The 72,089-nt window shown below is 33.5% G+C and overlaps 2 protein-coding genes and 2 non-coding genes across 4 annotated transcripts; 2 read left to right on the top strand and 2 right to left on the bottom strand.

Moving 5' to 3' along the window:
• The first annotated feature begins 29,237 nt into the window (after nucleotides 1-29,237).
• On the top strand, nucleotides 29,238-32,434 carry LOC102625353 (caffeic acid 3-O-methyltransferase-like). The gene is made up of 4 exons (XM_006477776.4): nucleotides 29,238-29,650; nucleotides 29,997-30,307; nucleotides 31,956-32,020; nucleotides 32,132-32,434. The coding sequence occupies exons 1-4, from the start codon at nucleotides 29,238-29,240 to the stop codon at nucleotides 32,432-32,434; spliced, it is 1,092 nt and encodes a 363-aa protein (XP_006477839.2).
• A 21,200-nt stretch (nucleotides 32,435-53,634) lies between these two features.
• On the bottom strand, nucleotides 53,635-55,986 carry LOC127900585 (uncharacterized). Its single transcript, XM_052435740.1, has 3 exons — nucleotides 55,372-55,986; nucleotides 54,534-55,182; nucleotides 53,635-54,440 (listed from the first exon to the last, which is right to left on the bottom strand). The coding sequence occupies exons 1-3, from the start codon at nucleotides 55,984-55,986 to the stop codon at nucleotides 53,635-53,637; spliced, it is 2,070 nt and encodes a 689-aa protein (XP_052291700.1).
• Nucleotides 55,613-55,719, top strand: LOC127901619 (small nucleolar RNA R71). Its single transcript, XR_008053863.1, has one exon. It is a non-coding gene; the product is annotated as a small nucleolar RNA R71 (small nucleolar RNA).
• Nucleotides 55,987-61,355: 5,369 nt separating the features above from the next.
• On the bottom strand, nucleotides 61,356-61,462 carry LOC127901667 (small nucleolar RNA R71). Its single transcript, XR_008053911.1, has one exon. It is a non-coding gene; the product is annotated as a small nucleolar RNA R71 (small nucleolar RNA).
• Nucleotides 61,463-72,089: the final 10,627 nt, after the last annotated feature.

The following is a 72,089-nucleotide window of genomic DNA, read 5'->3' as shown; positions in this document are numbered from 1 at the left end:
GTACTCATAGCTGCAGAAAGACAACCAACTGAATAATGGATCTTGGACTCAGGTTGCTCATTTCACATGAGCCCAAACAAGCAACTCTTCAAGACTTTTGAGAAAGTTAATACAGGTAAGGTTTTATTGGGAAATAACTTGGCCTGTAAAGTTCTTGGAATTGGAACTGTTACTATAACTATGCATGAAGGGGGTAGAGAGAGATATAAGAAATGTGAGATATGTTTCAGAGCCTAGGAGAAATCTAATATCCCTAGGAACTGTTGACCAGTCTGGCTGTAGCATAAAGGCAAAAAATGGTGAACTGCAAGTTACTAAAAATGGCATAGTTATAATGAAGGGAATTAGAAGAAATGGGTTATATGTCCTAATTGGATCATCCTCCTCACCAGGAGTTATAGTCTCTGTTACTATAGATAAAACAAAACTGTGGCACATAAGATTGGCTCACATGAGTGAAAATGGGTTAAAAGAGTTAGGCAAAGAAGGTCTAATTAGCTCTGATCAGATTTCATCTCTTGAGTTCTGTGAAAAATGTGTGTTTGGAAAGGCAACTAGACAGAGGTTTGGGACTGGGAAGCAAGAAACCAATAATTCAATGGATTATATCCATTCGGATCTATGGGGTCCATCTCAAGTGCTATCACATGGTGGAGCTAGGTACTTCATGACATTGATTGATGACTTTACCAGAAAGGTTTGGGTATATATCTTAAAGCATAAGGGTGAAGCTCTACTGAAGTTTAAGGAATGACTGACTTTGATTGAAAACCAAACAGACAGGAAGGTAAAGAGACTAAGGACTGATAATGGGCTGGAGTACTGTAGTAAAGAGTTTGATGAGTTTTGTAAAGAGAAGGGGATTGCAAGGCACAAGACTGTTAGACACACACCCCAGCAAAATGGACTTGCCAAAAGGATGAATAGAACCCTAGTGGAAAAGGTCAGGTGTATGTTGTTTAGTGCAAATCTCTTAAAACATTTTTGGGCTGAAGCTGTCACCACATCAGCATACATGATAAATAAAAGCCTCTCTTCAGCACTAAATTTCAGAACTTCACAAGAGGTTTGGTCTGGAAAACCACCTGATCTAAGTCATATGAGAATCTTTAGCTCACCAACATATGCTCATATCAACCAAGGAAAACTTGAACCTAGGGCAATTAAGGGTATCTTCATTGGCTACCCTGAAGGTGTTAAGGGATATAGAATATGGTGCATTGATGGGAAACCTTCAAGAATAATAATGAGCAGGGATGATGTATTTGATGAGGGTTCCATGCTGCAGCAAAAGGTTGAAACTGAACTAATAACTTCTGAGCAAAGAGGCAACCATGAGCCTAACCCGGAGGTGGAGCTTACTGATGATCATAGGGACACTGATGAAAAGTTCAAGTCTTGTGACAGTAAACCTGGTTCCTCAGAAATGGATAACTACCAGCTAGCAGGAGACAGAGAAAGAAGGGTTATCAAAATGCCTAAGAGATTTGGTATAGCTGATTTGATATCTTATGCACTAAATATTGTTGAAGAAGTTATTGGGGAAGAGCCCAGCAGCTATAAGCAAGCCATGAATAGTAGAGATAAATCCAAGAGGTTGTCAGCAATGGAAGAAGAAATATCCTCATTAAAGAAAAACAACACCTGGACTCTGGTGAGAAAACAAGGGGGTAGGAAGCTGGTTGGGTGTAAGTGGATTTTCAAATATAAAGATAGAGTTACAAGTGTTGAACCCCCTAGATATAAGGCTAGGCTGGTGGCTAAGGGCTTTACACAAAGAAAAAGAGTAGATTACAGTGAAGTTTTTTCACCAGTTGTCAAGTATAGCTCAATCAGAGTGTTGCTTGCAATAATAACCTACAATGATTTGGAGTTGGATCAAATGGATGTCAAGACAGCCTTCCTACATGGCAATCTTGAAGAAGAGATATACATGGAACAACAAGAAGGTTTCATACAAAAGGGGTCAGAGGACATGGTTTGTTTGTTAAGAAGAGCTTGTATGGCTTAAAGCAATCCCCCAGGCAGTGGTATTTGAGGTCTGACCAATTTATGATTGCTCATGGTTACTTGAGGAGTCAATATGATAGCTGTGTGTACTGCAAGTTCCTACTTTCTGAAGATGGAATTTATTTGCTTTTCTATGTTGATGACATGCTCATTGCATGCAAGCACATAGAAGAAATAGAAAAGCATAAATCTGAGCTAAGGTCTGAATTTGAGATGAAGGACTTAGGCTCTGCCAGTAAGATTCTAGGAATGCAGGTTAAAAGGGATAGAGCTGTAAAGACTCTATTTCTCACACATGCTGGTTATGTCAGAAAGGTGCTCAACAAGTTTGACATGGTTACCACTAAAGTAGTTTCCACTCATTTAGGCACACTTTCAAGCTGTCAAAACAGCAAGAACTATCTGATGATACAGATATTGAGTACATGAAGAAAGTTCCATACTCCAGTGTGGTTGGACGCATTATGTATGCTATGGTGTGCTCTAGGCTTGATGTTGCTTATGGGGTAGGTGTAGTTAGCAGATTCATGGGGAACCTAGAAAAAATGCATTGGAATGCTGCTTAGTGGATACTTTGGTATCTGAGTGGATCATCTGATTTTGGTATTCTGTTTAGTAGGGATAACAATGTCACAAGTAAGGTCATAGGCTATGTGGACTCAGACTTTACTGGTGATTTGGACAAGAGGAAGTCTACTACTGGTTTTATTTACACCATGTGTGGAGGAGCTGTGAGTTGGAAATCATCACTGCAATTAGTTGTTGCTTTATCAACTACTGAAGCCGAATACATTGCACTTGCTGAAGCTGTTAAAGAAGCAAAGTGGCTAAGAAGGATTATATCTGAACTGGGCTTGATTCAAGATACAATTCCCATATGTTGTGACAGCTCAAGTGCAATTCAGTTGAGCAGAAATTCCAAATACCATGAGAGGACCAAGTATGTGGATGTGAAGTTACACTTCATAAGAGAGAAAATTGAAAGGGGAGTAGTGGATGTTGTAGAAATCTCTACTGAAGACAATCCAGCAGATGCACTGACAAAACCAATACCAACAGTCAAGTTCAGGAACTCTCTGAGCTTGGTTGGAGTTAGAAGCTTGTAAGTCAAGCATATTAACAAGCTGAAGCAGAGATGGGTGAAGCTGGAACAAAATGAACTAAGGTGGAGATTTGTGAAGCTAGTTAGTTAATTCTGTTATGTGATTAAGTGGCGTGCTGAGTCAGCATTTGTATGGGGTCAGTAGTTAGTTAATTTGTTACTGCTAACAGCTGGACAACAACAGCTATATATACATAGCTCAGAGCTGATCAACATATACTTTTTAGTCACGATTTTGAGGGACCTAGGTGAGAGATAGGAAATTCTCTGTATGAGAGATTTAATCTTTGTCATCAAAAGTCTCTTTGTAAACACTTTGTTCAATAAAAGCTTCAAGCCCAGGAGGGTTCTCCAGTCGTGGATGTAGGTACTTTGGTACTGAACCAAATTATTCTGTGCGTGTTGTTTCCTGTTCATCTTCTTTCTTTTCTGGTTATTACTTGCATTGGGTTGGTTAACGTTCTTTGTTAAAGAGAGTTGATCTTGGTCAATTGGGTTCGTTAGCTCATGTTGGTTGATTAACGGCTGAGGATTTGAGTAATTCCACAACATTCCTTATTCCTACATTTAGTAGGTCCCATCACTTTCATTTGCATTCTTTGATTTAATTTTACAAGTAATTACATACAATGGAAATTATTTCTAATTCAAGAAGTAAATACACTCTTACTAGGTTTAAACCGTCCCACCCATGGCCATAGTACACACACACATATGGGTGTATGTATGTATTTGTATATGTGTGTGTGTGTATTTCACTCCAAAACAAGACCAGGCTATAGCCCATCTTACCATCCACAATGATTCGCCCATGGTCATATGACTCATATCATTGATGATGTAACTTTTAAGATTGCTTTCTCATATATGTATTAATGTTAATCTAAGTTCGATGTGTTAAAGTGAGGCAAAGAAATGGTTACAAATTTGTTGGTTAAAAGTACGGGTCAGATGAAAATGCAAATTATATATAATATTATATTTTTTACTAATTCAATTTTGGCTTGTGATTTAAGCGTAGGATTTAGCTGAAATGTAGAAAAAATTACAAAATAACCAAAATTGAACAGCAGCAATCAGCATCCAAGCAAACAAATCAGCAATAGCTTCCACCGGTGAAAAATAGGGATTAAGATTCTCTCTTGATCTAATCATGTTCTGAGCAAACTAATTAATTGCTGATTGGTTGTTGATAAATAAAAAAACTAAAAGAAGTTAAATCTTACCCATACACTACCACTAAAAGACACATGACAGAAGATTTTTAAAATATCAGTATAACTCAAATCAGGAGAGGATCTTGTTCCGAAAAATAGTTGCAAAAGCAGCAACAGGTCCGAGAATTAGTAAAACCGTGAAGGCATGCGCTAAGATATTAGAGCAATGTCCTCGAGAAAGCTTTGTTGGCGCAATACAAAGAATGATTATTAATGTAAGAATGCATTTACAAATGACTAGACTAGAACAAGAAGTTGGATATGCTTTTGGTAAACAAAAGTGAACTATTTGTGTTATGTAATACAACAAAAGAAATTGTTTTCTTAAATTATTCAATGGAATGGGCATCAGGGTACAACTTTCAAATTTTTAGAGGTATCTAATAAATAAAGGAAGTTGGTGCTTCAAGAAGTAATTGAAGATAGAAACTCCATAGGTTAAATTTATTAACCTAAAAAATTTTAGTTTTCGCATTTTGTTGTTATGTAATTTAGTCACAAGTAAATCATTTTTCTATACCCACTGTTATGTACGAGGGAGATTTTATAAATAAAATGAAAACATAATTACATCTAAAAGGAGGAAAATATCGAGCCTTAGCCAAAATAAAATCTAAAACAACAAAAGCTTGAAAGCTTGAATACCAAAAAATAAACAACCTAAACATAAGCAGACCCAAAAAGTAAACCAAAATGCATGCAATGCAACAAAAACTAACAGGTTGTTTAGCAGTTTTCTTGGTTTTGTTTCTATTCAAGCTTTTAAAATCACTAAGAGCTTTTGTTGATATCACTGACTTATTTTGTGTTGACGATAATTATAAACAAATATGAATTGTAGATTGGTAGCAATGGATTTTGCAAAACGTAGCAAATCTCAATTATATTTTTGTTGACATAAATTCACTTCAACATTAAATCACTAGCATCAATGAACAAGCAACGAAGATATAGCCTCTGACTAAATCGAAATAAATTTCAAAGTAGTGAATTCAATGGCATCGCTATATACTTTCTTCCTATAGATCACGCGCGCGCCCCAACTACTGCAGAGAATCTCCCTTATACATGCCATGCTATTTAGCTAAAGGCCAGAGTTTGAGATTGTAATGGCCGATAAAATTAGTTGCTTTTATTGTGCTGATGAAATAAACTGTTAAATAAAAATATAATTAGGTATTTGGTAAATTATGTTATTGCGATTGTTGTAAGTAGATGAAGAAAGATGTTTAATAAATTTTATTATGAAAGTGTTACCTTATTATATAACGAACAAAATAAATATAAGTTTACATTATCTTTTTATTTTTAAGAGTCAGATTAATAAATTTATCAGGCATGTGGTACACTTAATAAATTATTTAAACATGTCTTACTTTTTTTACTACATATGTACAATTCATAACAAATAAAGAAAGTGAAATATATACAATATCATTTTCTATCTTAGCAGTTAATTTCTCGTGGGTAATGGGTTTGCTTTAACCAGGGTCGGCTCTAGCACATTAGCGACCTTAGTCGAAATTTTTGTATGGGGCCTTTCTCTATTTAAAAACAACAATTCTTAAAACCATTAAATAATGTCATTATTTTATTTTAATGAAACATAAGAAAGACATTTCATTTATATTACAAATAAAATCACATTTAGTTTTACAAGTTTCATAATACAAGCACCAGTTGATCAACATTTTCAACACCAACAACAAGACCTCAAATCAAAAGAATGCATGTAAATTAACAACTTTAAAAATTGACAATATAAATGCTACTATCTCCTGGGAATTCAAACTGTAGTAGGAAAATAGCAAATATCCTGAAAACTCCATCTCTATCACAAAATCACATATTTGATAGGACCATAACCCCTAAGATAATGTGACTATATCATTGCTCCAACAGTCCAACCGCTTCATGTTTTGATCATTGTTGAATGCAATACTAACACAAGTAATTAATCAATTAAAAATTATTCTTCTTGCTTTTTTAGATGCAAAGTTATTAATTAAATCCTCAAAATTTAGGTTACCTAAAAAATCTTTTATCAATTGATAACATAGCTAATCCATTTAATCTTTCTTGTGACATTGTTAATCTTAAAAAAGATTTTATCAATTTCAGTTTTGAAAAACTCCTCTTAGCTGAAGCAACAGTTACAGGTATTGTCAATAATATTCTATAAGCAACAAATGCATTAGGAAAAGATCCTATCTTTTTAATATAATTAAGAATGTCAAGTGAAGTATTTATTTTAATTTGTAAAACTTCTTTCAAAACTTTTAACTCTGAAAACAAATCTAATCCATCAATATCAGAAAACATATCATGTTTCAAAGACTTTTCAAGATGCATGCAACTATTTTTCAAACTATCATCATCTAATTTTTACCTTTTCAAAACTAAATAAAAATCCAAAAATGCTTTCATATAATTCAAACTGCTGAAATCTAATCTTGATAGAAGAAATAACTTGATCGACAATATAAATAAAGTAATCAATTCTAAAAGAATCTTCATGGGACGAAAATCTTTCTTCATTATTATTCTCACCAAATACAGGTTTTCTACGAATTACACGTTTTTCTTGAAATTTTGGCTCTATTCCCATTTCACTTGCAATCTCTTTAGCTGAAATAATAGCCGACACATAACCACGTTCTCTATAATTTTTAAAAAAAGATGTAAGACCTTTTAGTTGATTTATGACAACATCGATTTGCATATCTTGCTTTTGTAAGTTTTTACTAACAGTGTTCACAGCAAATAATATATCATACCAAATAGTCATACCTAATAAAAATTCAAAGTTTTCCAACTTATATGTTGCTAAACATTTAGCTTCACTATTTGTTTTAGGATCTTCACCAAATTCTGCCAATTGGAGTAAAGCATCTCTAATTTGTGGGGCTTGAAACCTTATTGCTTGAACACTTTCTATGTGACTTTCCCAACGAGTTTGTGATAATGATTTAACAGTTAAATTAGGTACATGATCTTTTAAAATTTTCCATCTCTTTGTTGAAGAAGAAAACAATGAATAATATGTTGTAAAACTCCAAAAAAAAAAAAAAAGTAGCTTTAGAACAAGAATTAGCCATATCACAAAGTACTAAATTAAGACTATGACAGCCACATGGTGTATAAAATGCTCTAGGATTTATTTCTAACAATCTTTTTTGTACACCTTGATTTTTTCCTTTCATATTAGATCCATTATCATATCCTTGTCCTCTTACATCATTAATATCAAGCTCAAGTGTTTTTAATACATCCACAAGTTCACTAAACAAACCTTTTCCAGTGGTATCATCTACCTTTAAAAATCCTAAAAAGTATTCTTCTACATTTACTAGATTTGTTGAAATATCTATACATCTTAGTATGAGAGACATTTGTTCTTGGTGACTTACATCTGGAGTACAATCAAGTATAACTGAAAAATATTTTGCTTCCTTGACTTTGTTAACAATTGATTTTTTTTTTTCATGTGCTAGCATCAAAATTAATTCATTTTGTATGTTATGGCCAAGATAATGATTATGAATTTCACCTGTTTTAATACGTCAAATGTGCTCTTGCATTGTTGGATCAAATTCTGCTATCATTTCAATGAAACTTAAAAAATTTCCATTGCTCTCTTCATAGATCTTTTCATTTGTTCCACGAAATGCTAAATTATTTTTTGCAAGACTTTTACAACAACAATAATTCTTATTAGTACTTTCTTCCAATGTTCTTTCTCCTTGTTTATTCTTTCTTGAGCATCTTTATCAATTGTTCTTCTTGTCGACAATCTTGTTTCTAAATCAACTCATGCATTCATATTAGTTATATGTTCATTAGTTGTTTCATGTCGTTTAAGTTTAGCACTAAGATTTTTCCAATCTCTTGACCCTTCATCACTTAGTTGAGTTTTGCTACAACTTATATTGAACAATTTGCAACAGAAACAATATACTTTGTCAAAATCTTTTGAATATATTAACCATTTTCTATCATGTTTTTTCTCCATTTGGTAGTATTTTAACATAAAATTTGTTAGAAAAATGCCTAAGATTTTCATCTTTTGGATAAACTACATCATACTCTCTAATTGGGCCTTTTTCTACTAAAATATCTCTTAACTTTGTATCTATTTTTTTCCATCTTCTCGGATCATATATGTTATGTGGAATAGATAAAGTTTCTACATTAGTTGTGCCACTATCAATTCTAGTTTCTTTTAAATTTTCTTCTTCAACACTGTTTTCTTCATCTTTTTCTAATTCTTTTGGAGCCGATTGTTGTTCTTGTTCAATTACTAATCCTTCACTTAAATCTCTATCTTTTTTACATGCGACAAACTTATCAAGAGCCCCCCTTTTGATATTCAACTAGTTTTTCAATTCTTCTTCTTTTCAGTAGTTTTTCATACCCAGATGCATATTTCCTAATTGACATCTTCAATTTTAAATAACAAACAAAATCAAACAAACAAACAAATTAACAAACAACAAATCTTCTCCTATAAAGTACTAATATTATATATGAAAACAAACAAACAAACAAACAAACAAAAGCATAAACAAATAATAAAAAACACAAATACTTGAAAAGTGAAAACGAAATAATTAGAATGAGTGCACCTGGAAAAAAAGATGATGACAAATAGGTAATGGATTTTCTTTCTCAAGTACAAAGAATGTCGAATTTGATTTATTGGAGCAAATGAGATGCCGAATTCAGTCAATGGGAGCAAATAATTAGAATCCAATAATTTCGAATTTGATCACTGGAAGGAGATGAGATGGTTAGATGAAGCTTGAATTATGGAATTGAGAATGAATATTCTAGACTTTCTTGCTGAGGAAGAGAGAATTGAAAAGGCAAAGGATTTGGGCATTGCTTTTAAGGTGTTTAATTGTAAACGAAATATTGAAAGTTTTATTGAAAAGATAATGGAAATATTTAATTACCGTTTGTATTAAATAATTAGTTACTGTTTGAAAAGTCAAAGATAATTGTATTAAATAATTAGTTGTGATAATTGGGCCTTTTTAATTTTATTGGAAATATAATTATATTAACTAATTGTGAAAATTGGGCCTTGCTATTTTTGGGCTCTGGGCGGGTGCCTATTTGGCCTAACGGTGGAGCCGGCCCTGGCTTTAACCACAAGTGCATTATGGCAAACAAGCATGGAGTTCTCTTTTTCTTTCTCTATGGAGAAGATGTTGGAATCTTTACAATTCCCATAAAGTAAATAAACCCTAATTTGAATAAACTTTAGTTTCTAAGATCATAAAATATCATGATTTTTACATAATCATAATCGCGAGAAAACATACCTTGATCTGTAGCAATTTTTCTTGATCAAATCTCACTGCCAAGAGTTAAAGATTAGTAAAATTAATTTCTCTCTGTTGACCTCTTTAGAGCGACTCACTTTCTAATGGAGAGAAAATTAACGTGATATCCTTTTATATATTGGGAAGAGAGAGGTTTAATAAAACCCTAATTCTCACTTTCCATCAAAGTGGGCAGTTAGTTTTTCCCAATTGACCAATAGGATTTCAGCCCTTGATTTACTTTATTATTGCTAATTTAATAATGTGGCACGTGGGCCACTATAAAATATTCCAACATTATCCTATTTGGCCCATGTGACACATTTAAATTAATGGTTTAATAATAATAAATATTATGCACATAGTAAAAGCTAAATCCTTACTTGCATTGGTCAAGCCATAAAATCATCATTGAACAAAAACTAATATGAATCATAGCGGTTTCACATCATTATTTCGACATAGTTCCTCATATGTATCATAATATCAGTTTTATGCTTAACATGACCTGTAATGGGAAAGAAAACAATAACGGTCCATCAATAATGTCTTAGTCAGAGACAAAACCTATTAACAATCATGTCATCATTCATGTATATACCATTAAATCAAACAAGATATAAAAGAATTAGAAACAATACTTAAATGAGCTCAGAGCATCAAATACACAAAGAGCATAACAATTTAAACATAATGTCGATAGAGATATCCAATAATACCCATCCTTTCAACATGTTCGCTGAAAATCTTTGGATTTAATCCTTTTGTTAAAGGATCTGCAATGATAAAGTTGGTGCTAATGTGCTCGATTGACACTCTTCGTTTATGAACTTCCTCTTTAATGGCAAGGTATTTTAATTCTATACGTTTAGCACCCTTTGAATACCTGTCGTTTTTAGAGAAGAAGATTACTGCGACTTATCATAATAAATCTTCAGTAGCTCTGTTGACAATTCTAAGACCTGAAATAAAGTTTTGCAGCCATAATCCATGAACGGTGGCTTCAAAGCACGCCACAAACTTAGCTCTATAGTGCAAGTAGCATGACGATCTGTTTTGCACTTTTCCATGAGATGGCTCCTCCAGCCTTCATGAACAAATAGCCAAATGTGGAATTTATGGTATCCACACAGCCAACATGATCTGAATCTAAATACCCTATCACTTTGAGATGATCAGATCTCTTATAAGTGAGCATGTGATCCTTTGTTCCTAGCAAGTATCTTAATTCTTTCTTTGCAGCTTTCCAGTAATCCAATCCAAGATTACTTTGATATCTGCCGAGCATTCCAACAGTAAAACTGATGTCTGGCCTGGTGCATGTTTGTGCATACATCAAACTTCAAATAACAAATGCATAAGGAATTATTTCCATCTGTTTGCGTTCTAATTTGTTCTTTGGGCATTGCATAAGGCTGAGTTTATCTCTTTTCCAAATTGGAACAACACTTGCAGACCGTGTTTCCATTCTGAATCTCTCTAATACTTTAAACTCTTTGGTCTTATGAAGTAGAGAAAAATCATTAGCAGTAAGTAAAATGTCATCAACATACAAAATTAGAAAAATAATCTTACTTCCACTGACCTTGAGATATATACATCGGTCAAAGATGTTTTTTTTTAAATCCAAAGGAAGTGATGGTATCATTAAACTTAAGATACCATTGTCGGGAGGTTTGGTTAAGTCCGTATATTGATTTCTTTAATTTACACACGAGATTTTCCTTTTCTTCAGCTGAAAAGCCTTCAGGTTGGGCCATATAAACATTTTCCTTTAAATTCCTATTTAGAAAGGCAGTTTTCACATCCATTTGGTGTAACTCTAAATCATAGTGAGCCAACAATGCCATAATAATTCTAAAGGAGTCTTTTTTAGAGATTGGTGAAAAAGTCTCTTTGCAGTCAACGTCGTCCTTTTGAGTATAATTGATAACTCTATGAGATGAGAGTTATCATTATACTTTTAGACTTAAATAATGATTACTTATAAAGTAAATGATGTGCTTTTATTGTATTTTGGTTATATTTTGCATAAACATCTATTTTAGTTTATTTTTAATCAATTTTGTTTGATTTAGAATATTTTGTGTGCTTAAATCTCATGCATAATTGTAGGTGATCGGAAGCTCAAATTTTAATAAAGGAATGTTGTTGCAATGGGCTTGTGAAAATATGGAAAGAACTTGGCTATAGAAGAACTGAAACAAATTTGGAATAGTGCAGTTATTGTAACCGTTGCTTTAGCATTTGTTGCTGTAGTAATCCTGGACCATTGACAGGGAAGATTTCGAGTGAGGTACTTAGAAGATTGGGATTTGGAGTTTCCAAATCTTGAAGATACGTGCCCTAAACTTTCGGTTACCCTAATTTTTAACTGTAAAAGGAGCACACAAGACAACATATTTAGGTTACAATCAAATTGCTATAGCACCAGAGGATCAGGAGAAGACAACATTCACTTGTTCTTATTGAACTTTTGCTTTTAGAAGGATGTCATTCGGTTTGTGCAATGCTCCAGCAACCTTCTAGAGGTGTATGATGTCCATTTTTTCAGATATGGTCAAGCAAACATTAGAGATGTTAATGGATGACTTCTCGATTTTTGGGGAAACATATGATGATTGCTTACACAAATTAGAAAATGTGCTTAAGAGGTGTGAGGAGACTAACTTGGTGCTCAATTGGGAAAAAATGCCACTTTATAGTACAAGAAGGCATAGTCTTGGGCCATAAAGTCTCAAAAAAGGGAATAGAGGTGGGCAAAGCAAAAATAAAAGTGATACATAAATTTCCACCCTCAACTTCAGTAAAGGGTATTAGGAGTTTTCTAGGACATGCTGGGTTCTACAGAAGGTTCATTAAAAAATTTTCCAAAATAGCTAAACCCTTGTGCATGCTGTTAGTATATGACAAACCTTTAAACTTTGATGAAGATTGCTTAAAAGCTTTTTGTGAATTGAAAAAAGCTCTTGTTACAGCACCCGTCGTTATAGCACCAGATTGGAGTTCACCTTTTGCGTTGATGTGTGATGCCAGTGACCACTTTGTTGGAGCAGTTCTAGGGTAAAGGAAGAATAAGATTTTTCATTCCATTTACTATGCTAGTCCTTACCAATGCTCAGATCAATTATACCACCACTGAAAAATAATTGTCAGTAGTTCTATTTGCATTTGAAAAATTCAGAGCCTATTTGGTTAGCACCAAAGTGACAGTGTACACAGACTATGCAGTAATAATGTATTTGATTGCAAAGAAGGATGCCAAACCAAGGTTGATAAGGTGGATCCTTTTGCTATAAGAGTTTGACTTGGAGATCAAGGATAGAAAAGGGACCAAGAATGAAGTAGCAGATCATCTTTCAAGGCTTGAAGCAGATGTAAGCACCTTGACCAAACATGACATCACATAAATATTCCATGATGAGCAACTACTAATGCTACAACATGCACATATGCTGCAACAGTCTGGACTCCCATGGTATGCAGATTTTACTAATTACTTGGTGAGTGAACTTTTACCACCTGATTTGAGTTATCAGAAGAAGAGATTTTTCCATGATGTCAGAAGCTATCAGTAGGATGATCTCTCTTTGTAAAAGATGTGTTCAGACCATGTGATCAAAAGATGTATACCTGATGAAGAAATTCCACACATATTGCATTCATGCCATGCTGCAGCATATGAAGGACATTTTGGAGGCCACAAAATAGCTGCCAAAGTTTTACAATTAGGTTATTACTGGCCCTCTATTTTTAAAGATGCTTATAAGTTTATTAAATGTTGTGATAGGTGCCAAAGAACAAAGAACATATCTCAAAAGCATGAAATGCCATTAACGAAGATTTTAGAAGTTAAGCTCTTTGATGTATGGGGATAGACTTACGGGTCCATTCCCACCATCTTTTGGGAACTTATATATTCTAGTTGCCGTAGACCATGTGTCCAAATAGGTAAAAGCTTTAGCCTTGCCGACAATTGATGCCAAAGCTGTGGTGAAATTCTTTCAAAGGAATACTTTCTCAAGGTTTGGGACTATAAGGCACTCATTTTTGCAACATGATATTTGCTGCAGCATTGACTAAATATGGAATTAAGCATAAAACTGCTACAGCATATCACCCACAGTCTAATGGTCATCCAAAAGTGTCAAACTGGGAGATCAAAAGGATTTTAGAGAAAATAGTGAACCCTGCTAGAAAAAATTAGTCACTTAGATTACATGATTCCTTGTGGGCCTACAAGACACCACTTGCCATATCTCTATACGAAATTGTCTATGGCAAAACTTATCATTTTCCATTAGAGCTATACCATAAAACATATTGGGCATTAAAACAACTAAACATGGAAATGCATGTTGCAACAGAGTATCAAAAATTCCAACTTTGTGAACTTGATGAGTTAAGGTTGTTATCCTATAAAAATGCAAGGATTTATAAGGAGAAAACAAAACAATGGCATGACAAGCACATTCAGCAAAGAAATTTAATTCCAGGCCAACAAGGTTTGCTCTACAACTCAATATTAAAGCTTTTTTTTTTTGGGAAAGTTAAAATGTAGATAGTTTGGACCTTTTAGACTTATCAACATTTATCCTTATGGTGCTGTAGATTTCAAGAATGAGAAAACTGGTAAGGAATTTATGGTAAATAGGCAAAAAATCAAACATTACATTGGTGATGTCTTGCAGGACTCAATGGAGGATGTAAGCCTCACAGATCCAGTTTGAGTAGATTAGAGAAGGTCAGACTGAAGGACCTAAAATCAAGTGCTAATTGGGAGCCAATCCAATAATTAGGGAAGTTATTTTTATTTTTCTTTGAATTTAATTTTGCATGTTTCTCTTTATGTTTATTGTTATTATGATTAGTTAATTTCTTTTCGTGTTTTATTGCAGTCTAACTAAAAAAAAAAAAAACTTGGGCTATGAAACTGACACATGTTGCTGCAGCATTACACTTTACATGACAGTTAGACAATGCTTCTCATCAAACGGGGAACATTACTGCAGATTGTTGTAGCACAAGATTATTTATTGTAACAACAATTCTTACCCTTACAGTGACACACCTATGGAAAATTTTCTTTTACCATTGGGAATAAATTTTTGACAGCTGGCTTAGCAAATCAAGATAAAGATAAGAAGGGATTACATAATCCTTAGATTCCCAAACCAATATCCTTTCCTTATTTAAATTGGATATGTTTTTAAATTCAAATATTATTTTAAATTTTATCTTTTAAAATAAAATTTTCTTTTATTCTTATTTTTACCATCACCTATATATTAGGGTTTTATTGTACTTTTTGTAATCTCATTCCAAATTTTTTTTCTTTCTTCTCTCATCAGCAGCTCCCTACAGTCACAACTCCTTTCACGGTCTGTCCTTTTTCTTTTACCCAACAACTTAGACCTGGTTGCTCTAGCCATAACAAGATACAAAAAGACTGTGGCTAGACTAAATAACCCCTCACGATTCTATAGTTACAATGCCGAAGATAAGTTCGATGAATTTATCAAATCAAGAATGATTTTAGAAGAAAAAAGATTCCAATTCCTGCCACAACCTTCTGGAACAATCTACACTATCCATGCTGCTGCAGCAAGAAGAGGCTGATTAGAATTTTGCACCCATTTAAGGGACCCTGTGCTACCGATTGTCAAGGAATTTTATGCCAACATGCTCCGACAAGACCAATGCACAATTTGGGTAAGGAACACTCAAGTTTCCTTAGACCCAAGAGTAATTAATGCTTTTTACAATTTACTCTTTGATGTTGATTGTGAGTACTAAAATATGATTGGAAGCATGACCCCTAAGAAATAGAATAGTGTGCTTAAAACCCTTATAGTGGTAGGTAGTTCATGGGCAAATGACGAGGGTCGAGTAATAAATAGGATCGATTTAAAACCAATTAACAAAGTTTGGGTAAAATTTTTGAAATCTAGATTGATGCCCACAATACACACCATCACCGTGTCCCAAGAAAGGTTGATACGGATTGCCAATTGATGCTGGGACAATTATCGAGAGGGAGATTAGAGAATGTGCTATGAAAAAGCACAAACTGTTGCTTTGTATTTTCTTAACTTATCTCTAGCTTATGTCTTGTATCTGGAGTGAACATAATTGCAAAGGATGAACGCATTAAGAATGAAGGAGCTCTCACTGCTCGTACTATAGAAAGAATTACTGGTGAATCTACTGCAGCAATACCAAAGCATATTGCTATAGTAGGAGCAAGGAGGGCCATTGGGGTTGAAAGGAGATTGTAAGAGCTGAGTGACAGTATCACTCAATGTGTAGAGGCACAACAGAGAAAAAATAATCGATTCTAGAACTACTTGATGCATCTTGAAGACCACTTGCATCAATTTACTGTTTACATGAAAAACAAAAATAGAAACTTTCCTAATAGCTTGTTGCAATAATTTAATTTTCACACAGCAGAAGAAGATGCACCCACTCAAGTAGCAACCAATGACGAAGAATCAGAGTTTGAGGAAGAACCACAACCAACTGAGGAGGACAAAGAGGAGTATGAAGAAACATCAAAAGAAGAAAATAATAAGTAAAGTGCGGGAGATGATTCAATAGAAGAGCAGGGAGAGGCACCTCCAGTAGTGTCTCCTAAACGTAGAAAGAAGCACATCATCAAAAATGATGATGAAGAGATAAAAGATGAGCAAGCTGATAAGCCTCCAGTCCCAATATTCTCTAGTAAAGGCAAAGAAAACGTTATGAGTGATGACCACTTAGAGGACAATTAAGAGGACATTGATGCAGAACTTAAAGCAGCTGCCACAAGCGTTACTTAAACAGCTGCAAAAAAGTAGAGTTTACTCGATATAATTGTTGAAATCACTGCTGAAGAACCTGCTGCAACAACATTTGCTCAAATTGCTCTACAACAAACTCGAACCAAATTTCCTACCATAGCTCTCAGGGGATCTAGCAAACGCAAAGGGGCACAAATCTCTAGAGGTGCTACAGCACCAGAAGAACCAGAGCACAATCAAACAAGATCCACTCAGCCTAAAGTTACTGCACCTACTGGAACTCCACCAATCAGTCCAACTCTAAGTTAAAAAAAGAAGCAACCAGCTGCCACATCACTTGGTTCACCCAAAGAGCGTTTGTGAAGTATAACTAAAAAGAAGTAAATCTACTGCAACAGAATATCCAACAACATGGGACTATCCCTTGCCAGCCCATTTTAATTTTTCATCATCTGAAACTTTTCGTTTACTTATTTGTTTTTTATTGTTTAATTTTCATTCTTTTGCTTGTTAATGCATGCATTTTTGTCTTAATTTAGTTTGTGTGCTTGTGAGGACACAACACCTCTCAGTTTGGGTGGTTTTTGTTATGGTGTTATGTGTTTGTGTTGAGTGTCATGTGAAGCTCTGTTATTGAGCATTTATGTATGGATTGGAAAACCTAATGATGATGAATTGAGTGACATTCAATATTTATGATTGCTAAAGTAGGGATAGTGTACAGATGAAGGCTGAAATTTTGTCTCAACACTTAGACTTTGGTTGAGTTTCATGAGTATGCTGTAGCAGAGATAGGAGAAAAACATTGAGGGTAAAAAAAAAATCTTAAGTTTCAGGGAAATTTTTGTTAAACTGTTCTTGTTATGAAATAAATGCTGCTCCAATGGCTTATGTTGTTGAGTAACTGGGACTGAGTATATACTCTATATGCAGACTTGAGTCCAAAGGCAATAAGAGCTATGAGCATTGCTGTAGCATCTATTAAAAAGTGAGAGAAATAAAGGTCCTTTATCTAGGATAATGAGTAACTAGGCCTGTTCATAAGCCATATGTTCAGCCTTGAGTTAAAGATATCTTTAGATAAGACCATGTTGTGAGCAGTACTGCAGAAACTCTGATATGTACATTGGTTGAGTAGTTGGGTGTCATCACCGTAAGTGATAGACATTCACATTAAAAATCAATGATACATTGAAGAGAATTTAATAAAAAAAAAGAGAATATTATGCTATAACACAGTTTGAACTTTGTTTGTGACTTCCGCTCTCCCATGTATGAATGTACTTGTAGTATACCTCTGAAGTATATGTAACATTTGTACAATGCTGCAACATCTTTAAAATTTGATCAAAGTGGCACACACACACTTTGGACAGAATGAGGCCTAAGTCTAAAATTGAACTACTGTGGCAAATTTGCATGATTAAAAGTGTGATCTGAGGGTTGAGAAATCCTTACAGACTTGATGACAAAGCTACTTTATTAGTGCATGATTGTGTGATTAAAGTGTGAGTATTGTTATCATTATTTGAGGACAAGTAATGGTTTAAGTTTGAGGGTATATTAACTCTATGAAATGAGAGTTATCATGACACTTTTAGACTTAAATAAAGATTACTTAGAAAGTAAATGATGTGTTTTTATTGCTTTTTTTACTTTATCTTTAATCAATTTTGTTTGATTTAGAATAATATGTGTGCTTAAATCTCATGCATAATTATATTTGATTGAATGCTCAAATTTCAATAAAGGAATGCTGTTGCAATGCGCTTGTAAAAATAAGGAAAGAACTTGGTTACAGAAGAATTAAAATAAATCTAGAACAGTGCAGTTACTGTAGCCGTTGTTGTAGCATCTGTTGCCATAGCAATCCTAGAGCATTGACAAAGAAGATTTTGCACGAGATACTTAGAAGATTGCGATATGGAGTTTCAAAATCTAGAAGATACGCGGCCTAGACTTCCGGTTGCCCTAATTCTCAACTAAAAAAGGAGCACAAAAGCAATGAAAGAGGAGAGCCGTCAACTAAGAACAAAAATCGAAAAGAAACAAGAGTAAAATAGAATTCAAGAGTAAGATTTAGGGCTGCATCAGAGGAGAACACACAGAGATCAATTGGGAAATCAATTCTTCTTATTCTTTTCTTGTTTTCTCGTTTACTCTTCAATCAATGAGATGTATTTGATGGCTGAAACCCATTTATTTATTTTTCTTTCACAAACCATGAACTAAATTTATTTGTGGTTGAGTGATAAACAATCTTCATGGTTCATTGACTGATTATATGTGTTGCTGGATGTTTGCTATAGCGCTTTGTTTTGATAATACTTATTTCTATTCATTATTTCAGCTGACCACCCATTTAATAATATTAACTAAGAAAGAGTCACAAAAAGGCCTATCTTAGTGGGACATATCATAGCAATACTTGGTTTTGGATTGAGTTTCCTGAGTTGAGTTTTACTTGATTCTAAAAGGGTTATGCTTAATCTAAAACTAATGATAAACTAGACACGGGGATTCACCTTGTAGGGTAAATAGAACTTAGATCATTTATTGCTATATTTAATGTTGGCGTAATAATTGGTCATTATTAGGTTGCATTAGATATAAGATATCCAACATACGACAGCTGATGATGCATGAGAGATTCTGCCTAGTGCTGTAGCAACTAAACTTAAAATTGGAAGAAATAGTCAAAACTATTAAGAGAGTTTAATCACTCAACTATTCTATTCTCATTGGTTTTATCCTTGTCTTCGACATAAGAATTTTCTTTGCTGCATTTTATTTTAATTAGTGTTTTAATTTTATTAGTTGCTTTATTTTCAATTAAAACAAAACTGCATTGTTAAGATTGCTGTAGCAAACCTAATAACATCAATCCTTGTGGAGACGATCTGAATACTCATCAGTATACTACTTGTTGTGTACACTTGCATATTGACACCCATAGCATTTGAATTAACATACAACAATAACCTTTGGCAACGAGTCTAAAAATATCTAAATGATGTCCAGTATCGAAAGCCAAACAGTAAGTTCCAATGCCTTTAACTGAAGCTTTAACCAGGTTCCCTATGAAAATAAACTTCTCATTTGGGTTTGTGCTTTGGATCGTAAGAAATCCCTGCATCATGTTTGAAACGTGAGTAGTGCAACTAATCCACCACATGTTGTAAGGAACTTCAACTAATTTTGATTTGAAACATGCTAAAGCACTAGGCTTACCTTTCTTTTCGAACTAAGCTTTATGCTTTAGGCAATCCTTAGCGAAATGTCCATGTTTCTTACAGAAATGACACTTCTCTTTTTTGATGTCCTTCTTGTGGACTTGGGTGGGTTGCACTTTCAGCTTTGATGCTTTTTTCTTGCCCTTGTGATAATTTTTTCTTTCAGGCTTCTTTTCAGCTTCTTTATGACCCATGAAGTTAATTGAGTGAATTCTTTGTTTCTTAAGTCTTGTCTCTTCTTGAATAAGCTTGGTCTAGAGCTCATTTATACTCAATTTGTCTTTAATGGTGTTATAATTTATTTCAAATGCACCATACTAAAAGGCAAAGAGTTGATAATGAATTGCACAAGGAAACTTTCACTTACTTCCATCCTCACAGACCTCAATTTTGTTGTTGTGTCTATCATCTCAGTCACATGCTGATGCATGGTACATGTACCATCTAACTTACATGTGGTCAACGTACCCATTAATGCCCTAGCAAAAGATCTATCAGCCAATTTAGACTGAGAACTCTCTTTCACAAATTCCATATATTCCTTAGCACTTTCAGTTTTCGAAATTGTTGACTTGATGTTGTTGGCAACTGTCATCTACATAAACATTATGCTTAGTTTGTTTAATATCTCCCAAGTCTTATGGAAAGATCTCTCTTCAGCACTGCTTTCATCAATAATAGCAGTTGGCCTTTTAGTTAATAGTGCTAAGTCAAGATCCAAAACACCTAAGTGAAACTGGACTTGCTCAGACTAATCTAGGTAATTAAGGCCATTAAAAGTAACAACAAACGAAGCTTGCGAATGAAGAGCAACAGGCACAGGTGCTGCAAATATATATCAATGCTCATACATTAATTCTTTGAACTTAAACACATAATATAGATTCAGATAAAATTCACATAAACTTTAAGCACATATTGAAGTTCACCTTTGGACGATACAACAATACACTACAATAAACATAATTGATGCTTTACTTTAATTTCACATAATTAGTAATTAAATACACATTAACTAGACAAGTAAGCTATTTTTGGATGTAATAAACATAACTGATTACCCACAATCATGATCATAGATTATAAAATTAGTTAATCAACCTTTGGGTGATTCTAAATATTTTATAATCTATGAATTTCAATATACCTACAAGCAAAATCATCATGTCATTAAATAATAAGCATCACAATAATTACGAGTATTTGAAATTGAATTTAATTTGACATCTATGAAAACTTTCTAAATTGGCCACTTTGGTGACTAACAAATCATCATAATATGAGTGTCAAATTGAATATTTATAACAAAGTTTTTTCCTTAATAAAAATAAATAAATAAAACCACAACTATCAATTGAAATTTCAAACATTAAAATTGGAATATTAAAAAATTTCAAAGATTATTAATTAATGAGTAGAAGCATTCAAAATTATATTAACAAAACTTATAAAGCTTGACGTACATAAAGTTAGTGGCTTTATCATACTAAACCCAATCAATCATACCTATAATTTAATAAAAATAAAAAATCAGGGACTAAACTAAAAATTTACATGTTACTCCTAAATTTCGGCCTAAGACAGCATGTTACGGTCGTTGCCAATTCTGTTGGACTTAAATGCAATAAAATTCTAAATTTTGTATCAAAAACATAAATCATGAAACCTTAGGGGGTCCAATGAAACTATCCAAATGCGCGGCCAACACTTTTTTTTTTGTTCTTTCCTGTTTTATAACAAAATAATATATGCAAAATACCTACGTTAATAATTTTCTTTCTACATTATGTATATGTAGAATAATAACTCAAATTGGCGCATATCGATCAAGACAATTGAAAATATGAGAGGGTTATTATAGATTTTAATGGAAAATCATGAATTCTCAAATATGCTCTAATACCAAGTATTGAAATTTTTACAATTCCCATAAAGCAAATAAACTCTAATTTGAATAAAATTTAATCCCTAGGATCATAGGATATCATAATTTTCACATCATCATAATTGAGAGAAAATATACCTTGATTCATAGTGATTTTTCTTGATCAAATCTCACTACCAAGAGTTAAAGATTAGCAAAATTGATTTCTTTCTATTGACTTACTTTCTGATAGAGAGAAAATTAACATGATATCTTTTATATATTGGCTGAAGAGAGGACCAATTTTAATGAAATCCTAATTTACACTTTCCATCAAAGTGGGCAGTTAATTTTTCCCAATTGACCAATAGGATTTTGGCCCATGATTTATTTTATTATTACTAATTTAATTATGTGGCATGTGGCCCACTATAAAATATTCCAACACAAAAATTAAATACAAATTTATGAGAATACAAATTAAAACGATCTCATTTAATAACATAATGAAATAATCAAGAAAATATATTTAAAATATTACCAAACCTAGAATGTGTCTTCAATATAAGGGAAATTGTCAATTTTTCCCCTACTGTAATCAATATATATTATTTACCCCCTTTCTGTTTTTATAATAGTCAATAATCCCCTGACAGTATAAATTTATAATATTATCCTTTTTTTAAATGCACTTTTATTCATATTTATTATAAATTAAATAAATCACATAAATGGAAATTAAAATAAAAAATTAAGTATAAAAATAAGAAATATATGTTTTGATGTGAAAAAAATTAATAATAAAATATTTTTCTTGTATTTTTTTATTTTATTAAAATTTTCTTATAATAAATATATAAGAAAATTACTATAAAATGATTATATGAAAAGTTGAGTGATTAATAAAAAATATTTAAAAATAAATAATTGAATATTTTTCTCGTACTTTTTACATTTAATTTTAAAATATTATAAAATATGTATTAAAAGAAAATGTTTACAAAATAAAAAGTAAAAGAAAAAAAATTTATTATTAATTTTTTTGTTCACATCAAAACATACATTTCTTCTTTTTAATACTTAATTTTTATTTAATTTCTATTGATATGATTTATTTAATTTATAATAAATATAAATAAAAGTGTATTTGAAAATAAGGGTAATATTGTAAACTTATACTGTCAGGGAGTTGTTGGTTATTATAAAAATAGCAAAGAGGTAAATGATATATATTAATTACAGTAGGGGGAAAATTGTCGATTTCCCTAAATATAAACACCATGAATATGAAATGTTTGTGTGTGTGTGTGTACATATATAAATTTAGAGTAATAATATAGCCACAAATTATTGTACAAACTTATGTGGTGTTAATTCATTGGTTGAATTAAATATTTCTTGGTCCACATGATTTATTTCTATTATTTTATATTTTTATTCAACCAATGAATTAATGCCACGTCAATTTGTACAAGATAAGTTTGTACAAGAGTTTGTGACTGTATCATCACTCATAAATTTAATAGATTGAATGTTAAAATTCATGGTTAGCTTTCACATGAAAAGCATACGTAAAAATAATATTAATTTTTTTGTAGTTCAAAGCAAATGTATGTAATGATATGCAAAACTTATTGATTCTTATGATTAAAATTATTCTTATGATTAAAATTAAGTGTTACATTTATTTGATCAAGAAATTGGAATATCTCTACTACCTTCAATGCGTTTGATCTATTTGAGTATCATTTAGATGACGAGGAGTTGTACTAGAATAATTTGAGGACGAGTTCTCTTCCAAGTGAAGGGGACTGCTGTAGAATTGATTGTGTGAGACGGGTAAGAAACTTTTTTGGGAGTCATAACTTGAGCTACAAATGTCTATTTGGGGCGTATAATATATTATTTTGAATCTTGCACAAGATGAATCTAACCTAATACAGCTATCGCCCCATGTTTGGGCTGGAAATTCCCTTTCTTTTATTATCATTTTGTAACTTTAAAATTTTTTTCTTTTTTTCCTATTGATTTCAGTATTTAAATGTTTGTTTTATTTTTCTTATTTCAATTAGGAGAATTTTATTATATAAGAATAATTTTGTTTGCTTATTTTGATAAATTTTTAACATTTAAGGTTAGTATAAAAGGGTTTCATAATCCTAATTTTGTCTTTCAGATTTTTGTCGATAATATTTCATGCTTTCGAGAACTTGTATTTCTTTATTTTTTCGATCTTTACATTTCTGTTATGTGATTTGACGCGGACTGAATCACTCCTTTTAACCATTATTCTTACCTCAGTGTCTTGCCAATTGCTTAATCACAGGAACTGTGTCATAGGATCTTTTTCTTTTATACTTCACAAGCGATATTATCGAACACATTTGATCCGGTAATTTTTATAAAAATTATTAGGGTTCGGCTACCTTGGAGCAGTTCTACCTTGAAACAGCTCCCAAAACCGTTGGATGCAAATTGTTACAATTGTTTCAGATTCAGCTACAGACACCGAATGGTTCTGAATAGGGATGGCAAAATCCTCCACGGGTTTGGGGCCCCATGGAGCCCCACCCCAAATGGAAAAAATTTTGAATAATTTTTGGGGAATGGGGTGGGGAGTGGGGGGAAAATAATCCCCAATTTCTTAATGGGTTGGAGTTTGGTTTTGTACTCCCCACCCCACCCCACCCCACCCCAATCCCCATTATATATAAATATGTTTTTAATTCTTATTTAATAATTTTTATTTTATCAATTATAATGTCAATTAATATTTTTTTTTAAATTTTTATGCAATATAAACAAGATATGAATGAAAGAAAATCCTATAATATATTTCAACTCTGAAACATTGTTATATTTTCTTTTCTCTTTTAAGGTGCTACGCTCTTTAAATATTTTTCACTTTTAATATCATTTTAAGATATTGTTTCAAATTTTTAGATTTTTTTAAAAGAATTTAAATATTTTATAATATGATAATGAATTTATTTTAAGTCTCTAATTTTTAACTTACTAAAATAATATATTTATACATATTATAAAATAGATAAATGGGGAATGGGGTGGGGATGGGGAAATCATTCCCCACATGGGGATTCTCCATCCCCACCCCACTAAATTTATTGGGGAATGGGGTGGGGAATGGAGGCAAAAATTTCTAACGGGATGGGGAATGGGGTAGGCCTCCCCACCTCCACCCCACCCCATTGCCATCCCTAGTTCTGGAGGCTGCTCTACGTTGGAGCTGCTCCAACGTAGCAGCTGCCAAATTATTATTTAGTTAACATTATCAATTTATGGAGAGTATAATAATTAACATTATCAATTTATGGAGATAATACTCTGATTTCCTTTTCCACACCTAGTCATTTTTCACTTGAACAACACATGACAAAAAGTTCAAATCAAAATTTTATTTAAAATTAAAGACAACAGATTCATATGTAAATTTATTTTGAGAGAGATGAAAAGTCCACTGGGAGAAGAATTTTTTATTAACGCACGAAAAGAATGGGCGCCGTATTAAAAAGAATATTATAACGCACAAAGAGATTGTGTGGAATATTTAAAAGAATCTCTAGAGCATGTTTAGAATAAATGTCAAAGTGTTGTATTGAATTTAATCTTTATTTATTTATTTTTGACATCAAGATAGCTCTGGTTGGTGTGGAAAAGTAATTAACAAATTAACTAGGATCTTAATTGTCAACAATTTTGATTCTAGTACAGGAGTAATATTTATTTAAGCAGTTAATTTCTTGGTCATCAATGGCCCGAGTAGGAAATTAAGACATGTCCTCATGATTCATGAGACAATTAATTCAAACCATATATAAGTACTTTTTGAATTAAGTACATTATATACAAGTACTTTTTCAATTAAGTACATTTTACAGTTCAATTTAATTCAATTTAGTAAACTTGAACGGTCAATCTTTCAAAATCATTGGACTCAAATTAACCAGCAGCTAGCCTCCCTACCTACTTTCAATATACTCTTTTTTTCAAACAAGATTTCATAAAGAAGATTAGAAGTGTCATTCCTCATTAATAAAGAAATGTATCGAAGAATTATTATATTGAATTTTGCATATGCATACATACATTCATAAAGTGATGAGAAAATTATCGTTTTCATGTGGATTGTTTAATTTAGTAATTATGAAAATTAATTAATCTAGATTTTTTTTGAACAAATAGATAAAAGATTTTTTTTTTGAAAAGTCGATTAAAGAATATTGAATGAGAAAAGTTTTAAAGCAAAATCAATTTAAACATCTGATTTCAGCATAACTATTCTAATTTAATTCCTATATATGTTTATGCAACAAAAGTTTTTTTAATTACCGCATTTTACCCATTTTGACAATTAAAAATTCTAATTGTCTTTATAACCATTCTCCAGCAATATTAAAGATACTTCGGCAATAATTGTTTTTATAACCATGGTCGTCATAGACTGGGTGCATAAATCGATCACGAATAAGGATATATAGTACATTTTTGTCTACATCGTAGTTCATGACATTCATCGCATGAGCTAAAAACACATTTGTCATGCTACTCAAATTAATTGAATATTGGACAAATAGTTAAAAAACAAATCTCACAACATGAAAAAATCAATTTTGAATAACATAAATTTATTGAATAAATTTTCATAGATAAACTGCATCGCAACCCTATAAAAAATATAATTCATAATAAAACTAACGAGTCCATATGCAATTGTAATCATTCACATTTTTTTTTTGTGTAGAGGAGTATTTCATGCTCTTTTTGCAGGTCTAGAGAACAACTCTCGATTTTATTAAGAAAAATAATATTTGACGACAAAAAAAATATTATCATAACAGAAATGATAGCACTTTAGTATAAATAGTATTGTTATTTTGGGTCAGTTTGGGTTAACTTTTGCTTTTGCTTCTACTTAAAAGTAAAAGATAAGGAAAAGCTCTAGCTTATTTTTGCTGTTTGGATGACCATAGTAAAAGAATTTTTTTTTTTTAATGAGAAGCTCTTTTTGAAGTGTTTGGATGACCATCTAAAAAAGACCTTTTAATCATTATAAAGTCATTAATACCCTTAAATATTTGAGTCTAACAAATACTTATCAAATTTAAAAATCAATGACAAACAAAATAATTATTTGATCAATCTAGTTAAACTTTTGCAAATTAAAGTACCGTTTTTCTTTATAAAAAAAGAAGAACAAAAATAACTAGATTAAGTTTGTAACATATGTGAATTAAAAATGAATAAGTATGAGGCGGTTAAGAATTTAGTAAAAGCAAAAGAATAAGCTGGAAACAGAGGAAACATATGCACGTGTAACGGAGAGTGAGAGAGAAGCTGCCAAACCGACCCAACTACAGACCCAAAAACCCGACCCGGAACCCGCGATCCTGACCCGGCCATATCTCCCATTTCCGGCCACCGTTTCGGCCGAGCTTGGTACCAATATGAAGCTTAGAAGCTGGCCGTCATTCCCTTGCCATCCTCGTCGCCGAAAACCAACCGGAACACCGGCGATCGAAGCTTGAAACCCACGACTGTTTCACTTTGCTCCGCCGGGATTTGCGCCGGTTTTGGGTGACACCACCGGTTGGATTTTGTTCCCCACGACTCCCTCTTCCATTTCCGACCATCCATAGGTACCGAGAGTCACTGTTTTGCCGCCGGTTGATTGTTGGAATTCACGGCTGCCGAGCTAGATTCCGGCGTCGTTGCCGCGCATTCGAGCTCACTGCCGTTACCATTGAACTCAGCGTGATTGGAACTTTAAGATTTGAGCTTCCTAGCCAGTGTTGGCCAAATTCCGGTGACCATTGATCGGCAAGGGCATTTTGGTAATTTCACACTATGAGGGCAATTTTGTAATTTCTGAGCCTGTGGATATTTTAGTAATTCCTAGAATTTAGTCGATACGCAAAATCATTAACCAAACATTTTAATAAAATACCAATGCGTGAATAAAATCCAGTTCGAGGAAATCATTAAATCAGAACATTTAAAATACTTATTTCACAAACATGCATTACTATCATAATTAACTATGAAAATAGGTTTTGTATATTCCACTCACAGTGACGGTGTTCACGGTCGGTTATCGTCCACGTCCGCGGACCAGTTCTTGCTCGCGGATCCTCCTAAATCAAGGAAATGACATAATTATTTTTCGTAAATTGGAATTATGACTAAAGTTTATGCAATAAACTCGAAACGAACATCTATCCATAATTGAAAACTCTTGTGTCCATAAAATTACTAAAATGCCCCTGAGTCCGTAGATCATTAACATGCTCTGAAATCGTAAATCACTGAATTACCCTCGGAATCGTAATTATTATACAATCCCAACGGGACGAGATAACCAAGATGTTCTAACAAAAACATTTATATCTTCTAACACCATCACGTGGCCAAGACTCAAAATATATTTACAGTCGTTGGGTCGGTCTGGTGTACCTGCAACCTCCTGGTGAGGGGGGGGGGAAAATATAATAAAAACGGGGTGAGTTTAAAACTCAGTGAGATTAGTGAGTGGAATATTGAATTGTATTAGGAGTGTTATATTCATATTTGTAAATTGGGAGTGATATATATATAAAGGAGACTCTGCCGAATTTTCGGCAGAATCTTTACTAATAGAATTTTTATCAAGTCCATTTGATGAGACTAGATAGACTCACTTGGGGGGGATTCGGGGCGGGTGGTTTCAAAGTTTATCTAAGCGTAAGTTCCCTAACAATATTTTCACAAACCACTCCCATTTCACTTGCTTCATTTTCATCAACATTACTGGTAGTTGATGATTCTTCATTTTCATCAACATTAATGTTAGTTAATGATTCTTTGTTCCAAGTCAACTTTATAAATTTACTTCAAAAAATAATTAAATAAAGCATAACCGAATGGACAAAGAATCAAAGCATGATATTTCCATATAATTCTATATAATCAAAGCAGGAGATTTCCGTATATATACACACACATTAAAAAATTAAAAATAAGATGCATATCAAAATATGAGATTACAAAAAAAATTCTTACTTGAAAGAAGATTGGTGTGGTGATTGTGCTCCTTTTTTTTTTTTGGGTTGAACAGTGAAGAGGCAGAACAAGAAAAATACGTAAGAAATAGAGTTTAAAGGTTTGGATATAGATGTAATATTTTTTTGTTCCTTTGTTAATTTAAGGTTAGTTTAGAAATTATGAAAAGTGTAATAAATGAGAAAATAGCTTCTCAAAAGGTATTTTGGGAAAAGTTAGAAATCCTAACTTCTCCCAAAAGAACATTTGAATTTAAAAAAGGACTTTTGGTTTGACACCCAAATAGCCCCAAAAGACATTTTTTTTTAAATTTTAAAAGTCAAAATTTTTTTTAATTAAACTAACCCAAATAGGCACAAATATATTACAATAATACTACAGCACGAATAATATCCTATTTTCTGTCTTCACGCTGTTTAAAATGATTGCTCTTTATGAATAAATAACGCCAGGTTTCACTTTGACTTGCCGAAACTTTGAATTTTAGCAGGGGCAAATACAAACAAACTAAAAGTAACCTTCTCTTAATGATATAAATAACTCCACTTATCTAGCTTACTACTGATCAGTGCCATTAGCCCTTTTCTAGCTTGCTACTCAGTGCCATTAGCCCTTTACTCGTTCTCATCTCTCTCTGAAAAACAAAATGGGTTCTGAAACTCAGATGACTCCAACCCAAATCTCAGATGAAGAAGCAAACCTCTTTGCCATGCAACTAACCAGTGCCTCAGTCTTGCCAATGGTTCTCAAATCAGCTATCGAGCTTGATCTTTTAGAGATCATTGCTAAAGCTGGCCCAGGTGCTTTCATGTCTCCAAAACAAATAGCTTCTCAGCTGCCCACGAAGAACCCAGATGCCCATATCATGCTTGATCGCATATTGCGTCTTTTGGCTAGCTACTCAGTTCTTAACTGCTCTGTGCACACTCTCCCAGGTGGCGGAGTTGAGAGGCTTTATGGCCTCGCACCCGTTTGCAAATTCCTTACCAAAAATGGTGATGGTGTTTCACTTTCCAACCTTTGTCTCATGAATCAAGACAATATTCTTATGGAGAGCTGGTAAGTGTCCGTCCTGTAATTTTATTCTTCTTTAATGTTACAAAAAAAAAATACAAATGAATTTTTTTCTTAAAAAAAAAATTCCAACCCACCAACTTTTCGCAAAAGTTCATATTATCAAGGTTTTTTTTTTTTCACGTAATAATACATTTGAAAACCACTTCATCAAGTGTCTGAGCTGGTTCATATAACTTATCTTAATTTATTTTAAAAAATAGGGAGATGGACAAAGCTTATTTGTCTATCCTGATTAAGACTAGGTTAAATAATTTTGATAAGCGATGATGCATTATTCATATCCAGATTAATATTAACTTCCCGGGAATTTTGATGTGGTTTGGTACAGGTACCACTTAAAAGACGCAGTACTTGAAGGTGGCATCCCTTTCAACATGGCCTACGGGATGACTTCATTCGAGTATTTTGGCAAAGATCAAAGATTCAACAAGATTTTCAACAATGGAATGTTTTCTCATTCTACCATTACCTTGAAGAAATTTCTTGAAAATTATAAAGGCTTTGAAGGCCTCAAGTCAGTTGTTGACGTTGGTGGTGGAATTGGTGCCTCACTTAACATGATTATCTCCAAGTATCCATCAATTAAAGGCATCAATTTCGATTTACCACACGTAATTCAAGATGGTCCAGCTTACCCGGGTGTGTGTGTATATATATATATATATCGATCGTTATTGTTTGCCTAATGTATAAATACAAATAGTCACCCAAACACTTTTTTTACTACTATACCCTTTGATTATGGCAAAACCTTTTATAATAAATGCAAATACAGTACAAAATAAAAATAATAAATAAAAACATATAAATACAGATAAAATATTAAAATAAATATAATTGATAAAATAACAAATATTATGCTATTGCCAGAATGTTCTGACAGATTTTTTGTTAATTATTAAATTTATCAATTAAAAAATTAACTTTAAAATTTATGCTCAGATAAACATGATATAATGAAATTAAAAAAAATGAATAAAATAGGTAATATAGATTTTGTAAGTTATTTTTAATGTTAAATACAATTATTTTAATATTTTAATCTATGATAAATATTTTATTAATTAATGTATATAAAAAAAGTTAATAATATTAACAAAATTTTAATGTTGAATATAACTTATAAAATTTATATTATTTATTTATTAGATTATTTTGATATTACATTTGTATTTGTTGTAAAATTTTATTTAAATTCAATTTTTGGATAATCAAAGGGTATAATCGTCAAAAAAGATTTTATATGACCATTTAAGCAAAATCATAAAGGTATAAATGACTCTTTCCCAAAAAAATATTTAGGGATATTGCCAATTTCCCCCTGCTATAATCGATATATATTAGTTACCCTCTATTATTTTTATACTAACCAATCATTCGCTCTCTCCCCCGACAATATAATTTTACAATATTACCCTTTTTGTCAAATACAATTTTGTTCATATTTATTATAAATTAAATAAATCTTATGAATGGAAATTAAAATAAAAAATTAATATTAAAAACAAGAAATCTATATTTTGATGTGAATAAAATGTTAATATTAAAATATTTTTTCTTTTTTATTTTATAAACATTTTCTTATAATAAATATTTTATAATATTTTAAAATTAAACGTAAAAAGTACAAGAAAATATTTTATTATTCATTTTATAATATTTTGTTATTATTTAAGTTTTCTTATAATAATTTTTATCATTTTATAATAATTTTCTTATATATTTATTATAATAATTTTTTTATAAAATAAAAAGTACAAAAAATATATTATTAATTTTTTGTTCACTTCAAAACATATATTTCTTGTTTTTGATACTTAATTTTTTTATTTTAATTTCCATTCATATGATTATTTAATATATAATAAATATGAATGAAAGTGTATTTGAAAATAAAGGTAATATAGTAAAATTATACTGTCAATGGATTATTGACTATTATAAAAACAACAGGGTTAACTAATATTTATTAATTACTGTAGGAAAAAATTGACTATCTTTTAAATATTTATAACCTTATAGAATTATTAGTGGTCTACCCAAAGTTTGATGACACTTCAATGATAAAATAACCATTTTATTTAGATTCCCTAGAAGTTTCTAACCGCATAAATGACAAAGTGAAAAATTAATTGATAAACTTTGCAAAACTTTGGCGGACAACTGATAATTTGAAAGGTTTTGAATAGTTTGGATCATGTGGATCAAATCTTGAGTCTACAATTGATATTTTCCAGATTCTATATCCTAAATTAATTGTTTTTGTCCATGGTTGAATTCGATGTAGGTATTGAGCATGTTGGTGGAGACATGTTTGTCAGTATTCCAAAAGCGGATGTCATTTTCATGAAGGTTATTAGTTTTTGCCATTCTCGGCCTCTCAGCAGGCTTTTAAGCTTATAACATCCTATTATCTTAATTTATTGATTAGAATCTTAATTAATTTTGTGCTGTTACTTACAGTGGATATGTCATAATTGGAGCGAAGAGGCTTGCGTGAAAATCTTGAAGAATTGCTACGAAGCACTTCCAGAAAATGGGAAAGTGATTGTTGCTGAATGTATTCTTCCAGTACTCCCAGACCCAAGCCTTGCTTCCAAACAAGTGATCCACATTGACTGCATTATGTTAGCTCATACTACAGGTGGGAGAGAGATGACTGAACAAGATTTCAAAACCTTGGCTAAGGCCGCTGGATTTCAAGGTTTCAAAGTTGTGTGCTCTGCTTTTAGCACTTACATTATGGAGTTTCTTAAAAAGCCTTGAGTCTTTGGTTTCTTTGTTGCACTTACGTTTCAAAATAATGTGGTTTTCCTATTTATGTATTTCTCTATCTACGTTACCGAACAATAAAAAGTTCATATTTGCTTTTGTTTAAATAAATAAATAATTTTTTATGTGGACGCGTTTTGTTTAGAAGAATACTTTTTTACTCTTATTATCATTTATCATAACCATAATTTAATCTCTCCTCATCCATGCCAGCAAGTTTCAAACTTCAGACCTTTTTATTTTTATTTTTATAAGAGATTCTACCATTTCAATTAGATGGCACACTAATTTAGAATAATACTAATTATTGTAACACAAAAAAATGAGATTACTACTTTCTCCGTAGAGAAATTTATATTTATTAATATTACCTACTAGTATTTTCGCAATGCCCCATTACCTCTTCAGATTATAATTTAATAATATAACTCTCATTTCCAAGTACACTTTTACCTTTGAGCATCATGACTTCAGAAGTTAGATTTAATTTGCTTAAATAGCCTAACCACCACATCATATTTTCATGTGTCACATTTTTTTATGCATACAACTTTACCAGTATCGGCTAAAATCTCGAATTAATAATGTTTCTAAGTCATTACATCACACTTTTGTATTTCATCACCTAGTTTTTCTGTATCAGTAAATGTAACGTAAATAGAATTCAATTTTTATAAGCTAACTAAAGCTAAGAGAGCTCTGGTACATTACTGAATTAAAATTAGTCGTGATTGACTTTTTGTTAAAGTACGTGTTGTTGCTTGATGAGTATATAATATATACATTTTTTATCTTTAATTATATAAATGTTAGTTATTATTATATGTTATTTTTAATTAATTAAATTATTTCATTAGATAGGAAAGTAATTGGAGATTGGGAAACCGAAAGTGGATAAAAGATCAATAAGTGGAAAGAATTGAAGAATTCAAGATTATGTTCCAAATAATCTTCCGCATGAGCTCAAAATAATTAAAGAAAATTTTATTCGGCAATTTGAAATGCATGTGAAGAAAATTTTATTCGGCAATTTGAAATGCATGTGCCAGACACTAAAAGAAGACATTATTAATTTGTCTTTTGCTTTTAAGTCAAACGAGTGGCTAGCTTTCAAATTTTAACAGGGAAATAATATAAAAACAATTTGGTGAGCGGGCATGGATATTTAGCTTATGACAGGCGGTTTCCTATCAATCATAATTTGAGACGATTCTAGCCAAGTTGCACATTATATAAAGGCAAGCCACGACCGCGTAAAGGGAGAGGAGGCATTCGGAGAGGAGGCGGGAGTGGCAGCAGCAGCAGTTCCGTTTCTCATGACTGATTTTATTTTATTTGTTGCTCTTTATTTAAGTATGTTAAACTAATTTTTTTATACTGACATTAAGGATGAAACCATATTCAATAAAATAATTTTTTTATTTAATTAATTTCCTACATATGTTTTTTAATATTTATGGTTCTTGTTTCACATGATTAGTTGAATATAATTAAAAAATTTCACCAATTTTGTCATGCATTATTGATTGTTAGGATTAGTATTTAACTAAATTTATGCTTGAATCTATAAATTATATATATGATTATTTTTATTATGTATCTTTCATTAAATTATTTACACAGAGTGCTTAGAAAAACTGTCTCTTTGTTATTCAATATGTTTAAATGGGATGCTTAGATATCATACTATTAAGCAGAAAAAGAACTTACACAAAATTAATTTTAATTGCGCTTAATTGTTATATCCATGAGATGACATAAATTGATTTCGAGTTATCACTTTAAAATTGGGGATTAATTAATAATTACTAATTGAATAGTGGTAGATTCTGAAACTTTGGTAATTTTTATCTTATTGAATTCTCCTTTGTTTTAATTACTTTCTTAGTTTAATTAGTTTAATTTCTCTTAAAACTCAATTTGCTCAACTAGGTTAGGATTAATATTAATTTTACATTTAAATTAGACATTTCAATTTATAACAATCTCTGTGGGTTCGATTTCGTTACCACTATTCTATTTCTAAATTCGTGAGCTTGCAAATATATTAAAATTTTACACAACATTGCTCAAACTAGAATATACAATGATTGCATGCTGATGTATTACACGATCGATAACCAAAAGATATTAAGTTAATCGTTTGAGAAAACAAGTGATGCTGCTTATTGAAGATTAATTAGATTAACGGTGTTTTGTAAAGTTTTCAATTAAATAGGTCCATTAAGTAAATAAGACAGGAAGCAGATGTAAGTCTTAGAAACGTAAAGACAGTGTGAAAGTTAGTTTCATGCCTGTAGAGTTTACTTTGTTGACCCACTGGACGAAATTATAAGTTGGTTGTTAGGACTCCTTATTAACAGATCTACGTTTGTTGTTCAACAATATAAATGTCTGTTCTAAGAAAATTCACGAGAGGACAGTTTTTCGGTTTATTTTATTTTACCATGTACAAAAGAAATTGACACACGTCACTTCGACATGTATAAAATTAATTACTTCCTCATGACTGTTATTGTTGTGTTTCTTGAGTTTTTCTCATCACTTGTGTTGATTCCTTTTTGTTTATGTGTAAACTTCATTGAATGTTAGTTTCTAAACATTAAATCAGGGGCGTCGATATGCCTTGAACTTGTTGCTAAAGGGGACTCTATCTGTTATAATTAACAAAATAATGCTGCCGCTGCGCTAATATATAGAGAGAGAAGCTGATCACCACTTTTGCTGCAGCTTAACCAAACCAATTATACTTTGGCCTGCATTTGTTGTATTTTTAAAAGTGCAACACGTCTATCTATCTTATCAATCACTAGAACCGTATAATTAATAAATAATCACATGTAAGGCGTAAGCAAACCATTCTAAATGGTCATGCTTTTCGCTTAACATCATACTGCCTAACACATTTTTTTCTTTTTCTTTTTTTAAATTTTTTTTCAGAAAACTTGAGATTCCATATGAGGGATGATGTATTCTAGAGACACGGTTTTAATAGCTAGAAAGGCCAAATAATATTTGAAATTCTTTGCTTTCAAGATAGGGCCGTGATCACCTCATGATTTACTTTTAAATTTTCACTCGAACGAATATAAAATTGACAATTAGTTTTATTAAAATAAATAAATTTGTATATGTTGTGTACGGAATGCGGAATCAAGTGCACCAAATAATCACAAGAAAAATAAAGTATACAAAATTTAACGTGATTCAGTAATATGCCTACGTCTAAGGGAACAAGAGAAAATAATTGTATCACTAACAATTATTAAAGTACAATATTTAAGTAAAGAAAACCTCACTTCCCATAACCCAAATACACCAGTACTCTTACACACTTAAAAGGAAAAACCTCTCAAATACACACTCTCTTAACAATTCTACAATTGAATTGTTACTCTCTTAAATGTTTTGGGATGCTTTGGCTCTCTGAATGAAGCTCTATTTATAGTTGAGCTTCACTGTAAAAAAATCTCAAAAGTAGTTGGCAAAAGTCCTGCAATTTGGCATCAAATTTAAAAAAACAAAAATGCATGCTTCTCTACCTTCAATTTTCCAATTTTTGTCAAGAAAAGCATGCAGATTCAATGCATTCAAAATCCAACATGTGAACCCCCTTTTTTACTTTTGACTTTTCAACAATTCTCCACCTCAGTGAAGATTTGTCTAAATCTGAGTCAACTATCAATGAATCATCATCCCAAAGTGGCTGCATCTCTGTGACTGCCTACGTACCCATAATTTGGGATCAAACTAACTGTAGTTCAAAAATTTTCCAAACTCAACACATTTGAAGGATTTGAATTAGGTTCTAGCAATGTTGAAACTTAACTCCAGAAATCACCTTTATCAACATATCTGATGGATTATCTTTGGTATCAATTTTTCTCAACAACACAACACCGCTCTCGATAACCTCCCTCACATAATGATATTTTACATTTATGTGCTTTATTCGAGCATGATATGTTTAGTTCTTTGCTAGGAATATCACACTTTGGTTACCATAGAAAACCTCAATGTTCTCCTGGATTACTCCCAAATCTCCTAACAAGCCTTTTAATTAAATAGCTTCCTTTACAGCCTCAGTTCCTGCCATGTGCTTTGCTTCCTTAGTAGAAAGAGTAATTGTCGACTGTAGAATTGACCTATAACTAATCGGACCTCCCCCCAATGTGAATACGTAGCCCGTTATTGATCTTCGCTGGCAAGGTCTCCAGCGAAATCAGAATCACAATACCCAACACATGATTGACCACAATCCTTCTTGAATAATCCTCCAACATCAACTGTCCCATACAAATATTGAAGAATCCACTTCATCGCAAACCAATGGTTTTTACGTAGATTATGCATGTATCGACTAACCATACTCACAACTTGAGATATATCAGGCCTTGTGCACACCATAGCATACATAAGACTACCCACAACACTAGCAGATGGAACACAAAACATGTAATCGAGCTCCTCTTGAGATGTAGGACATGAAGAAGAGCTTAATTTGAAATGAGGAGCTAGATGAGTAGAAATTGGTTTGGTTTTGTCATCTATGCCAAACCTTTCTAACACTTTCTTCAAATAAGACTTTTGAGTCAACCATATGCTTCCATTCTTTTTGTCTCTACGAATCTCCATCCCAAGTATTCTCTGTGCATCACCCAAGTCTTTCATCTTGAACTCAGAAGCTGACTGCTTCTTTAATCTTTCAATCTCACCTCCATTCTTCGAAGCCATAAGCATATAGTCGACATAAAGTAACAGATAGATGAAAGCTCTATCTTATAATCTTTTAAAGTAAACACAATGATCATGTTCAGTTCTGGTGAATTTCTGCCCTTGTATGAATTGATCAAATCTCTTATTTATACCACTGTCTTGGTGATTATTTCAATCTCTATAAAGATTTAATCAATCTGCACATATGATTCTCCTTTCCAGCAACTTTGAAACCACAAGGTTGAGTCATATAGATTTCCTCCTCTAAATCTCCATACAAGTACGCCGTCTTAACATCCAATTGAGCCAATTCTAACTCATATTTAGCTACTAAGGCAAGTAGGATACGAATGAAAGTATGCTTTACAACTGGAGAGAACACTTCATTATAGTCAATACCTTCCTTTTGAGCAAAACATTTTGCTATAAGCCTTGCCTTGTATCAAAGAGTTGTTTGATTTGGAGAACCTTACTTCTTGGTGTAGACCTATTTATTGCCAATAGCCATTTTTCCCTTAGGTAACTCCACAAGTTCCAGCTTATGCCATTAGTGTGTGCAAGCTTCCCAAAGGCTTATGTGAAGACATCCAAAAAGAAATTACAAGGTTCTGGTGGGAATCCAAGAAGGACAAGCACGGGATTCACTGGGCGAGGTGGGACAGCATGAGCAAAGCAAAGAGCAGAGGAGGGTTGGGGTTCAGAGACCTCACTAGCTTTTTTAATGGCAAGGTTGGAGATTAATTTGGTATCCCAATTCTTTAATGGCAAGGGTAATGAAAGCCAAATATTATAAAAACTCTACATTTTGGCATGCAAAGGTAAGCTCTAATCCCTATTTCATTTGGAGAAGCATCTTATGGGGAAGTCAAGTAATTAAGAAAGGGGCGAGATGAAGAATAGATGGGAAGAAAGTTCTAGTATACAAAGATAATTGGATCCCAAGACCAGTCATGTTCCAACCAATTTCTCCTGAAACTCTTCCTTATGAGACTTTAGTAGTTTAATTGATTGACTCGGAAAACATGTGGAGAGTTGACAAGTTAGAGAAACGGTTTATGGAAGAAGATATTGAAGTTATTCTTAAAATTATGCTACCAAGCGGGAACAAAGAAGATGAAGTGTTATGGAATTTTGACAAAAAAAAGGAGTACTCTGTAAAAAGTTGTTATCAGCTCGCTCTTAAACAAAACTTCCTCAATGAACCTAAAAGCTCAGATAGCAACTCTAGTCACTGGAAAATACCCTGGATGCTTGATTTACTTGAGAAAGTTAAAATATTCATGTGGAGAGCTTTAAAAAATATCCTGCCGACGGCTGAAAATCTTTGGAAGAGAAAGAGCTTGCAAGAACCGATCTGTCAAAGATGTAAGCACAAAGTAGAGTCAGTAAGCCATGCTCTGATAGAATGCAAAGCAGCAAGGAAGATTTGGGACCTAGCTCCATTAACTTTTCAGCCTTCAAGGGATCACAACCAAGATTTGTTCAGTGCTATCCAAGAAATGTGTTCCAGATCTTTGAAAGCAGAAGCAGAACTGATGGTAGTTTACTGCTGGGTGATGTGGTCTGCAAGAAATAAATTCATTTTTGAAGGGTAGAAATCTGACCCAAGAATATCAGAAGCAAAAGTTGAATTAGTTTTAAAGGCCTTCCAAAGAGTGAGGAAGCCAAGAACATCTTATGTAAACAAGGCCAGAGGAGATGATCAACAGAGATGGAAGCCTCTCCCTGAAAATGTATTGAAACTTAATATAGATGTAGCTGTGAATAACAAAGACCAGAAGACATGTTTGGGAGCAGTTATCAGAGGTGCAGATGGAAAGATTCTAGCTGTAGGAATTAAGCAAGCTCAATTAAGGGAGAGTGTCAGTTTTACAGAGGCAGAAGCAATCCTCTGGGGTCTGCAGGTGGCCAAGCAAGCAGCTATATGTAGTTTGATAGTAGAAACTGACTGTAAAGAAGTGGCTGAGCTTTTAAACAACACTAAGGGCAGTAGAATAAAGATTCACTAGATATTATCAGATATCCAAAGGGAAAAAAAGGAATTTTAGCATGTTCAATTTTCTTTTATCCTTAGAACTTGTAATGCTTATGCCTATACCTTAGCAAAGTTTGCTTTAAAGACTTCTTCTACTGATGTCTGGGTTGAAACATTTGCAGCAGAAGTGCATGATGTAATTAATTGTGTTGTTTTTATGGAATGAAAGGTTTACTTTCTATTAAAAAAAAAAAAACTCCATAAGTTCCCAAGTCTAGTTTTGATGAAGAGACTTCATTTTTTCTTCTATGACTAACTTCCATTGATCACTTTCACTATTGCATATAGCTTCATTGAAAGTGTTAGAGATTTCATCATCAATAATTGGAAGTGCATAGGCTACCACAATGTCTTTAGTAAGCCATCCAGATTTCTTTATCATTCTTTTGTTGCTATAATATCATTTTAATCTTTTACATCTTCAGTTGTTTCTTCCTCTTGTGGGACATCAACAACTTCTTCTTCTACTGGTATATATAGAGTTGTATCAAGCTCTACTCGCTGTAATGTCTCATCGGTTTTGTTCTCTACTTATTGAGAACTTGAAGCCTTCAACATAGAGGCTTTGTCAAAAGTGACATCTCTGTTATACACAAACTTTTTATCTTTAAGATCCCAAAGCTTGTAACCTTTAACTGCACCTTTAAATCCCACAAAAATAGCTTTTCTTGCACGAGGATCGAGCTTATCATTCTTTACATGATAATAAGGTAGACACCTAAACACATGAATGGAGTTATAATCTTGTGCACGCTTTCCAGACCACATTTCCATAGGAGTTTTACCTCTAATTATAGCAGAAGGCAACCGGTTTATTAAGTGACTTGCGTAACTCACAGCCTCAACCCAGAATGTTTTACCTAAACTAGCATTAGAGAACATACACTGTACTTTCTCTAATAAAGTACGATTTATAGTTTAGCCATATCGTTCTATTGCAGAGTATGTCTCATCGTAAAATTTCTTTCTATACACTCACTCAAGAATAATTACAAGAATGGATTAGAAGTATATTCACCCCCATTATCAGAACGTAATACTTTGATATTTCTGCCAGTTTGAGTCTCCACCAGTTTCTTCCATTTCACGAAAATCTCTAGAAGCTCATCTTTTGCTCGCATGGTGTACACCCACACACGTCTAGAGAAATCATTAACAAATGAAACAAAATAATGGCTTCTACTAATTAATACAGTCTTGGTTGGTCTCCATACTGTGAATATATTCAAGGATTTCACGAGTATCATGGTTAGTCGTACCAAACTTGACCATTGTTTTCTTGTCACCAACACAATGCTCACAAAATTTTAGTTTACAGGTGTTGGTACCTTTCAAAAGTCCATGCTTCATTAGAGTTTGCAGAGACTTTCTCCAGCATGTTCTAGTCGTATATGCTAAAGCTTGGTGGTGTCACTGTATGCCTCAGAAAAATTAGCTTCATCGGTTGTACCTCCCTTCAAATAGTAGAAATTGTGATGCCGAACCCCTTACTTAATTACCATAGCTCTATAAGTGAACTTCATTGTGCCATCTTCAATGGTAACCTTGTAGCCTTTAGCCTCTAAAGCATCTACATAAATTAGATTTTTCTTCAGAGCTAGAACATATCTGACTTCTTTCAGTTCTCTGACCATTCCGTTGAACATTTTGAGCTGAATTGTCCTATCCCCATTGTGTGATAAGGTTGATCATTCCCCATCATTACTGCACCGGATTCTAAATCATGGAAATCTGTAAACTATTCCCTTATGAGATACAAATGATAGGTTGCTCCGATATTAAGTATTCACTCGCTCGAATTAGCCACGTATGCTGCGGGTGTAATGCTTAGTGAATAGTTAGAGACTTCATCTTTATGTGCCATATTTGTAGCTACTGTTGCGTAAATTAGCAAGTGTACTAGTCGGCACAAGTAATATAATGAAGAGTAGAGTATCGTCCCACAGAAATTATATCTTATTAGTTACCGAAATTATTCTAACCCTAATTTATTTGAACAATCAAATAAGCGAATTTAGATTAAAATAAAATAAAATAAAATAAAATAATTAAAAATTAAATAAAGATGAAGGCAGTAATAGAAAATACCAAGAGATTAAAACACTAGGACATCTGATTTCACCATAACCAATCCAATTTAATCCTCCATCTATGCTATTAAAATTTACTACCCATGTTGACAGTGAATTTCCCTAATCCATTCAATATCCTCTCTCGAGTAATATTAAAAATACCTTCACACATTAACTCACTATATCTCTATGTGAATTTAAATATGCAAAGATTCATTAAGCTCTATGGAAATTCTTAGAAAAAACTGCACGAATCACGTTGGCATATCTCCGTCTTTCGTTCAATTCATGGCATCCATTACACAGAGCAAAAATACATAAATCTCCTCTCGGTCTCATTATGTATCCTCAAATCATTTAAATATTGGCCAGAAATTTAAAAGCATTAAGCACAATAATGAACACTCAACCATGGAATAATAAATTAAAAATAACATAAATTTATGGAATTAAATCTTCATAGTTAGGCTACATCGTAGCCCTAGTAAAATAAATTTGTTCATGGGAATATAAAGAGAATCCATTAATTTAATTTGGAACATTCAAGCAAGATAATAGAGAAGAGAGAAAGAAAAGAATTAATGTGTCTTCCTTCTGCTCTAAATTATTCCTGCTGCTCTCGGTTTTGTTTAAGACTTCCGGCTGCTACTCTATTATTTCTTTTCTCTTGGCTTCCAATTCTCTTTGTGCGGCTGCCTTCTTTTCCTTTTATAATGTTGTGGCTTCTTCCAAATCCTTAAATGAAAAGGATTTCAAAACAAAACAAATCCAGCCCACGAATCCTTTAATAAAAAGGATTTTTAAAACAAAACAATTCTAGCCACCTTTTAAGCCCATCCACGTGAATACCCTTTTCAAACAATGCCAAAATATTTGCTTCCTTTATTATATTGTAAGCTTGCCATTTAAATTGTCAAATGGGCTCCACGTAACTAGCTTGAAATTAAAAGCCAATTGACCTTTTCTTCTCTTCCTTTATTCTTCACGTGATTGCCTGCATGATGCTTAAATTCAATCTTCCTTAATTTGGCTTTGTATTTCTTTCCCTTTTACTTCCACAGTATTTCCATTATACTCCAATTTGTTTCCTCTTTAAGCTTCTTTTCTCATGAATATTCCCAATATTCCTACAATGACAAAATATAAAAATTAAGATAAAAATTAATATAATAAAATATAATTTAACATAAAATTAAGTTATGGAAGTATTAAAATAATAGATAAATTATGAGCACATCAGCTACTAGTTTCTTCCAATCTCTCTTTTGAGCCTTTAGACAATCTTCTTCCAATGACCTCTTTTATGACAAAAGGCACACTCATCTCGAGCTATATTTTTCCTTCTCGATTTGGATCGAGAATTCTTTCCACATCGCATCCTCTTTTTCTCCATCATCCTTTCTCTGGCTAATAAAGCTTCAAATGATGCTCTTTCTAAATGTTTATCATCATTATGAATTTCTAAATTGGTCAATGCTGTGTAAACATCCTTGAAGATGATTACGCTTTTCCCATATAATAAAATAGTCACAAAATGGCTATATTCTTTTGGAAGTGAGTGAGAGAATCATATCTTTGACTTTGTCCTTAATATCTTCATCAAAATTCTTTAAATTAGCAAGTAACTTTTCAAATCTTGAGACATGGTCGGGCATTGACATCCCGGGCTTCATTCGAAAGTCATATACTTGGCTTATTGTATGAAGGCGATTTTCAGGACTTTTTAGTGGGTACTTTTCTTCCAATGTACGCCACAAAGTCATCACACACTCCTCACCTTTCACCAGATATTTCACCTCCTTGGTCAAACAAGATATGATTTGACCACAGACTTTCTCGTTTATACGATCCCAAGTTTCTTCGTCATACAAGTTTTTTTATTTTTCAAAACAATATCGAGATTGATTTGAATAAGGGAATCTATAACTTCACGCTTCCATATGCCGAAGTTGATTTTCCCATCAAACTTTTCAACATCGATCTTCTGGCCTCTTATAACAGGTGCCAAAATGTGATGTGACAAGTCTCGCCTTTCACCTGAAGTATCTTTTGGAATAGTCTGGGTAGATCTCTCCCCACTCCTAGAAGTTTCACCTTCTACCATTTTCTCAATAAACTATTCCCACCTTAGAGATCAGTACGTATGAAAAAATGCACCAGGAAAGCTCCTAGGAAAGACCGGAGGGGTCACACCGGTCCCACTTAAGACCTAGTCTCCTTAGGCTCTTATCGCTTTTGTGACAAAACTTTCTTAAACATGCACAAATCTACATTATTAAACAAGCTACTGATCCTCCCAAGTACTGTGGGCTCCACTGTCTTCATGAACAATACCATACATGAATGGTACTGTATACAGAAATAGTACCGTATATGTGAACAGTACTGGCTACTCCAACTACAAACCGTCGGCTCTGATACTACTTGTGCGCGGAATGCGGAATCAAGCGCACCAAATAATCACAAGAAAAATAAAGGACAAAAAATTTAACGTGGTTCGGCAATATGCCTACGTCCACGGGAGAAAGAGAAAATAATTGTTTCACTAACAATTATTAGAGTATAATATTTGAGTAAAGAAAACCTCACTTGCCATAACCAAAATGCACCCAGTACTCTCACACAATTAAAAGGAAAAATCTCTCAAATACACACTCTCTAATTGCTCGCTCTCTTAACAATTCTACAATTGAATTGTTACTTTCTTAAATGTTTTGGGATGCTTTGGCTCTCTGAATGAAGCTCTATTTATAGTTGAGCTGAACTGTAAAAAAGTCTCAAAAGTAGTTGGCAAAAGTCCTGCATTTTGGCACCATATTGAAAAAACAAAAATGCATGCTTCTCTACCTTCAATTTTCCCATTTTTGTTAGAAAAAGCATGCAGATTCAATGTATTCAAAATTCAACATGTGAACTCCCTTTTTTACTTTTGTCTTTTCAATAGAATCTATAGATAATAAAATGCATGTGACGTGAAATCTATAAAAGCTCGAAAAAACTTCGATTAGAAAAATTTAATTTTAATTCGATAAGACAAACATAGAGGATGCAGATAATAGTAATTATTTTTTAAAGGAAAAACAACATCTACACCTGAAAGTTTGGGAAAATGATCACCAAGACCCCTAAGTTTTCAGAAAAATGGACGTCAAGACCTCCTTTTGATTATAATGCCCTTTCCTCTGTTATTTCAGAAAATTGACTCCAATGTTTATAATAAATGGAAATATGATATTAAAACAAATGTAAAAAAAAAATATATATATATTAAAATAATTTCAATATTTACAAATAGTCTAGTATTTTACAATCTATTAGTTATATTTTATTGTATTAAAGTAAATTTTATAAAATAGAAAATAATGTTAAAATAATTGTATTAAAATTTGAATTATTTTGAATATTATGTAAAATAATAATTTTAACATTATTAGTATGTGAGAATTTTTTATTTGAAAAATGTTTTTAAAGCAAATATTTATTTAAAATATCTACAATAGATACAAATATATTAAAATAAATATTATAGTTTACATATTTAAATATTATTAGTCTACTAGTAGATGACATTATTTAATTAATACTCTTATTTATTAAAAATTTTAAAGTCAATAAATTTTCAAGTAAATTTTTTAGTCACTATATTCAAAGGATATTATGGTAAAAAAAAGGTCTATGTGTCCCTTTTTTTAAAAAAAAAAACTTAAATATCTACATGGCCACTTCCCCAAACTTTGGGGGTGTAAATGTTCTTTTCCCCGATTGACACTTTCCCTTAATAATTTTTTAGTTATACCATTATAAATAATTTTGATCTACTTTAACAAGTAAGGCAAATTAAAACACTAGATGAATTAGTTAGATTTTTCTAAGTAATTAATCCTCAAATTACTGCTCACAAAAACTATTTTGGCGATTTTGTATGACTCACTATTTATATGATATTGTTTATAGCTACTGTTCGTACACACTGTATATAAATTGCTGTTCATAGTAAATGTTCATCGTAACTATCTGCGGCATTGTTTATATTATTGTTCATTCATCATGAATATATCAAATATGCCTGATTGTAAAAAGTAAAGCACATAAAGAAATTTTACGTGGTTCAGATCACTATCCTACATCTACAGGACTACACCCAGACAATAAACAATTCACTAAGTAATGAAAAGATTACATCTATTTGCTTCTTACACAATTTCAACACCCTCTTACTCTTACCGCCACCTCGTTGTATCTGACTTAGTCAACCTTGCTTAGTGAGCACCCCTCATCTTTAATTTTTGTTCGCTGTTTTCCTTGAGATCCCTCAATACAACAAATGACCTCTTCGTCATGAAGAGACCAAAGTAAATAAAAAGAATGTCTAATGAAAGAACTTAATACTATGAAGGCTTGATGAAGAAGACTAAAACATCATATGTGGCCAAATAGGATTTCTTCTTGTTCTTTGCATCAACTGCTTCTCTGATATAAAATATGATATGTTTTCTTCACCACTTCTGCAATATGTGAAATATTTATCTTTAATATAGGAACAATATCTCATCTAAACCCTAGTAGAGAAGTACTAGGATATACTTCATTAAGAGTCCAACATTCCATAAATACTTGATATATTTACCAATATTGTAGTAGTCATCTTTATTTGGAACTCTTTGATATGTAATCCTACTTACACACCAATTTCCTTCTTTATGTCTTCAAAACTATTCTCCAATATTCCACATAATCTAATCTAGTTAATTCTCAAGACTAGACAAATCTTTAATAAAAGGAAACAAATCCCTAATAAAAGGAATAAATAAATTACAATATTATTAAAACAGTGATGCCAATAATAAAATACCTAGCAACCATTTGCTTTAGGTAACTTTTATAATACCTCATAATCTATTTGAAGTAAAAATCTTAATAAATGAAAAAAATTGACTGTTTTATGTCTGGAACATATTTTCAATGAGATAGTGACTATGATTACCTCAAAACCTATGATCTTGTATGCGACAAAAGATAAGATTTTGTTGATTTTTATTAACTTAATTTTTTATCATCTGATGTTGCCCAAGCTTTTAGGTTATAATACCCATAGGATACCACAATCGACCATTTTAACGAAATATTTTTTTATCAATGTGTTGACAACGTATTACGGAAACTCGAAGGACAAAAGTGGTAAAACTCCAAAAATTATGGTGGGAAAGCGTCGATATCCCCTTTTTTTAATATTTAATTTACTATGGTTATATTTTACATTTTATATAAACAAAAGAAAAGCAAAAGAAATCTCTCCAATTTTCATGCGAACCAGATTCGAATCCTAAATAGATTATTTCAAATTTAACAAGTCTTATCCCGCAGCAAGATGCTGAGATTTCTAGCATTCCCGGGTTTATGATTTTTATATTATGGCCTCAACAAATACCAATTCTCTTAGTGTAATTGCATATGTTTTTTGCCCATTAAACCAAAAAGTGTTGTTTTTGGTAGATTTTGGACGCGTATATGAACGTCACAAAACCAAGCTAAGAATAATAAATTTATTTTTATTGGGGAGCGGGTGTTGAGGTTATGGGGCCCCAACAATTCTTCTATGCGCTTGTGGGTGTAACATCCTTCTGTGTAATTCCATTGAGGTTGCAGTAAGGTTACCTAGGGCGTAACTGCCCAGCCTATTGGCATAATTACAAATGTGTGCAGCCCCTCATGTCCATCCACCGCTTAGTGTGGGGCTCTGCGCTTCCATTGTATAAGGAAATAAAGTTGCACCTTGGCTATCAGCTTAAGCTTTTAGCCAAATGGTAAGCGCTTGATCTTAACAATTGGTATCAGAGCGAGGTCACAGGTTCAAGCCGCCACATAAGCAATTTTGTGGGGGGGGGGGGATTGTTGAGGTTATGGGGCCCCAACAATTCTTCTGTGCGCTTGTGTGTGTAACATCCTTTTGTGTAATTCCATTGATGTGGCAGTAAGGTTACCTAGGGCGTAACTGCCCGGCCTGTTGGCACAATTACAAATGTGTGTAGCCCCTCATATCCATCCACCGCTTAGTGTGGGGCTCTGCACTTCCATTGTATAAGGAAATAAAGTTACACCTTGGCTATCAGCTTAAGCTTTTAGCCTAATGGTAAGCGCTTGATCCTAACAATTGGTATCAGATTGAGGTCACAGGTTCAAGCCGCCACAGAAGCAATTTTAGGGGGGGGATTGTTGAGGTTATGGGGCCCCAACAATTCTTCTGTGCGCTTGTGGTGGTAACATCCTTTTGTGTAATTCCATTGAGGTGGCAGTAAGGTTACCTAGGGCATAACTGCCCAGCCCGTTGGCACAATTATAAATGTGTGCAACCCTTCATGTCCATCCACCGCTTAGTGTGGGGCTCTGCGCTTCCATTGAATAAGAAAATAAAGTTGCACATTGGCTATTAGCTTAAGCTTTTAGCTCAATGGTAAGCACTTGATCCTAACAATTGGTATCAGAGCTCAAATTATTTTTTATACATTTTTAAATAAATCATTATTTTCACATTATAAATGTTTTATATTTAATGGAAAAATGATTTTATGAAATTGGTTGTTTTTCAAGTTTATGGTCTAATTGAAAGAGTTTTGAAAACTTTGAAATCAACAATTATTGCTTGAAATTATGGAGAAAGACTTATTTGAAAAGTTTCATAGTATTTTGGGCCATATCATAATTTCAAAAAGTTTTGAGAATAACAAGCATTATTTAGAAATTCTGAAATTGGACATATTTAAAAATTTTATAATGTTTTGGGCCATAATATAGTTATGTAAAGTTTTGAGGTAAATTTATAATTTTAAAAAATAGTTCATTGTAGCAGTCACTATAGCAGGCGGCTAACCAGATTCTGACAAGTGGTAGACCGGATTTGGACAGTAAGCTTCTGGAACATAAACGACTATCTGGATTTCATAAGCGGCATACCAGATATTCTGAAATTCAAATTTTTGCTGTAACGGTAACATAAAAGCAGCTAACCAGATTCCATAATCAGTAAGCCGGTTATCACCAAAATGAGCATAACGGCTAGTTTTTGAGCTCAAATTATATAAACTTAAATCCAATTCATTTTTAGCAATCTTTGCAAGCATAAACAAGTGCACACAACATATATTGAGCTTCAAATTTGAAAATCATCATAGATTAAATCTTCATTGAGCTATCATTTGTATATCCACTTTAAAAGAGAATTGTTTGTTGTAATTTTCATTTCTCATCAAATTTGTGAGTGAACAAGTCTGAGAAACACTTGGGGTGAAGAGATTGGGGAGATAATCTCTTTATTGTAAAGGTTCATTGACACCTTGGAAGTCAATTGTAAGCATTTGAAGCCTTGGGAGGCTTGGATAGTGAAATCCTCAAGCTGGATGAGCTTGGAGGCATGGACGTAGGCGGAGATTGGCGAACCATGTAAAAATCATTGTGTTTGCTCTCTCTTCCCTTACTAATTCATTATTATACTGTATTAAATTTATTGTTTTTTATTTCATTAAGGGAATAGATTTAATTGTTGTGTGTTTTATTTAGTTTAAATTTTAAAAACCCAATTCACCCCCCCTCTTGGGTTGCCTAGTTAATATTTTAGCTAAGTGCCTCGTTTATTCGGGGTGTACAGGCTGTTTCAGTTTTTTGTGGAATGAAGGAGGATTGAGGTAGTGGTGGATATGGTGGGAGGTTCGACTTCAGGTACGGAGAGCTTCTAAAAGTCGCCTTAAACCTGCAAAACAACGAGAAAGAGGTCAAAGGTGGAGCCGAGGATGGCTGGCGACCGCACTCAAATGCTCAAGTCAGAGTTGGGTTTTCTCAAGTTAAAGAGCTTGCAAGCTCTCTGTAATGAAGGGCTTGAGGTGGAAGAAACCTCAGCTCTCGTGATGTGTATGTAAGCTGATTTGATAAAAATTAAACCTGAGTATTTATAAGGTGTATCCCAGCTGCCATGCCAACTAGCATGATTTTATTGGCGTTCCTTATTGTCGTGTCAGGAATATTCTTGTTTTTCATATGTGTGGCAGCTTGGACGTTTCAAAAATATGCGTAGAGAGCAAGTTTGACGCATATCTACGTGTTAGGTGTAGTGGGGTAGTCCCGTGTACCTCTGTAATTCTGTTGAAAATATGCAGGCGTGGCAGGGGAAAACTCCATATTGACACATGGCATTTTTCTTTGGTCTTCTACTTTTCCCCCAAACTAATGTACTAATGGAAAACATGCAATAATTGTTCTCACCATAAATATACACATAAGGTTACCTTATTCCTAACAATTTGAAATACTCACACTTCAGTACATACAAAATAACTCAAAGTATACAGTAATTATGATTGCTCCCATCACATAATGTCTAAAATTAAACCAACTACGGAACTACACACACATAATAATAACATAAAATGAGATCACAAACAAATCCTAATAGCATGAATCATTATATATTGACTGCATCTAACTAATTAATCAACACTACAATGTCTTGTTCCGAACATGGAAGATTTTGCATGGAGTTTCCTTCAACATCATGTTTATAAACTCTTTAACTTCTTCAACTCGAGGTTTCATTAGATATAAGATATCCAACATGCGACAGTTAAGGAGGCATGGGGGATTTTGCCCAATTCTGTGATAGATGCGGTAACAACGGTACTATAATTGAAAAATAGCCAATGCCATTAAGTGAGTTTGTTCACTCAACTACTCTATTTCCTTTGGTTACATCCTAGTGTTTGACGTAATAATTTTTCTTATTTCATTTTATTTGTTGCATTTTTATTTTAACCAGTTCATTAGATTCATTAGTCACCTTATTTTCAATTAAAACAAGATTGCACTGTTAAGGTTGCTGTAGCAAATCTGATAACATCAATCTCTGTTGAGACGATCTGAATACTTATCAGTAGATTACTTGTTATGTATGTGCACATTGACACCCATAGCATTAGAAATTGCACACCAGCTGCGATGAAACAAGTTGAAAATGCTATTGGAATTTTTTTCAATTCCCATAAAGTAAATAAACTCTAATTTGAATAAACTTTAATCCCTAAGATCATACAATATCATGATTTTCACATCATCATAATTGAGAGAAAGCATACCTTGATTCATAGCAATTTTTCTTGATTAAATCTCACTGTCAAGAGTTGAAGATTAGCAAAATCGATTACTCTCTCTTGACTCTTTTAGAGTGACTCACTTTTTGGTGGAGAGAAAATTAACGTGATATCTTTTTAAATATTGGGTGGAAAAAGAACCAATTTTAATAAAACCCTAATTTCCACTTTCCATCAAAGTGGGCAGTTCATTTTTTTTCGTTTTTTCCTAATTGACCAATAGGATTTCAGCCTATAATTTATTTTATTATTACTAATTTCATATTGTGGCACGTGGGCCACTATAAAATATTTCAACATTCTTCCACTTAGCCCATGTGGCACATTCAAATTAATAATTTAATAATAATAAACGTTATGCGCATAGTAAGAGCTAAATCCTTACTTGCATTGGTCAAGCCATAAAATCATCATTAAGCAAAAACTAACTCGAATTATAGTAGTTCCGCATCATTATTTCAACATAGTTCCTTCTATGTATCACAATATCAGTTTTATACTTAACATGACCTATAATGGAAAAGAAAACAATGACAGTCCATCAATAATGTCTTAGTCAGAGACAAAACCTGTTAACAATCATATCCTTATTCATATATATACCATTAAATCAAACAAGATATAAAAGAATAAGAAACAATACTTAAATGAGCTTAGAGTATCAAATACATAAAGAGCATAAAATTTGAACATAATGTCAATAGAGACATCCAATTATATCCATTCTTTCAACATGTTCGCTGAAAACCTTTGGGTTTAATCTTTTTATTAAAGGATCCACAACCATCAATTTGGTGCTAATTTGCTCGATTAATATTCTTCATTTTTGAACTTCTTCTTTAACGACAAGGTATTTTAATTCCATATGTTTAGTACCCTTCGAATACCTGTCGTTTTTAGAGTAGAAGATTGATGTGGCATTATCACAATAAATCTTCAGTGGCTTGGCAATACTGTCGGTAATTCTAAGACTTAAAATAAAGTTCTGCAAACTTAGCTTTCACAGTGCATGTAGCAATGACGGACTGTTTTGCACTTTTCAACAAAATGGCTCCGCCAGCCATCATGAACAAATAGCCAAATGTGCATTTTCTAGTATCCACGCAGCTAACATGATCTGAATCTAAATACCCTATCACTTCAAAATGATCAGATCTCTTATAAATGAGCATGTGATCCTTTGTTCCTTGCAAGTATCTCAATACTTTCTTTGTAATGTTCTAGTGATCTGATCTAGAATTACTTTGATATTTACCCAGCATTCCAACAGTAAAACTAATGTCTGGCCTGGTACGTATCTGTGCATACATTAAGCTTCCAACAATGGATGTATAAGGAAAATAATCTTACTCCCACTAACTTTGAGATATATACATCGGTCAATGATGTTTTCCTTAAATCCAAAGGAAGTGATGGTATCATTAAACTTAAGATACAATTGTTAGGAGGCTTGCTTAAGTCCGTATATTGATTTCTTTAATTTACAAATGAGGTATTCCTTTCCTTTAGCAAAAAAGCCTTCAGGTTTGGCCATATAAACATCTTCCTTTAAATTGCCATTTAGAAAGATAGTTTTCATAGTGAGCCACCAATGCCATAATAATTCTAAAGGAGCCTTTTGATAACTCTCATTTCATAGAGTTATCACACCCCCAAACTTAAACCATTACTTGTCCTCAAGTAATGACAATAACATTCACACTTCAATCACACAATCATGCAACAAATAACTTAGCTCTGTCATCTAATTTGCAAGGATTCTTCCACCCTCAGATCACACTCTTAATCACACAAAATAGCCATAGCAATTTAGTTCTAAACTTAGGCTTCATTCTGTCCAGAGTGTGTGTGTGCCACTTTGATCAAATTCCAGAGGTGCTACAACATTACACAGAAATTGCATATAATTCAAAGGTAGAACACAAATATATTCACATATGGGGGAGCAGAACTCACAATTATATTCAAACTGTGCTAAATTGTTTTTTTTTTCAGTTAAACCCTTCAATGCAACATTGAGCTTTCATGTGAATACCTATCACTTGTAATGATGACATCCAATTACTCATTCAACGTACATGTCAGAGTTGCTACAACAACGCATTTAGGATGTTATATCTAGGTCATACCTTTGGACGCCTTTGACTCAAGGCTGAACATGGGGCTCATGAACAGACCAGGTTACTCAGTATCCTAGGTAGCGGACCTCTTTATCACCATTTTTTTTTGCTTTTCTTCTTTTTTTTCTTTTTTTTATAATTGCTGCAGCACTGCTCGTATCTCGTGTTGCCTTTGGATTCAAGTTTGCATATGGGGTGCATACTCAACCCTGGTTACTCAGCAACTTAAACCATTGGAGCAGAATTTATTTCATAACGGGCATGGTTCAACAAAAATTTTCCCCCAAACTTGAGATATTTTCTACTCTTTTTTTTTGGGTTCTCCTGGCTCTGCTACAGCATTCTCATAAAACTCAACCAAAGTCTAAGTGTCAGGACAGAAGTTCAACCTCCATCTATAACTATCTCTACTTGGCTTTCTCATAAATACTGAATGACACTCAATTTATCTTCATTAGGTTTTCAAATCCATACACAAATAGAAGATAACAGAGCTTCACACAACATAAGCATAAACACATGCACTCAGAAACACAACCCCCCCAAACTTGAGTGGTGTTGTGTCCTCACAAGCACACAAAACAAAACCACATAAACCAGACATGCATACACTAAATAAAAGGACATGCAGAACGAATTAGACAATTAAAACTAAATGAAAGAAATTTTTTTTTTTTGCAGAAAGAAGTAAAATAAACTAGCGGGTAGGGGTACTCCCCTGTTGCTGGAAGCATTGCTGCAGCACAGGCTGTGAAGGGTCACTTCTTCTTTGATCCACTTCTTAAACGCTCCTTATCATAAAATCTAATTAATCCATCTGCTGCTGCAAAAGCAAGAAATGCCTCTATTGTTTGAGAATCTTCTGTTATATGTCATGCTGTAAGTGATGCTGCAGCAATTCCTTCATGCTCTTTTTGCCCACAATTTTTTTTTACTTACTATAATTTAACACAAAAACATAAAAAAATTAAATGCACACTTAAAATAACAAAAAGACAAATTAAATAATTTAAAAGCTAAATTTAATGCCTTAAAAACTTGAAACAACTTCCCTTATTAGGTTGCCTCCCAATTAGCGCTTGATTTTAGGTCTTTCAGCCTGACCTTTCTTGTTTCCTCAACCATGATCTTTCAAGAACTGATCCCTCTTTAGGTTGTTCACCTCAGCTCCCAGATAGTGCTTCATTCTCGGTCCGTTAACTTTGAATTCTTGTTGGTCTGGAGTGAGTTCCCTTTGTTGGATTTGCTCGTCAATTCTGAAGGGTTGCTTCTCCCCTGACCATGCTATGTTAGTTGCTTTATGATCTTCATCATCAAGTTCTTCAAATGTTACAGCATTGATTTTTTCGTTACTGCAGCAACTGTGTAATCTCTCTGCTACAACAAAGTCCACAACACTGATAAAATTACAATCTTCAATCTCATCGGGACTCTTCATGGCATCCAGCACATTGAATGTAACTTGTTGGTCATTCACCCTCATGGTTAATTCTCCTTTTTGAACATTAATTAGAGTATTTCGCGTGGCTAAGAAAGGTTTTCCTAGAATGATTGGCACTTCTTTGTCTGCCTCAAAGTCTAGCACAATGAAATCCACCGGAAAAATAAATTTATCCACCAACACATCTTCAATCTTCCCTTCTGGATATGCATGGGATCTGTCAGCAAGTTGTAAAGACACTGTTGTTGGTCTACATTCACCAACTCCCAATTGCTTAAACACTGATAAAGGCATGAGATTGATGCTAGCCCCCAAATTACAAAGTGCTTTGCCACTGTATTTAGTGCCTATGGAGCAAGGGATTGTGAAGCTGCCTGGATCCTTCATCTTCTGTGGTATCTTACTCTGAAGCATTCGGCTACACTCTTGTGTTAGAGCAACTGTCTCAAATTCTCCAAGTCTTCTTTTCTTTGTCAAGATATCTTTAAAAAATTTCGCATAATTTGGCATTTGCTCTAGAGCTTCCATAAAAGGAATATTGATATGTAGTTGTTTCAGCACTCCCAAGATTTTACTGAACTGCTTATCTTGTTGCTGCTTCTGAAATCTTTGAGGGAAGGGTGGTGGGTGTCTAAACTGCTGTGATGCAGCAGGTTGTGCAGACTGCTTCTCTTTTGCTTTACACGGTTCTATTGATGTTAATGCTGTAGCTGCCTCACCACTAGGTGCTGGATCATAACTTTCTGCAGATGCTGTAGCAGATCTGTGTCGATTTGCATTTTGAAAAATGAAAAATTGTGACTCTTTCTCTACTTGAATGTCTTCTTTTCCCTTGTTGGACTCAATTCTTCTTTTTAGTACACCAATTGAGCTATCAATATCCTTTCCAGATCTCAAGTTAATCACTTTGCAGTGCTCTTTTCCTTCTCTTCTTGGGTCCTTTGTGTTGCTGGGTAAACTGCCTTGAGGTCTGTTGCTTAATGCTGTAGCAAGCTGTCCAATTTGGTTTTCTAAGTTTCTCAAAGATACAGTATGACTTTGGACAACTGCTTCATTCCTCACAATATAATCCTTAATCAAACCTTCAAGGGAGCCGAGTTGATCATTGTTGATGCTTCTGCGCTCTTGATTTTGCTGATAAAATCCAGGTGGTTGATCAGGTCTGTTCTGTCCACTGAGTGCTACAGCAGGCTGATTCTGATTACTCCATGAAAAGTTCGGGTGCTGTCTCCATCCAGAGTTGTAAGTGTTTGAATATGAATTGTCCTAGTTCTGTCTATTGAAGCTGCTCATATAGTTAACTGAAGCTGGATTACCAGGACAATTGTCAAATAAATGCCCTTCTCCACAATAAACGCAAGACATATCAAAAATTTGGTTAACAGTTGCTGGAGCAGTAGTCATGGCCTTTACCATCTTTGTTAATGAAGTTACTTGGGCTGACAATGCTGTCAAGGCATTTACGTTATGAACTCCTGCTGCAGCTTGTTTGGTTGATGGCCACTGATAGTTATTGTTGGCTATTCTCTCCAAAATTTCATAAGCGTCATTGTAAGACTTATATAACAAGGCCCCATTTGCTGAAGCGTCCACCATCAATCTAGTGCTTTGGTTGAGACCATTATAGAAAGTTTCCAACTGTATGCAGCAAAGAATACCATGATGAGGACATTTTCTGAGTAACTCCTTAAATCTCTCCCATGCGTCATACAAGCTCTCATCTTCAAGTTGATGGAAAGATGCGATCTCATTCCTCAACTTTGCATTCTTGGTTGGTGGGAAGTATTTTAACAAAAATTTGTCAGCCAAATCATTCCATGTAGTGATAGAATTTGGTGGTAGAGAATTCAACCATGCTCTTGCTCGATCTCTCAAAGAAAACGGGAAAAGTCTGAGTCTCAATGCTTCCTGCGATGCTCCAACAATCGTGAAAGCATCACTCACTTCAAAAAATAACTTAAGGTGTAGATGAGGATCTTCGGATGGCAAACCATTAAATTGCCCCACTGTTTGAAGCATCTGAAACATCACGGATCTGAGTTCAAAATTGTCAGCTTGAACGTCGGGTCTAACTATTCCTGGATGTATGGCTTGAGGAGTCAACACTGCGTAGTCTCGAATGGCTCTTGTTGTGCAAATTTTATTGAACTCGCAAGTGCACAAATCTATTGTAGAATAGACTAATGGTGATGAGTGTCGATCCCACGAGGAGGTGGATTTTAATTGTGTGTAGAATTAATTTTGTAAATGGGTGGTTGGATTTCTAGTGAAATTGATTTGAAATATTCTAAAACTTAAATTAAAATGGCGAGAATAAATTGAAGATAGATCTATTGAAATGAAGCACTTGGGTATCCGGATCCGTATCAACATGCATCATGGGCTAAATAATCCTTATTAATGCCAATTAAATCATGAGGGGGGAATCCACACCTCATGAACCACGCTCTAATCAATATGGTGCTAAGGGCTTATCGTGCCAAATAATAATAACTTTGTACTAGAGGGCCGATGAAACCAAAGCGGTACTAGACAAGATTAGTATTATTTGTCGACGAGAAGTCAAAACATCCACAAAAATTAGAGGGGAAGAGAAAGTAAATTTACCAAATAAAGCCCATGACACATGTTGAGACTTCACCTTCAACCCAAGCTTGAAAGAAAATTAGCCACTCATAATTGAACTAAGGGCAAAATGGAAATTTATTAAAATACGTAGAAAATACAAGATGAAGAAGGAATTACAGAAAATGGATCCTAAAAATGGATTTAAAGATATTAAATTAGGGGGGAGAGGCCCCCTTTTTATAGATACATGGAGTAAATCATGGCCATCGGATTAAAAACAGTTTAGACGTTCAGGATTGTGCCACGTCATCAGTCAACAGTATGCGGTTTGACCACGCGGATGAACAGTAACACGGTTTGACCCGGGTTGAACAGTGACGCGGTTTGGTTAAAAATAATCCTGTGTGATGCATGTACCGTACGCGAGATTTTTCATCCACTGATATGCTGCCACGTCACCATCAACAGTACATAAGAATTTTAGTCCAACAAGATCGTGACACCTCATCAGTCAATGCCACATCATCGGTCAATACCACGTCATTGATCCGTCTATGTGAACAGTGTCATGAACAGTAACGTAGATAGTACCGTACACGTAAATAGTACCGTACATGTGAATAGTGTCATTTTTCCTTTTATGCTCCTCCTAAGGTTTTCGACAGTCCTGAGTTCAAAAGTGATGTCCGTTTTGCCGTCTGATCTCTCGTTTATTGTGAAATGACCATGATGCCCCTAAAATACATAAAATACTTAATTAAAATCAAACACACATAATTAAATTGCAAGAAGCTTAAATACATAAAAGTAAGGGTTGTTAGTAAAACTTGAAATGTAAAATGATGATTTTCTCCTTTATAAATATACATTTTCTAACACTCAACAGCTCTATCTCTATCATTGGCCATGTGAATAATGTTGTTGTTCCCTGGTTGCCTTTGAACACATTGTCCATTCAGACCTTTATGTACATTGACTGGTTGTATCCCCTCTCTACGGTTCAAGTTTCTCAAATCTTGCAAATCATCCATTGCTACAGCAGCTTGTAATTCTCGATGCTCTCTTCTCAATCTCCTTGCAGTTCTTTCAATTTCTGGATCAAACTGTAAGTCAACAGATTTATATTTGCGCATGCAAGGGTTGCTAGATCACCTATGTCAACAAAATAAACAAATTAAAATAAAATTAGCACCGTTAAAACTAATTTCACAAATCACAATTAACAATCAGTCCCCGGCAACGGCGCCAAAAACTTGTTGGTTATCCCTATGTCTAGTTCATCACTAATCTTAAATCAGGCATGACCCTTTTGGGACTCAAGCAAAACTCAATCCGGGAGACTCAATTTAAGATCAAGTATTGTTCTGATATGTTCCACTAAGATAGGCCATTTTGCTACTCTCTCCTAACTTGTATCATTAAATGGGTGATCAACCGAAATAATGAATAAAATAAATACTATCAAAACAAACTGCTACAGCAAACATTCAGCAACATATATATTCAGTCAATAAACCATCAAGATTGTTTATCACTCAACCACAAATAAATTTAGTTCATAGTTTGTAAAAACTTATTGGTGTATAAATACTAATGATATTGGTGTCAATGTGCAAGTGTACACAACAAGTAATAAAGTGATGAGTATTCAAGATCGTCTCCACAGAGATTGAACATGCAGCAACACAGATATTCAGTCAATAAACCATCAAGTTTCTTGTTTACTATTTATTCATGGGGATGTGTTTCATGGCCGGAATTTTGTTCTTTATTTTTCTTTTGCAAACCATGAACTAAATTTATTTGTGGTTGAGTGATAAACAATCTTGATGGTTTATTGACTGAATATATGTGTTGCTGCATGTTCGCTGTAGCAGTTTGTTTTGATAGTATTTATGTTTATTCATTATTTCGGTTGATCACCCATTTAATGATACAAAAACTTGTGTTGCTACACCTAAGGAGAAAAATACAAAAGAATCAAAAGAAAAACAAGATTCGAGAGAGAGATTAAGGGCTGCACAAGAGGAAATTGCAGAAATCAATTGGGAGCTCAATCATTCTTATTCTTATCTTGCTTTCTCGTTTTCTATTTATTTATGGGGATGTGTTTGGCTGAAACTTTGTTCTTTATTTTTCTTTTACAAACCAATTGATTTCTGCAAATTATTTTTATGAAATGAGAGTTAAATAATTAATTTCCTTGTGTTTTTATGCCAACATAAGATATAGCATTACACGCTTAGGTTCTATTTACCCTACAAGGTGAATCCCTATGTCTAGTTCATCACTAATCTTAAATCAAGCATGGCCCTTTTGAGACTCAAGCAAAACTCAATCCTGTGATAACTCTATGAAATGAGAGTTATCATGGCACTTTTAGGCTTAAATCAATACTACTTAGAGAGTAAATTATGTGTTTCTATTGCATTTTTGTTACATTTTGCATAAATAATCATTTTAGTCAGTCTTAATAAGTTTTGCTCGATTTAAAGTAATTTGTGCTCAATTTGTGTGCATAATTGTAGGTTTCCAGAAGCTTATAATTCATGGAAGGAATGCTATGCAATCGGCTTGCAAAAATAAAGAAAGAACATGGCTACAAAAGAGTTGAAACAAATCTGGAACAGTGCATTTGCTGTAGATATTGTTGTAGCAACCATTGCTGTAGCCGTTGCTGTAGCAATCCTGGAACAACGACAGAGAAAATTCTGTGCGGGATAACTGCAGAATTGTGATCTGCAGTTTCTTAATCTGACTTATGCGCGACTTAGACTTCTGTTTACCCTAATTTTCAACTATAAAAGAAGCACACATCATAAGGAATAAAGAGAGCCGTCACCCAAGGAGAAAAACACAAAGAAACAAAAGAAAAACAAGATTCAAGAGAGAGATCAAGGGCTACACAAGAGGAGAATTTGCAGAAATCAATTGGGAGCTCAATCATTCTTATTTTTCTCTTGCTTTCTCGTTTTCTATTTATTTATGGGGATGTGTTTCATGGCTGAAACTTTGTGTTAGAGTGCAATTTATGCACTAGTTTTGCATTGTTTACTTCCCTTAATATCGATGTTTTGCACTTAATAATAGTGATTTACTTGTGTTTTACATTTGTAGGTGCAATTCTATTGATTGGTGATAAAATTGAGCTATAAGATGATGTTTAAGGACGATTGTTCTCTTGGAGAAATTTAGAGAGTCAAAAGAACTTTGTTAATAAGGCGTGGGCGCATGCTGTCAACTGCGGACCTGCAGTTTTTAGTTTAACGTGTTTTGTATTTTTGGCTATTTTGTAATTACGAATTTAATATTTAAGATATTAGTATTTTATTTTAAATAGAACTCTAAAAGAGAAGAGAGATAGAGTATTTAAGGAGGAATCTATTGTGAAAGAAAGGGGGGATTTTGGATTGGAGAAAAAGAAAGAAACCCTAGATCTAATTTTTCTCTTCTCTCTATGAAGAACTAAACCTATTTTTCTGGTTGAAGGATAATGAAGCTTTGATTCATCACTACTGTGAGATCTTTCTTATGCTTTAATTGTTTTATTACTTTTTGGGTATTTGTTTATTCTCTGAATTAGTTTCATGATTATGTTTGTTAATTAGGTAATTGGCCACTATTTAATTATCAACTTAATCTATTGTCAATTAAAGGATTCATTGTATGAAGAATTTAATGTTTGTGACAAATAACATAGCAGAGAGTTGTGTTGTAAGAATAAACTATCTAATTTAAATGAATCATCATATGTGTTGATTAGGATTTGGGTCTCTCTAGTTTTTCAGGTTGTCAATTGATTAAATCCTATGATCGTATCTAGGGTTGTCTATTGATTAGGGAAATAACCAACGGTCGTACCTTGGTTATCGACTAGTTAAGGAGAGATTAGCTATTAGAGGGTCTCAATAGTTATAACCGGTCTATTCATGAGTAATAATAATCTATATTTGAATCAATGATCAGTAGTCGAATCAAGCTTAGTTAATTCCTTCAACCAGAGCTTTCTCCAATTTGAATTACAACTTTAATTTGCATTCTTGTTATTTTAATTTGATTTTTATTATTGCCAACAATTCCCCCATTTTACGTTTTACGTTTCAAAAGGATTTAATTAATTACCGATCTCTGTGGACACGACCCTGCTCAATCATTATACACAATTTATTTAGAGTAGGAATTTATTTTTGTTGGCTTTGACAACCATCAAATTTTGGCGCCGTTGCCGGGGATTGGTGTCATTTATTTAATCCTTTTTACGTTTTACTTGGTGTATGGTTCGTTCTTCTCGTATAGGTACACTTTCATTTGATCCTGAAATTGAGAAGACGGCTCGCCAGCTGAGACAGCAGACAAAGCGAGCTAAGCAACGATCCTTGTCGCCTTTGCTTTCTGAAACAGATACGGTGCCTGATTTAGTTGAATCATCTAGCGATTCAGAAGAACAAGTGATGGATAGAGCTGCACCTGTAGAAAGAACTCTTAGAGAGTTAGCTGAACCAGACTTGAATCAACAACCACTCTGCATTCAATATGTAGACTTGGAGGTAAATTTTGAATTAAAGTCTGGTCATATTCATTTATTACCCAAGTTTCATGGTTTTGCAGGTGAAGATCCTCATAAACATCTTAAGGAGTTTCATATTGTGTGTTCAAGTATTAGACCACAAGGCGTGACTGAAGAGTAAATTAAGCTGCGTGCTTTTCCGTTCTCTGTAGATGGGCTAGCTAAAGATTGGTTGTACTACTTGCCTCATGGATCGATTACAACGTGGAATGGTTTGAAGAAGCAGTTCCTTGAGAAGTACTTTCCTGCTTCAAGAGCTGCCAACATCAGAAAAGATATTTGTGGGATCAGACAACTTCCTGGGGAGACTTTGTATGAGTATTGTGAGCGATTCAAACAATTGTGTGCCAGTTGTCCTCAGCATCAGATTTCTGATCAACTTCTTATTCAATATTTTTACGAAGGACTGTCATTGATGGATAGGAGTATGATAGATGCTGCTAGTGGAGGCGTGTTGGTGAACAAGACCCCTACTCAAGCAAGGGAGTTGATATCAAATATGGCTGCCAATGCACAACAATTTGGCAGCAGGCAAGATCTCACTTCAAAGAAGGTGAATGAGGTAAATATTTCTTCTGTTGAACAACGTTTAGATAAACTTACTTCTCTTGTGGAAAAGTTTGTTGTAGGTAATGTGCAACAGGTGAAGACTTGTGGCATTTGTTATAATATGGGTCATTCAACTGATATGTGTCCTACACTCCAAGAAGAACCCGTTGAACAAGCCAATGCAGTTGGAGGATTTCCAGGCATGCCTCAGAGGAGGTATGATCCTTATGCACAAACATACAATCCGGGATGGAAGGATCATCCCAACTTTAGCTATGGAGTTAGGCCGTCAGGATTCCCACAACAGTATCCACCAAGACAACCAGCACCTCCACAGTCAACCTCCAAGTCAGGTATATCTCTTGAAGAAATTGTTAAATCGCTTGCGACTAACACTCAACAATTTCAGCAGGCAACTACAGCAAGCATTCAGAACTTGGAGAACCAAATGAGTCAATTGGCGACTACAGTAAACCGTCTGGAGTCTCAAGTATTAGGGAGATTGCCTTCACAATCTGAGGTGAATCCAAAGCAAAACGTTAGTGCTGTCATCCTTAGAAGTAGGACGGAGTTGCAAGAGCCTAGTAAGAAAGTGACAAAGCATGTAGAAGATGAGCTTGAGAAGAATGAATTGATGCCTCAATCTCATGATGCGGAACCCACCAGAGCTAAACCCCTACCTATTGTGATACCTCTTCCTTTTCCAAGCCGGTTTGTAAAATCAAAGAATGAGGAACAAGAGAAAGACATCCTTGAGACATTTCGCAAGGTTGAGGTAAATATTCCTTTATTAGATGCTATAAAACAAATACCTCGATATTCTAAAGTCCTTAAGGAACTGTGCACCTCTAAGAGAAAATTAAGAGGAGATGAAAAAGTTCACATGTGGGAGAATGTTTCAGCAGTTCTTCAAAAGAAACTACCTCCTAAGTGCAAGGATCCAGGTATATTTACTATCCCTTGTAAAATTGGTAGTGTTAAAATTGAAAAGGCTTTGTTAGATCTAGAAGCTTCTATTAATGTCATGCCTCATTTCATTTATTCATCCTTGAATGTTGGTCCATTAAAAGAAACTGGCGTAATAATTCAACTAGCTGATAGGTCTAATGCATATCCTGATGGGGTATTAGAAGATGTCTTAGTACAAGTTAATAAGTTGGTTTTTCCTGCTGATTTTTATGTACTTGATATGGAAGATGATAACTCCTCTAATTCTGTCCCAATTTTGCTAGGAAGACCTTTTCTTAAGACTTCTAGGACTAAAATGGATGTACATAAAGGGACTCTCACTATGGAGTTTGATGGAGAGGTTATAGAATTCAATATGAATGATACCATGAAATATCCTAGTGAGGAACATTCGGTATTTTCTGTGGATGTTATTAACCCTATAGTGCAGGAAGTTTTTTACAAGAAAAAGACGAAGACATTTCATGATAGAATGATTTTGAGAAACGAGTTCTCTGTTGGTCAAAAAGTTCTTCTTTTTCATTCTAAACTTAAACTTTTTCCGGGTAAATTACGTTCTTGCTGGGTTGGACCTTTTATTGTTACTAATGTTTTCCTCATGGTGCAGTTGAGATTCGAAGTCCGACCTCTGACAAAGTTTTTAAGGTTAATGGTCATCGCTTAAAACCTTTTTATGAAGGTTTTTCAGTGAATATTGTGGAGGATGTGGCTCTTGAGAGTCCCAATTATAGAGATTGATGCATAAATGTGTCTAGCCAAAGACATAAAACAAAGGCGCTTTTTGGGAGGCAACCCAAATGATTTATTTATTTTGGTTTTTGTTATATCTTCTTTTAATTTTGATTCAGATTTTTTTTAAAATAATGTGTTTGCTTATTTTGGCCAGAAGAAAATTTTTGATAAGGCGTGCCCACGTCTTAACTAAAAAATATTTCTGTAATTTTTAAAGTAAAATAGTTTTAAGGCGTGCCCACGTGCTTATTAGAAAAGTACTTCTGAAATTTTTAGTGTCTCAAAAAAAAAAAAACTTAATATGTTTGCTTATTTTGGTCAGAAGAAAATTTTTGATAAGGTGTGCCCACGTGCTTATTAGAAAAGTACTTCTGAAATTTTTACAAAGTGATTCATCACTAAAAAAAAAACAAAAAAAAAAGCAATGTATTTATTTATTTATTTTTTCCATCTTTTCTTTCTTTTATATATATATATATATATATATATATATTTTTATTTAAAAAAAATGAAAAAAACAAAAAAACACAAAAATCACAAATCACTGTTCATAAATCCATAATTCAAAAAAAAAAATATATTCACTGTTGATTATCTTTTTCACCCGCAGCAACCAGCAACCAGCAACCAGCAGTCGCAGCCCACGCATCAGCAGCAGCCGTGCGCAACGCAACGCAGCACCAGCATCCCGCGACCAGCGAGCAGCAACCCGCGCGCGCAGATTCAGTTCCACCCGCAGCGCGCAGTATCCCACAACGCAGGCCCAGCAACACGAATCAGCGTCACCAACGCAACCAGCCCGCGCGCAGCAAGCTCCAGCCATCACCATCGCGCAACGCAACGCAGCACCAGCATCCCACGTCTAGCAAGCAGCAACTCGCGCGCACAGATCCAGCCTTCGTCCAACAGCGCGTAGAACCAGCGTCAGCCCAGCTCTCGCGCACAACACAGCCCACGCAGCGCGCAGATCCAGCAGCCCCAGCGCACGCGCGCAACACAATCAGCGCCATCCCACGTCCATCAAGCAAGCTCCAGCCGAGCAGCAATCGCAACGCAACCAGCCTACGACCTGTATTCCAGCCGGGTAAATCGAAATCCGTGAGTGCAATCATTGTAACAATGCCGAAGAGGAAAGCATCTACTTCCAAGTCATCTAAAAAGACACCCGTCGCAAAGAAATCGAAGATTGCCGCTCCCACTACGGTTCCATGGAACACAATTTCAGATTCACGCCAAGCCGTGAGGCAAAGATCGAAACATGGAAAAAGCATGAGTGTTTTGCCACTTGCAGAATCCAATCTCGGAGGGTGCCTCGCATTCGCGACTCAACAAGAGAAAGAGAGGAATTTTTGGATATGTCTGTGTTTGAAAGAACAGGTGTGGTCGAATTCAAGGAGGGGAGATTTTAGTTTACTGAACCAGGACCCACTCAACCTCCAAAGAAGCTTTATGCTAGGAGTGGTGCTACCTCTGATGACGAGTTTGACGACGACATTGCTGCCCCGCCAACTATTCCTTCTACATCTGCACCACCTTTGAGCATTCAGTTAGAAAAAATGGAGCACAAGCTGAACAAGATGGAGCAGAATTTGGCCGCATACTTCGAGAGTGTGGGATTTACCCCACCATTTCCGCCAAGGCCATAGACGTTATGTGGATCAAAGCTCACAATTCAGGGAAGTCTCTTTTTGCCTTTAATCTTTTATCCTTACGCTTTAATTTTTATGTGAGCTTTGATTATCTTACATTAGGGACAATGTAAGTTCTTAGTGTGGGGGAGGGATTTTTGCATTATTGATGCCTGGAATTATTATTTTCACTCCACTCATCTATTTTCACTCTACTCATCCTTAAATGATTTTTGAGTTAGTATGCTTCATATATTATTAATTTTCTTTTCCTTTCTCTCTCACTACTCTTTTCCCATCTATCTCAAATTATTTACATCTATTTTTTTCTATCATATTCTTTCATCACTCACATTTTATCTTTCAATTTTCTTTTTACTACATACATCTTTCTCGCTTATTATCCTTTTTACCTTTCCTTTTATTTCTCACTCATACCTTCTTCTCATTCTACACCACTATTGATGGTTGATTCATTTGAAGAGTGTACATGATTTGATGGCAAATTTACCAACTTTGTGAGGATTTGAGCCTATGAGCAACCACTTTGCTATAATTATTTTTGTTATGTGAATATCAATCCTAGTTTGTTTATTCTAGAACTTGCTTTGTTATGCATGTTGAAGCCACATTACGGGATTTTATGCATTAAAAGGATAAGGGCAAACCGTTTACCATTTTTCTATTCTCGCATTTTCCTTTTTCTCTACCCGAAGACCTTTAATTGCTACCTTTGTTTGAGCCTTAACCATTACCCATCTAATTCTCTCCATCTACTTAACCATTTTTCTTCTTTTTGAGCCTCAATTTAAGGAGATTTTTGGACTCATTGTGTGGATATATTTTGTTGCTTTTTCTACCTTGTATTAAAGTTTCTCAATTAGATCAACAAGCATTATGCTTGAATTAAATTGTGCAAGGTTCGTTTCTTTGTTTTGATTCAAAAAAAAAAACAAAACAAAAAAAAGAAAAAGAAAAAAAAAGAGGAAAAAGAGGAAAAAGAAAAAAAAGAAAAATCGAAAAAAAAGTTTCCATTCTTGGTGGTTGAATGTTCTTGTTGTGAGAATAAACAATCTAATTTAAATGAATCATCATATGTGTTAATTAGGATTTGGGTCTCTCTGGTTTTTCAGGCTGTCAATTGATTAAATTATATGATCGTATCTAGGGTTGTCCATTGATTAGGGAAATAACCAATGGTCGTACCTTGGTTATCGACTAGTTAAGGAGAGATTGGCTATTAGAGGGTCTCAATAGCTATAACCGGTCTATTCATAAGTAATAATAATCTATATTTGAATCAATGATCAGTAGTCGAATCAAGCTTAGTTAATTCCTTCAACCAGAGTTTTCTCCAATTTGAATTACAACTTTAATTTGCATTCTTGTTATTTTAATTTGATTTTTATTATTGTCAACAATTCCCCCATTTTACGTTTTACGTTTCAAAAGGATTTAATTAATTACCGATCTCTGTGGATACGACCCTGCTCAATCACTATACACAATTTATTTAGAGTAGGAATTTATTTTTGTTGGCTTCGACAACCATCAAATTTTGGCGACACCCAACAAAAATAAATTCCTACTCTAAATAAATTGTGTATAGTGATTGAGCAGGGTCGTGTCCACAGAGATCGGTAATTATTTAAATCCTTTTGAAACGTAAAACGTAAAATGGGGGAATTGTAGACAATAATAAAAATCAAATTAAATAACAAGAATGCAAATTAAAGTTGTAATTCAAATTGGAGAAAGCTCTGGTTGAAGGAATTAACTAAGCTTGATTCGACTACTGATCATTGATTCAAATATAGATTATTATTACTCATGAATAGACCGGTTATAGCTATTGAGACCCTCTAATAGACAATCTCTCCTTAACTAGTCGATAACCAAGGTACGACCGTTGGTTATTTCCCTAATCAATAGACAACCCTAGATACGATCATATGATTTAATCAATTGACAGCCTGAAAAACTAGAGAGACCCAAATCCTAATCAACACATATGATGATTCATTTAAATTAGATAGTTTATTCTCACAACACAACTCTCTGCTATGTTATTTGTCACAAACATTAAATTCTTCATACGATGAATCCTTTAATTGACAATAGATTAAGTTGATAATTAAATAGTGGCCAATTACCTAATTAACAAACATAATCATGAAACTAATTCAGAGAATAAACAAATACCCAAAAAGTAATAAAACAATTAAAGCATAAGAAAGATCTCACAGTAGTGATGAATCAAAGCTTCATTATCCTTCAACCAGAAAAATAGGTTTAGTTCTTCATAGAGAGAAGAGAAAAATTAGATCTAGGGTTTCTTTCTTTTTCTCCAATCCAAAATCTCCCCTTTCTTTCACAATAGATTCCTCCTTAAATACTCTCTCTCTCTTCTCTTTTAGAGTTCTATTTAAAATAAAATACTAATATCTTAAATATTAAATTCGTAATTACAAAATAGCCAAAAATACAAAACACGTTAAACTAAAAACTGCAGGTCCGCAGTTGACAGCACGCGCCCACGCCTTATCAACAAAGTTCTTCTGACTCTCTAAATTTCTCCAAGAGAACAATCATCCTTAAACATCATCTTATAGCTCAATTTTATCACCAATCAATAGAATTGAACCTACAAAAGTAAAACATAAGTAAATCACTATTATTAAGTGCAAAACATCGATATTAAGGGAAGTAAACAATGCAAAACTAGTGCATAAATTGTACTCTAACAAATTCCCCCACACCAAGATGATGCTTGTCCTCAAGCATATAAGTCAAGATTAATTCCAAATCTCCACTCAATTCTCATCTCAACTCATCCAAAAACAATTTTAAGCAAGCAAACCTCAAGAAATTAAGTTGATCAACATTCAAGAGACAAGGATTTTAGAGCATAGAATTTCATAAGATAGAATAAGAACATTCAACCACCAAGAAGATCCATTCAAAATTCAAGTGCAACAAGATTTAATAGCCCTCTCAATAACTTCACTCTATGCACTCAAAGTGTTTAGGGTGTCATTTATTCATTCAAATCAAATCAAAGAATGCTATTACCATAAGCTTGCTCATATATCACATCTCAATCCACAAAACATGAATAAAATGCAAAAATCTAAGGGTCTTAAAATGGTTGTAATGGGGTTAAATAGGTTAAATGAAAAAGAAAGGTCCATGAAAGAGAAAAAAAAGATCAAAATGAGAAGAATGAACTCATTGAATAAACTTATGATATCAAAATGCTTATTTTTACTCAAGTCACCAAGAATGTAAACTTCTTTTTTTTTCGATTTTTCTTTTTTTGTTTTTTTTCTTTTTTTTGTTTTTTTGTTTTTTTGTTTTTTTTTTTGAATCAAAACAAAGAAACGAACCTTGCACAATTTAATTCAAGCATAATGCTTGTTGATCTAATTGAGAAACTTTAATACAAGGTAGAAAAAGCAACACTTTGTTCTTTATTTTTCTTTTACAAACCATGAACTAAATTTATTTGTGGTTGAGTGATAAACAATCTTGATGGTTTATTGACTGGATATATGTGTTGCTGCATGTTTGCTGTAGCAATTTGTTTTGATAGTATTTATTCTATTCATTATTTCAGTTGATCACCCATTTAATGATACAAGTTAGGAGAGAGCAGCAAAATGACCTATCTTAGTGGAACATATCAGAACAATACTTGATCTTAAATTGAGTTTCCCGGATTGAGTTTTGCTTGAGTCCCAAAAGGGCCATGCTTGATTTAAGATTAGTGATGAACTAGACATAGGGATTCACCTTGTAGGGTAAATAGAACCTAAGCGTGTAATGCTATATCTTATGTTGGCATAACAATTGATCACTGTTAGGTTGCATATAGATATAAGATATCCAACATGCGACGGCTGAGGATACATAAGGATTCTGCCCAGTGCTGTAGCAAATACTGCAGCAACCGAGCCAACCATTAGAAAATAGTCAAGACCATTAAGAGAGTTTATTCACTCAACTACTATATATTCTCATTAGTTTTATCCTTGAGTTTGACGTGATAATTTACTTTGTTGCATTTTATTTATTGCGCTTTTATTTTAATTAGTATAATATTTTCACCAATTGTTTTATTTTATTTTAGCACAAAAATCTGCACTGTTAAGATTGCTGTAGCAAATCTGATAACATCAATCCCTGTGAAGACGATCTTGAATACTCATCACTTTATTACTTATTGTGTACACTTGCACATTGACACCAATAGCATTAGTATTTATACACCAACATCTTTCTTAGAGATTGGTGAAAAGGTCTCTTTGTAGTCAACATCGTCCTTTTGAGTAAAACCTTTGGCAACAAGTCTGGCCTTGTATTGTTCCACGTTGCCATTGGAATCGCGCTTGATCTTATAGACTCATTTATACCCAATTCGTTTACAACCTTCAAGTAATTCAACAAGGTCCCAAATATCATTGTTTTTTTATTGATTTTAACTCTTCTTTCGTGGCGTCTAACTATTTATCAAAATTAATACTTTCCGTGGCTTGTGAAAACGAATCTGGATCTTCATCAATTCCCAAGTCAAATTATGACTCTTGTAAGTAAACTATATAATCATCAGAAATAACAGATCTTCTTTGTCTTTGAGATCTTCGTAATGCTATTTCTTGTAGTTCAGCTGCCATAAGTTTATTATTAACTACTTCGTTATGGGGTACTGGATTATTTATTTGTTCTTGAAAGTCGTTAATTATTTCAACAACTACGGGAACAACAACTTTAAAAGAAGTTACACACAAGGGAACTTGCATTTTTTTTGGATTTCCACCTTTCGTGGTTTCGTACTCCCACTAATTTCGCCATTTTCAATGAACCTAGCATTTCCAGATTAAAAAATTCTCATACTATAGTTAGGACAATAAAATCTATACTCTTTAGACTTATCTGGATAACCAATGAAATATCCACTGGTTGTTATTGAATCCAATTTCCTTTCATGTGGATTATAAATCTTTACTTCCATCTGACAGCCCCAAACATGCATGTGTCTTAAACTGGATTTCCTTCCCGTCCACAGTTCAAAAGGAGTCTTTGAAATTGCCTTGTTAAGAACCCTGTTTAACAAATAAAAGGTGGTCTTTAACGCTTCCATCCAATAAGGATAAAGACGAGTAACTTAACCTACTCCTAACCATATCCATTAAGGTACGATTAAGCCTTTCTGCTATACCATTATGTTCTGGTGCACTGAAAACTCTATGAAATGAGAGTTATCATGTCACTTTTAAACTTAAATCAAGATCACTTAGAGAGTAATTGACATATTTTTATTGTATTTTAATTATGCTTTGCATGAACATCCATTTGAGTTTAATTTTAATAAAGTTTGTTTGATTTCGAATAATTGTGTTTAAATCATATGCATAATTGTAGGTAATTGGAAGCTCAAATTTCGAGGAAAGGATATTGTTGCAATAAGCTAGCAAAAAGAATAAAAGACCATGGCTGTAGAAGAATTAAAGCAAGTCTGGAACAGTATAGATGCTGTAGCTATTGCTGTAGCAACCGCTGCTATAGCAATCTTGGAGCATTGACAAAAAAGATTTCGCGTGAGATACTTAGCAGATTGCGATATGAAGTTTCCTAATTTGGAAGATGCTCGTCCTAGACTTCCGTTTACTCTAATTTTTAACTATCAAAGAAACAAACAAGCAAAGGAGAAAAGAGGGTCGTCAAACAAGACTAAAAACCGAAAAAAAAACAAAGGCAAAACAGAATTCAAGAGCAAGAATTAAGGCTGAACCAAAGGAAAATTTGCAGTAGTCAATTAGAATTCAGTCCTTCTTATTCTTCTCTTGTTGTCTTGATTACTCTTTAATCATAGGGATGTATTTGATGGCTAAACTCTTTTGTTTATTTTACTTTTGCAAATCATAAACTAATTTAATTGTGGTTGAGTGATAGACAATCTTGATGGTCTCTTGACTGAATTTATATGTTGCTGCACGTTTGCTAAAGCATTTTGTTTTGGTAAAGTTTATTTTATTCATTATTTTGGCTGACCACCCATTTAATTATACAAGTTAAGCAAGAGCCACAAAGGACCTATCTTAGTGGAACATATAAGAGCAATACTTGATTTTAGATTGGGTTTCCTGAGTTAAGTTTCACTTGATTCTAAAAATCTAGAATTAGTGATGAACTAGATATATGGATTCACCTTGTAGGGAATTTATAACATGAGCGTGTAATGTTATATCATATGTTGGATTAATAGTTGGTCACTGTTAGGTTGTATATAGATATAAGACATCCAACATGCAACAACTGAGGATATGTAAGGATTATGCCCAGTGCTGCAGTAGATGCTGTAGCAACCGAGCCTAAGATTTGAAGAAATAGTTAAGACCATTAAGAGAGTTTAATCACTCAACTACTTCATTTTCATTGGTTTTACTCTTGTATTTGACTTGAGTTTTATTAAATTGCATTTTTAATTATTGCATTTTATATTTTATATTTTAGTTAGTTATTTAATTTTATCAATTTTCTTGTTTTAATTTAGAACAATCATTGCATTGTTATAGATTACTGAAGCAAATCTGGTAACATCAATCCTTGTGGAGACGATCTTGAATGTTCATAATTATACTACTTGTTGTGTATACTTGCACATTGAAACCAATAGCATTTGAATCTATTGCAACATGTACCTGGCATTGTCCATTTTTGGACTCCATTTTCTGTAATTCCTTCTTTATATTATATTTTCTACGTATTTTAATAAATTTCCATTTTGCCCTAGTTCAATTATGAGTAGCTAATTTTCTTTCAAGCTTGGGTTGAAGGTGAAGTCTCAACATGTGTCATGGGCTTTATTTGGTAAATTTACTTTCTCTTCCCCTCTAATTATTGTGGATGTTTTGACTTTTTATCGACAAATAATAATAATCTTGTCTAGATACCGCCTTGGTTTCACCGGCTCCCTAGTACAAGGTTATTATTATTTGGCACGATAAGCCTTTAGCACCATATTGATTAGAGCGTGATTCATGAGGTGTGGAAACCCCCCTCATGATTTAATTGGCATTAATAAGGAATATTTAGCCCATGGTGCATGTTGATACTGA

This window comes from Citrus sinensis, chromosome 3 (assembly GCF_022201045.2).
Source record: "Citrus sinensis cultivar Valencia sweet orange chromosome 3, DVS_A1.0, whole genome shotgun sequence".
NCBI lineage: Eukaryota > Viridiplantae > Streptophyta > Magnoliopsida > Sapindales > Rutaceae > Citrus > Citrus sinensis.
Note: the sequence above shows the minus strand (reverse complement) of the source record. Positions and strands in the feature narration are given on the sequence as shown.

Bases quoted from the DNA above. Each gene is read 5' to 3' on its own strand.
- LOC127900585 (XM_052435740.1), bottom strand. From the start codon at position 55,986: ATGTTTCAGATGCTTCAAACAGTGGGGCAATTTAATGGTTTGCCATCC. The intron at 55,183-55,371 runs GTAAAGGCCATG...GGATGGAGACAG, and splicing joins TAACTTCATTAACAAAGATG to CACCCGAACTTTTCATGGAG. The intron at 54,441-54,533 runs GTAAAATCTTGG...AATTTTTTAAAG, and splicing joins GCAACAAGATAAGCAGTTCA to ATATCTTGACAAAGAAAAGA.
- LOC102625353 (XM_006477776.4), top strand. From the start codon at position 29,238: ATGGGTTCTGAAACTCAGATGACTCCAACCCAAATCTCAGATGAAGAA. The intron at 30,308-31,955 runs GTGTGTGTGTAT...AATTCGATGTAG, and splicing joins AGATGGTCCAGCTTACCCGG to GTATTGAGCATGTTGGTGGA. The intron at 32,021-32,131 runs GTTATTAGTTTT...TGTTACTTACAG, and splicing joins CGGATGTCATTTTCATGAAG to TGGATATGTCATAATTGGAG.